The following is a 72,089-nucleotide window of genomic DNA, read 5'->3' on the forward strand; positions in this document are numbered from 1 at the left end:
TCATTCTGCTGTGCTTTCAGAGATGCTCTTCTGCATAACACCATTGTCGCGTGTGGTTATTTGAATTATTGTCACCTTCCTGTCAGCTTGAACCATTCTGGACATTCTCCTCTGACTTCTCTCATTAATAAAGCATGTTTGCCCACATAACACCCGCTCACTAGTTTGAACACCCAAACTGGTGCAGTCTTTAATTGATTCTATTATGGTTATTCTTCTATTATTGATTTATTGAATATCCCTGCAAGAAAATAATTTGATTTGCATATTGGGACATATATATACTTTGATAATCAACTTACTTTGAATATTCTCTGTAAGCTCTAGAGACTGCTGTGTGAAAATACCAGGAGATCGATCGGCAGTTTCGGAGCTACTCAAAACATCCCATCTGGCATCAACAATCGTTTCATGGTCAAAGTAATTTAGATCACATTTCTTACCCATCCTGATATTTAGTCTGAACAACAACTGAACTTCTTGACCATGGTCAGCTTGCTTTTATGCTTTGAGTTGCTGCCACATGATTAGCTGATTAGATATATGCATTAAGGAGCAGATGTACAGATATACTTATAAAGTAGCTGTGTATCTGTAAAAAAAAACCTTTTGTTATCCTTAGTTATATTATTGACTAGCTTAACTTCATCTTTAATCTTTTCTCTCATTATTGCTTTTTTAGTAGCTTTCTGTTGTTTTTTAATAGATTTTTAAACCTTTAGATTTTTTTTCTATGTTGTATAGTCATAGTCATAGTCATAGTCATAGTCATACTTTATTGATCCCAGGAGAAATTGGTTTTCGTTACAGTTGCACCAGAAATAATAAATAGTAATAGAACCATAATTGTTAAATAGTAATATGTTAATTATGCCAGTAACTTATGAAATAAGTCCAGGACCAGCCTATTGGCTTAGTGTGTCTGACCCTCCAAGAGAGGTGTTGTAAAGTTTGATGGCCACAGGTAGAAATGACTTCCTATGATGCTCTGTGCTACATCTCGGTGGAATGAGTCTCTGGCTGAATGTCCTCCTGTGCCCACCCAGTACATTATGTAGTGGATGGGAAACATTGGCCAAGATGGCATGCAACTTAGACAGCATCCTCTTTTCAGACACCACCGTCAGAGAGTCAAGTTCAATCCCCACAACATCACTGGCCTTAAGGATGAGTTTATGGATTCTGTTGGTGTCTGTTACCCTCAGCCTGTTGCCCCAGCACACAACAGCAAACATGATAGCACTGGCCACCACAGACTCGTAGAACATCCTCAGCATCATCCGGCAGATGGGAAAGGACCTCAGTCTCCTCAGGAAATAGAGATGGCTCTGAGTCTTCTTGTAGACCTTTTATGATGACTTTAAATTCCTTTGCAGGCACAGTTGCTTCATCCTCCCTTTAGAATACCTTTTCTCTTTTGGATGAACTGATCCTTCACCTTCTAAATTACTCTCCAAAGCTCCAGCCATTGCTGCTCTCCCCTCATCCCTGCTAGTGTCCCTTTTCAATGAAATTTGGCCAGCTGATCTCTCATTGCTCTATCATTCTCTTTATTCCATTGCAATACCAGTAAATCATATTTTAGCTTCTATTTCTCATACTGCAGGATGAATTCTATCAGATTATGATCACTGTTTCCTAGGGATTCCTTTACCGTAAGTTCCCAAATCAAATTAAAGGTTCAAGATTCAAGATTGTTTATTGCCATTCTTCAGTACATGAGAGAAAAGGGAAAGGAAATGATTGTTATTCTAGATCTATTGCAGCACAAAAAACACAATAAGCATAAAGAACACAATAAAAAAAACAAAAACACACTATATATATAAAATCAATCCCATAAAGCATAATGCACATATAAGTAATTGTTATACACACAGACTCATGTATGTACAGTTCATGACACTAAGTGGTGCCGTCATGGGTTAATTGGCAGAGGCTTTAATGGGAGTGGACTGAACAGTCCATGAGCAGGATGAGTGGGATCCTTCATGATATTGCTGGCCTTTCTGTATATATGCTCGTGCTGGCAGCTAGGTTGTTGTCAGTGATGTGCTGGACAGTTTTAACTATTCATTCTAGAGCCCTCCTATCTGCCACAGTGCTACAGTGCAGTTTCCATACCACACAGTGGTGCAACATGTTAGGATGCACTGCACACCTGAAATAGGTTCTGAGTATAATGTAGTTCTCTTCACCCTCTTCGGAAGGTAGAGGGTTTGGTGAACTTTCTTGACTATGGAAAATGTTTTTTGGGACCATGAAAGTCTGTATGTGATTTTCACTCTCAGGAGCTTGAAACTACTTGCAGTTTCCACTGTCGTGCTGCCGCTGTGGAGAGGGGTGCGAGCAGTGCAAGTTCTCCTGAAGTCAACAACCATCTCCTTTTTCTTGTTGACATTGAGGAAGAGGCCACCAGCCCTCGAGCTTTTCCACCTTCTCTCTATAGGCCACCTCATCTGGGTTGGTGATGAGCCCCACCACTGTTGTGTCATCTGCGAGCTTGATAATATGATTTCTCGGATGTTTGGCCGTGCGGTCGTGTTTGAGCAAAATGGATGGCTCAGCAAAGAGCCCTAGGGGGTACTTATGTTGAGGACAATGGGGAGGGAGGAGTGGTTTGCATCCTGATTGTCTGAGATCTGTTGGTTAGCAAGTCCAACACCCAGTTGCACAGTGGTGAATTTCAACCAAGAAGTTGGAGTTTATTCAATGAGTTCTGTAGGACAATAGTGCTGATTTCCAAATTGAAATCCAGGAAAACCATTCTGACTAAGATGTCCTTGTTTACCAGGAGTGTCAGAACCAGATGCATGACAGACACTATAGAATCCATTGGTTCTGTCTGTAAGCATATTGGTAAGTGTCCAATGGGACAGAAATGGAGTTTTTGATGTATGTCATCACTTGTCATTCAAAGTATTTCATGATGATTGGCACTAGGTGATAGTTGTTTAGTTCTGAAGCTGTAAGTTTCTTTGGTGCAGGGATAATGGTGGTTCATTTGAAGCATGTGGAGATAGCAGTCTGGATAAGTGAAGTGTTGAAGATGTCTGCAAAGATATCTGTGAATAGGCATGCACACCTCATGAGTACTTGGTCGAGGATCTGTCTGGCCCGACAGCCTTATGCGGGTGGATTCTCTGCAGGGTTCTTCTCACATCTGCTGCTGTAACAAACAATATCTGCTCACCTGGAATGGGGGGTAGCTTTTGTGGCTGGCACTGTGTTACATGGCTCAAAGCATGCTTAAAAGTTCTTCTGAGGATTGGGGAGGGAAGCATCACTGGCACAGTCAATACTGTTTTTCGTCTCATAGTCAGTAATATCAGGGATCGTTATCACATAGGTGCTCCTTATCTTTTTTCCTTTTCTCTCGTGTACTGAAGATAGGCAATAAACAATCTTGAATCTTGAACCTTTAATTTGATTCAGGAACTTACGGGAAAGGAGACAGTGATCACAATCTGATAGAATTCATCCTGCAGTTTGAGAAGTAGAAGCTAAAATATGATTTATTGGTATTGCAATGGAATAAAGAGAATGATAGAGAAATGAGAGAGCAGCTGGCCAAATGTCATTGAAAGGGGACACTAGCAGGGATGAGGGGAGAGCAGCAATGGCTGGAGCTTTGGAGAGTAATTTGGAAGATGAAGGATCAGTTCATCCAAAAGAGAAAAAGTATTCTAAAGGGAGGATGAAGCAACTGTGCCTGCAATGGAATTTAAAGTCATCATAAAAACAAGAGAGAGGGCATACAACATATAAAATAACTGAAGGTTTAAGAATCTATTAAAAACCAACAGAAGGCTACTAAAAAAGCAATAATGAGAGAAAAGATAAAAGAAGAAGTTAAACTAGTCAATAATATAACTAAGGATACCAAAAGATTTTTTTTCAGATATACAGCTACTTTATGGATATATCTGTACACCTGCTCCTTAATGCATATGTCTAATCAGCTACTCAAAACATCCCATCTGGCATCAACAATCATTTCATGGTCAAGAAGTTCAGTTGCTGTTCAGACTAAATATCAGGATAGGGAAGAAATGTGATCCAAATTACTTTGACCATGAAATGATTGTTGATGCCAGATGGGATGTTTTGAGTAGCTCAGAAACTGCCGATCAATCTCCTGGTATTTTCACACACTGCAGTCTGTAGAGCTTACAGAGAATGTTCAAAGTTCGAAGTAACTTGATTATCAAAGTACATATATGTCACCAAATGCAACTCTTAACTTATTTTCTTGCAGGGATACTCAATAATAGAAGAATAACCATAATAGAATCAATTAAAGACTGCACTATCTTGGATGTTCAAACTAGTGAGCAGGTGTTATGTGGGCAAACATGCTTTGTTATTGAGAGAAGTTGGAGGAGAATGTCCAGGATGGTTCAAGCTGACAGGAAGGTGACAATAATTCAAATAACTACACGCGACAATGCTGTTATGCAGAAGAGCATCTCTGAAAGCCAGCAGAATGAACTTTGAAGTAGATGGAGTACAGCAGCAGAAGACCATGGAAATACTGCTCATCTTTATGGCATGCTGTTAAATTTGTCTTGCTTCTGTAAAGAATCTTGGGATTTTTCTGTTACTGGCACTTTATATGATAATGTTGGTGTCGATGTACATTTATTTTTCATAGGCATTTAGTTATGCATAATAAAATTATTTTGTCAAAGCTGTTACAAAGGTCATACAGTAGCAGTTCCACAATAACATTACTGCTCTACTGTATTGAATAATAAAGAAAGGTTCACATATCTCCAACTGATAGTCAAATATTGCATGTAGAATTAATCCAAAATGGACTCCATTTAAATAAGCAGGCCATATTTCAATGTTTTTGAAAAGTCCATCAACTATATGCTAGTTCATATTTGAGAAAGAAGCTTTTATTGAATTGGTTTTTGCTCTGACAATTGTTTGTTAAAATTACCATGTCAAATATTAATTTGATCAAATAAAAAAATAGCTGGATCAGAAATAAAAAGTGGAGAATCTGAAATTTGTTTAGCATAGGAATCGAAGGAGATCTTGTATGAAACTCTTGAATACAAAGTAGGGCAGGCATTCGATATGAAAATCAGAACTTCAGCGCTACGTAAGTGGTCTGCTGTTACAGATATTTTGGAAATTAAAAGCACAATAATGACAAGTGGCAGTGTCACTAAGTTATTTGGTGAAAATGGAGAATTTTAAATATAATATAATGGCTGTTGGGTATTGTTAGATATTAGACATCCTTCAGTAATTATGGATAGTGGATACAAATGACAACCATTCTACAGAAAAAGAAATCCTATTCAATTGTAAACAGCATACTACATAAGAGCAGGAGAAGGCATCTGGCCTGCCAAGTCTGCTCCACTGTTCAACAAGATCATGGATAACCTGGCCATGAACCCAACTCCACTATTTGCCTTTTTCCTATTAACCTTAATTTCCTTACCATGGAAGAATGTGTCTAACTGTGTCTTAAATATAATTAATGAGGTAGCCTCATCTGCTTCCCTGGGCAGAGAATTCCACAAATCCATAAATCTTTGGGATAAGTAGTTCCTACTCATCCTCACCCTAAATCTATACCCTTGTATCTTGAGATTCTGGCTCCTAGGGCTTTGTCTCATTTACCAGTGGGGAAAACAACCTCCTTCTCTCTCATGTACACTTTTATAATTTTATATGTTTCTGCAAGATCTCTTTTCGTTCTTCAGATTTTAAGTGAATATATTCCCAGGCAATTTAATCTCTCCTCATAGGCAAAGCAGCACCACTCTCCCCTTCCCCCACAATCTCCAGAGTCAACCTAGTGAACCTCCTCTGTACCACGTCCAAAATCTTTTTCTCAGACAAGGAGACCAGAACTGCCCACAGTACTGCAGGTGCAAACTCACCAGAACCATGTACAGTTGCAGCTTTTAACCCCCTTGCTCTTAAATCCAATACTTCTAGCAATGAAGGCCAACATTCTATATGCCTTCTTGATAACCTTTTCCACCTGCAAACCACATATAAGCAATTCACTGATAAGCACTCCCAAATCCCTCTATGCTCCAAAATTCCTCTGCACTAGAACCTGCTGCATCATTTCACTAATTAAATAATCAGCTGATTTTAATTTTTCCTTCCAAAGTGGATGACCTTGCATTTATTAACATTGTACTCCATCTGTGATATCTTTGCCCACACACTTAACCTATCCAAGCCTCTCTACAGACTCTCCGCATCTTCTGAACAATTTACTTTTCCATTCAATTTACTCACTTGTTCCCATCTTCCAAATTGTTACTGTATATCATGAACAGTTACAAGTCTAGCACAGACCCCTGTGGCAGTCCACTACCACTAATTGCCAGCCATCCACTTATCCAGTTAACCGCCTTCTAATGATTAGCCAATCCTCTTATTTTAAAATCTTTTCAGCAGGACCAATTAAATACATTCTGGAAATCCAGGTATACAAAATCTATCTAGTGTCTAATGATATCCTCAAAGAACTCCAGTAAAGTTGTCAAACAAAACCTGCCATTCATAAATTCATGCTGCGTCTGCCTGATGGAACCACTTCTATTTAGATGTCTTACTATTTCTTTCTTAATGATTACTATCAAACTTTTTCCAAACTACAGGTAAAAGAAATGTATAGTTACCTGCCTTTTGTCTCCATCATTTTTTTTTTAAACAGCAACATGAGATTTGTTGTCATACAATCTGCTGGGACTTTATTAGGATCCAGAGAATTTTGATAAGTTATCATGAAAGCCTCTACTATAATTTCTGCCATTTTTTCAGTACCCTGGGATGTGCTTCATCAGCACCAGGGAGATTGTATAAATTTAGGCTCTGCGGTTTGCTCACCACTAATTCATCACTGAGAGTAATCTTAGCAAGGCATAACATAACTCACCATACCATAACATCTCTTTGCACATTGGATACAACTTCCACAGTGAAGACTGACACAAAATAGTCAATCTTCACTGTGGAAGTTCGTCAGATAGTCATTGAAAACCTTATATTTTCTCATTATCCAATATTATTTCCCCCTTTGCATTTTCCAAGGGACCTATTTTCACTTTAGCCACCCATTAATGTTTTAACAATTTTGTTGATAAATATGTCTTTATAGTTTGCTAGCTTCTTTTTATAAAGACCCATTTTTGTTTGTTTAATGGTTCTTTGTTTTTGTTTTTTTTAAGTTTTCCCAGTCATTGATTTCCTCATTGCTTTTGATGATTTTGTATGCTTGAGGTTTTAGGAGGTGCAGCTTCCTCCACATCGATGAGACCTGAAGCAGATTAGGGAGACTACTTTGTCAAGCATCTTCACTCAGTCTGCCATAAAAGGCAGAATCACCCGGTAGTTATCCATTTAAATTCAACTCCCTATTTACATTGTGACATTCCTGTCCATGGACTCCTCTACCGCCCTGAGGAGGCCAAACTCATGTTGGAGGAAGAACATCTCATATTCCATCTGGGTATTGCCCAACCTGATAGCTTGAACATCAATTTCTCCAACTTCCAGTAATTTTGCACCCCACGCCCTTTTTTTCTCATTCCCCATTCTGGTTACCCTCTCATCAGTTCTCTCTTCCTCACATGGACATCACCTCACATGGTTCCCCTCCTCCTTGCCTTCCTTCCATGGTCCACTGGCTTTTCCTATTTGATTCCTTCTTCTTCAGCCCTTTACCTCCTCCATGTATCCCGCCCCCTCTCCCAACTGCTTACTTCATCTCCCTGATCACTTGAACTTATCTATTACTTGTCAGTTTCCACTCCTTTCTCTCCAGCCCCCTTCTTATTCTGGCTCCTGCCCCCTTCCTTCCCAGTCTTGATTAAAGATATCGGCCTGAAACATCAGTGGTTTATTCCCTGCCATCGGTGTTGTCAGTCTTGCTGAGTTTTTTCAGTATGTTATGTGTGTTGCCTGAGGCTTTAGTTTGATTCCTTCTTTTATTTTCATAGTTATCCAAGACTGGCTCACCCCACTCTCACTGTTCTTGCTTTTAAATGCAATTCACCACTTTGAAAAATATTTTTAAGTCTCCCACTGTTTCTCAGCCGTCCTACTGTTTAGCCTGTGGTCCCAAACTACATTAGCCAGGTTCTCCCTCATCCCTTGTTGAGGGTAACCCAGTGGCTTTAGATCGAACTATTGCACCCTCCATTTGCATGACTAATTCAGTTGTAGTGCAATCATCTTTCCAAGAGGATCCACAACTGTAAGATCATTGCTTTTACTGTCTCATTCCACAGCATCAGATTTAAGACAGCAATTTCCCTCGTAGGGTCAGTTACATGCTGCTCAAGAAAACTATCACAGATACATCCTCCAGACTGCCTTGACCCAATTGATTCACCTAATTTATGTGCGATTAGAAGACCCCATAACAACTGCCACTCCATTGCCATATATATTCACAAGATATTTCTTGGTTTATTGCCTATGCTACTGTAATGCTATTATTTGGTGGCCTACAGGTAACTCCCCATGGTTTTCCCTTTACTATTCCCAACCTCTATCCTGGTGGATTCAACGTTCTGCTCCCTAGCTCTTTTATCACCTCTCACTATCACATTGATCTCATGCTTAATTAAGAGCGCTACCCAATCTTGTTCAGAATCAGAATCAGGTTTAATATCACTGGCATATGTCATGAAATGTGTTCCTTTGTGGAAGGAGTATAATGCCTACATAATAAAAACACTAAATTACAATAAGAACTTAATATCTGGTATATATTAAATAACTAAATAGTGCAGAAAGAGAGGGAAAAAGTAATGAGGTAGTGTACTACTATCCTTTCTGAAATCTGATGGCAGTGGTGTAAAAGCAATTCCCAAACTGTTGAGAGCGTATCTTCATGCTTCTGTACCTCCTCCTTGAAATGAGAAGAGAGTATGTTCTGGGTGATGAGGGTCCTTTTTGCTTCCCTTTTCAGCTTTTAAAGAAATCCTCAATGCTGGGGAGGCTAGAGCCCACGATGGAGCTGGTAAGTTTGCAACTTCCTGCAGATTTTTTCTGAACCTGTGCTGTAGCCCCTCCATACCAGATGGTGATGCAGCCACTTAGAATACACTCCACTGCACATCTGTAGGGACTTTGGTGACATACTGAATTTCCTCAAGTCCCTCAAATATTGCTACTGCAGTGCCTTCTTTGTAATTGTATCAATATGTTGGGCCCTGAATGTTGACACTTGGGACTTGAAGCTGCTCAACTTTTCCACTGCCAGTGATATTGAACCTGATACTGAGGGAGGCAGATCACCCCACACTTCGTGGGCACTGGTATGATTGTCACCCTTTTGAAGCAAGTGAAAACCTTTGACTGCAGCAGTAAGAAATTGACGATGTCCTGCAACACTCCCACCAATTGGTTGGCACGGGTTTTTAGTGCCCTATCAGGTACACCATTGGGGCCTGATTCCTTGTAAGGGTTTACCCCTTTGAAAGATGTTCTGATGTCATCCTCCGAGACTGAGATCACAGAGTCACCAGATGCTGCAGGGAATCCCACAGGTGTAGTTTCATTCTACCTTCCAAAGTATGCATAATCTGGGAGTGAAGTATCACAGCCATTCATGATATTAGGCTTCACCTTGTAGGATGTATTAGCCTGCAAACCCTGCCAGAGCTGACGTGCATCCAATTCCTTCTCTAACTTGCATTGGAATTGTTGCTTTGCTCCTTAAATATGCTTTCGTAAATCATACCTGGACTTCTCGTATAGTTCTTGAGATCTAGCCCTCAGGAGACTGTGAATCTCCTGGTTCATCCATGGCTTTTGGTTTGGGTATGTCCAATATGTTGTCAAAGACACACACTCATCTGGATAGGTTTTGATGAAGACAGTGACAACTTTGGCATATCCATTCAGATTTGAAGATGAATCCCTGAATATTGTCCAGTCCACTGATTCAAAGCAGTCCTGTATGCACTCCTCTGCTTCCCTTGACCATACCTTTGTAGTCCTCATCACTGGTGCTTGTACGCCGAGAGTAGAGATGCAGGTAGATGATTGGAATTTCCAAAGTGCAGGTGAGGAATGACATTCTTAATGGTGATACAACAATGGTCAAGTGTGTTGGCTCCTCTGGTTCTGCAGGTGACATGTTGGTGGTAGACTTCTTCAAGCACGATCTAATCTTCCTGCCTATCCCTCTGCATTATTTGGTGTGTTGTTCCTCCATCCTGAGAGTGGTCCTGTCTGATACCCTTGGATATTTAATTCTCTGTCATCTCCTCTCTGAAACTAAATTTCTATGATGGCCGCTAAATCATACCCCTTGGTATTGATTGATGACACAAGTTCACTTATCTCACTTCAAATACAGCAGACATTCAAAGTGCCTGTAACTCAATGCCCTTCTAGAATCTAGAATATAAAGGTAGGAAGTAAAGTGGGTGGGGTCTAATAGACATGTGAGGAAAATAGACATCACAGACAAAATTTGAGGTGTTGCTCCTCTAACCTGAGAGTGGTCTCATTGTGACAGTAGAGGAGGCCAAGGACTGACATGTCGGAATGGGAATGGGGAGTGGAATTAACAAGGGTTGACCACCAGTAAATCTTTCCTGCTGCAGACAGAGCAAGGGTGCTCAACAAAACAGCCCTCCAATCTATGTCAGGTCTCTGAAGAAAAGGAAGCCACAACAGAAGCAGCGAATCCAGTACATGATCCCAAGAGACTCGCAGGTGAAATGTTGCCTCCAACCTGATAGCAAGAACATTGATTTCCCCAGTTACTGTAATCTGCCCCCTCCCCCTTCTCTTTTCTTTCCCCAATCTGGCTCAAATCTTAACCCTTCTCTTCACTTGCCTTTCCTCCTTCCCTTTCTCCCATGCTCCATTCACTTCTCCTATAAGTTTCCTTCTTCTTCAGCTCTTTACCTTTTCCACCTATCACTTCCCAGCTTGTTTATTCATCCTCCTTCCCCCTCACCTGGCTTCCCATATCACCTTCTAGACTAAACTCCTTTCTGGGCACCTTCTTATTCTAGCTCTTTTCCTTTCTAGTTTTGATGGAGGCTTTCGGCCCGAAATGTCAACTCTTTCCATAGCTGCTGCCTGATCAGCTGAGTTCCTCCAGTATTTTGTGTGTCCATAATTCTCTACAGCTTCTTATGTCCCTGTTCATTCAAATCACCATACCAGATCATGGTGGAACCAATCAAGATAGCTTCAGCAGTATATCTGTAGAAGGTTGTTCGAGCATTTTGTGACAAACCAAACTTACTTAAACTCCTAGACAAGTAAAGATGCTGGTGGACTTTTCTAATGATTGCAGCCATGTGTTGGGCCCATAATAGATCACCCAATATGTTCTTGCCCAGGAATTTAAAGTGGATTAAATTCTTCTTACAATGAACTTGGAGTTCATTGTGAAATTTAAAGACATTAGCTTCATCATTTTAATCAAAAGCCTTCACTTCAAATCAGCACTACAAGAAAAGTAACATAAAACTCTAATGTCTAATTTTCATATTTTACTGGAGAAGTGATTTGTTAGAATATTGCCTAAAACAGAATGTTTCAGTTATGTGAAGAGACTGGATAGGCTACGCTCCAATTCTAGGTTGTGCAAATATATCATACATACTAACTTGTTGGACTATAGGAATCAAGCTGAAATTCCATAACTGCACTATGCAAAATATGAAGAAAATCGTCAAAAGCTCTGTGTTGACTGTGTTTTCAGGGAGTTCAATTTTATGGCGATGAACTTTTATCTGATAACCTGAGAAAACAGCTTGAATAAAGACATAGAAACTATGAAAGGAATAAACTCCTTGGAGTTTCACAGATCGGGACCTTGCAATCCTTGAAAATTTATTTGATTCACAGCCATAAGAATTAAAAAAAGCACAGAAAATGTAATTTTCATCAATTTTGCCTCCAACTTCCACCCTGCCCTTAAATTCACTCGGTCAATTTCTGACACTTCTCTTCCTTGTCTTGATCTCTTTGTCACTCTCTCTGGAGACAAACTGTATTCCAATATATTTTATAAACCCACCAACTCCTACAGCTATCTTGACTATACCTCTTCCCGCCCTATCTCCTGTAAAAGTGCCATTCCCTTTTCTCAGTTCCTTTTCCTCTACCATATCTCTTCCCAGGATGAAGCTTTCCTTTCCAGGACATCAGAAGTATCTTCTTACTTCCAAGTACAGAACTTTTCTTCCTCCAGCATTGATGATGCCCTCACCCGCATCTCCTCCATTTCCTGGACATCTACACTTACCCCATTTACCCAGTACCTTAACAGGGTTAGAGTTTCTCTTGTGCATACATACCACCCCATTAGCTTCCACATCCAACATATCATTCTGCAACTTCAACCATCTTCAATGGGATCCTACCACCAAACACACCTTACCTCCCCCAGACTCTCTGCTTTCCACAGGGATCTCTCCATGATTCCCTCGTCTATTTTCCCTCCCCACTAATCTGCCTTCTGGAACTTAACCCTGCAAGTGGAAGACTTGCTGCACCTGCCCAGTCATCTCCTTGATCACCTTCATTCAGCTCCCCAAATAGTCCTTCCAGGTGAAGCAACACTTTGTCCTCAGATCCGTTGCGGTCGTCTATCAACCTGGTGCTCTTGGTGCAGTGTCCTCTAAATTGGTGAGACCTGACCTAGATTAGGAGACAACTTTGTTGACCACCTTCCCTCCATCTATCACAAAAGGTGGGCTGTCCTAGTGGATGCCGAATTTAATTATTTTTCTCATTCAGATAGTTCCACCAATGGCCTCTTCTACTGTCACAATGAAGCTATTCTCAGGGTGGAGAAACAACTCCTTAGATTCCATCAGGGTAGCCTTCAACCTGTACATCAATTTCTCTCCACTAATTTCTACTCCCAACCTTCTCTTCTACCTCTTCTCCCCATTCTGGTTCCCTTCTGTTCTCGTCCCCGGCCTCTAATCCCCCTCTGGTGCCACTTCTTCCATTTCTTCCATGGGTAACTCTCCTCTCCTATCAGCTTCCTCCTTCTTCAACCCTTTACCTTTTCCAATTTCACCTCCCAGCTTCTCACCACCTCCTCATCCCTATCCCCAACCCAACCTCCATCCACCTACCTCCCACCTCACCTGGCTTCATCTGCCAGTTTATACTCACTCCCTTTCCCCCAATGTACTTATTCTGTCATCTTTCCTCTTCCTTTCCTCTCCCGATGAAGTGTTTCAGCCTGGATGTCAGCTGCTTATTCCCCCTCCATAGGCCTAACCTGCTGAGTTCCTCCAGCACTTATTGTGTGTTGTTCTGCATCTGCAGAATCACATGCTTAGAATCTGGTAATCTTTATGTCTTTTGCTCATGACTTTTCTGTACTCCACTCCTTTCTCTGACTTCTGCTATGGTCTCTGCATCTCTTCCCTCTGTTTCTCTGCAAGGATTCCCATCTCCATGTAATTAGTTTAAATCCTTCCATCGGTGCCAGCTAACAACTCCCTTAGGATATTGATCCCAATCCTCCTAGATAAGAACTTAAGAAACAAAAGCAAGAGTCGGCCACTTGGCCCATCAAACCTGTTCCACCATTCAATACATACATAGCTGATCTGGCCTTGGAATTCATTCCCCTCACATGCCTTTTCCCCATAAGCCTTAATTCCCCTGCTATGCAAAAATTTGTGTATTAAATATATTTAATATACTTACATAATTAGGTTTAGACCCTCTGGCTTGTACTAATCTCACTTCTGGCTGTACCAGTTCCAATGCCACAGGAATCTGAAACCCTCCCTCCTGCACCACTATTCTACTTCCTTCTACTTGAGGAAATAGAGGCATCACATATTCATTCTAACGATTCTGCTATTCCAGATCGGACTAGCACACACACCGGTAAGCTACCCTGAGACCATCTTTGAAAGAGCCAGCGCCTCTTCCCCAGGGCACCACTGCTCAGTACAAGAGGACCCGGCTTTAAGGTGAGGAGTGAGAAGTTCATGGGGGGTATTGGAGGAAGTGTTCTTTTACTCAGAGAGTGGTTGGTGCGTGGAATGCACTGCCTGAGTCAGTGGTGGAGGCAGATACACTAGTGATGTTTAAGAGACTACTAGACAGGTATATGGAGGAACTTAAGGTGGGGGGTTATATGGGAGGCAGGGTTTGAGGGTCGGCACAACATTGTGAGCCGGAGGGCCTGTACTGTGCTGTACTATTCTATGTTCTATGGAATAATCTCCTAGCTCCCTAAATTCACCTTGTATAACCTCATCCCATTTTTTTTTGTAATATCCTGGGTACTGTCATGAACTATTAAAACTGGTTGTTTAGCCTCCCTTTGTAGAATGCCCTGAAGCCAGTTTGAAACATCATTGACCCTTATGTCCAAGAGGTAACAGATCACCTGTGAGCCCCACTTGCAGCCACAGAAGCGCCTGTCCATTCCCATTAACACGGAATCCCTGACCACTATATATCTACCACGCTTCCTCCTGCCTTTCTGTGCAGCAGAGACATTTGCTGTGCCTTGATCATGGCTACTGCTGCCTTCTCTAGATGATTCATCTCCCCTGACCATATCCAAAGCAGCATATCCTTTTTGAAGGGAGATGACCACAGGAGATTCCTGCAACTAACTTCCTATTGCTTTTCTACCTGTTGGTCACCCATTCCCTGCCTTTCTTTCAGCCTTAAAAATATAGTGTGGACAGCACTACAAGTTATTTGTAGCACTCTCAGGATCACAGATATTGCAAAGTAAATCTACGGACAGCTTCAGTACAAGGAGCTGCAGCTGGACACGCTTCCTGCACATGTAACCATCAGCCACTCTGGTAACCTTCTTGAGCTGACCCCTTAGCACAAGAGGAGCAATAACACAGTTCACCTGGCATTACTAAAAAGATTTGAGGAGTAAAAGAAATCCTATCCTTAATGCTGTTCGCATCCCTCAATATTTGACTAAAACCACATTTAGACAACCAGCAGTACACTGACAAAACAGCATACCCAATCAAAATTGCTACATCAATTAACCAAAACTTAATTTTATTGGCTGCAGATAGTTAAGTTATTAGTCAATCAACTATTAACTATATACAAATGTGCCTCAATTAGAATTCTGTTATGTGAAATTCACTATGAATTTCTGCGTTCTAAGTTCAAAGTACATTTATTATCAAAGTATGTTTACATTACAGAACCTTGAGATTCATCTCCTTACCAGCAGCCACAAAACCAGAAACCCAAAGAACCCATAAAAAAAATCCAATAAACATCCAATATGCAGAGAGAGAAAACAAAATTGTGCTGACAATAAAAACAAGCAACAGCATTCAGAAGGAAAGTGAGTCCATAGACATAAAACCTGGAGCAGCCGGAGCAGGACCACAGCCTCAGCCTGGTGCAGCGAAGAGCAGAGCGAACATCATGCAGCAACGAGCAGGACCAGCCTGTTCAATCCATCCAGCCCAGTGTTTAAATTGGCTGTGCATTGGTTCATTCCTTGAACTAGGATCCTGCTGCATTGATACACTCCTGGGTATGGACCCTGCCGCCACATCTCGGTCGGTACCCAACGTTTCCAAATTGGCCTGGTGCTTAGATCAATCAAACCTCACTCTCAATTTCGGTGGACTCTCAATTTTGCCTTCGCTGGCCTCTTCATAAATTTGCAGTGATCATTTACCATAGTTTTTTTACTATTGTGACAACAGACCAAATTATCAGAAGATTGATGCCGATAAGAGGACAATGGGGGAACATTCAGAAATGTTAATGGGGACGAGAGAGATTAACGAAAAGGAGACACTGTTCCGAGTATTGTCAAGACCGGTTGCTTTGAACCTGAACTATTTGAAGTTTGATGGACAGGCGATACCCCAGCAGGGGGATAAAAGGGACAGGTTCGCTAAGGCAACAGACGCACCACGACACCACGAGGTAACGAGACCCTGGTAGCGGTGTGCCCCCACAAGTTGGTGGAAGTTTTGGAGGTCTGGTCACGGGACCAGCCATAGACGTACAGGGTGGAAAGGTACAGTCGGCGGGAACCCGGAGTGTTTGTCCGCCCTTGCCTGGGTGCCGGGTTCACCACAGAAGAACGATCGTATCTGGAACGGAGGAGTCACAGTCGGTGACTTCAGAAGACATTATAAAGGGCTCGCCCGAAAGCTAACTGCAAGGAATATCGAAGGTCTGTTTGGAATCCGATTCGCATATTCATTCGCTCTCTCTCCCTCCCCAATGGCACAACAGTGATTATTGCGAACTGAACTAAATTGAACTGAACTCTGTGTCACTTGAGACTGATCATTTTACCCCTAGACTGCGATAGAGCTTGATTGATCCTATTATCCTAGTTCTGTGTACATGTGTGTTTTATCATTGCTAACCTGCTGCATTTATATCCTTATGATTAGAGTACTGTGTTGCTTATTTCTTTAATAAAACTTTCTTAGTTCCAGTAATCCAGACTCCAACTAAGTGGTCCATTTCTGCTGGTTTGGCAACCCAGTTACGGGGTACGTAACATAAGTGGGGTTCTCTGCCGTGATTTTGAACGCTAAATTTGGGACGGGGTAAATTGATTGGGTTAAAATTCCTGAAAGAAAGAAAAGGCAAACTGCAGAAATGGAGATTGAGGAATTTCTAAAGGTGCCGACCTTGGAGTCATTAGAGGATGCCAGGAAAGCGGAATTGGCAGCTGTGGCCAAACTGTTGAATCTTGTTAAGGGGAAGTCGACAATGAGGAGAGAGGAGATGCACAGAGCTATCATAGAGCATTATGTGTCTAAAGGTGTGTTTCTCCAAGGGGCGCTGGAGGTGATGTCTATTGGAAAACCAGGTGACGCAGTACAGGTGCAGATTGAAAACTTGAGACTCGAGCACGAGTTCCGGGTAAGACAGCTAGAACACGAAGAGAGAGAGAGACAGTTAGAATGGCAAGAGAGAGAGAAGCAGTTCGAACAGCAGGAGAAAGAGAGAGAGAGGTAGTTGGAGCGAGAAGAGAGGGACAAACAGTTGGAGTGAGAAGAGAGGCAGTTGGAGAAACAGAGGGAAAGAGAATTTGAGCTGGAGAGGTTAAAGATGATGGCAGCGCAGGGGCCCATGCCGAACCAAGGTGGAGGGTTCAGGGCGACCCAGGAGGTTCGGCTGGTTCCTCCATTTGACGATACCAATGTTGATATTTTCTCCATTTTGAAAAAGTTGCTGCAAGTCAGGACTGGCCGAGAGATAAGTGGGCTGTTTTGCTTCAGATTGTACGTAAAGGAAAAGCCCAACAAGCTTACTCGGCTTTGTCCGCAGAAGATCCCCAGAGGTATGAGATGGTGAAAGAGGCCATCCTCAGGATTTATGAGTTGGTCCCGGAGGCATACCGGCAGAGGTTTTGGAATGCGAGGAAGCAGTGGGACCGCACGTATTTAGGGTTTGCACGTGAGATGCAGACATATTGTGAGCGTTGGTGCACCTCGAAAGGGGTCATTGGGGATTATGACAGACTGCTACAGCTAATCCTGATTGAGCAGTTTAAAGGTTGTGTCCCTGAAGGTATAAGACCCTACCGAGATGAGAAAGAGGCAGACACTTTAGCCGCAACTGCTAAGTTAGTGGATGAGTACGCGTTGACACATAAAACGAAGTTTGCCCTGAGTAAAGGCTACCAGAAGGGTAGTCAGGGCGGCGGGGAGAGTCCGCCAGAAAAGTCAGAAAGTAAGCCGGGGACTAGTGTGAAGGATAAGGTAGACCGGGAGCAGTCTGGTAGGAAGTCTCCTGGGGTCGTATGTTATAATTGTGGGAAAGTCGGACACTTTGCGTCCAGGTGCTTTGCCCCAAAGAAGGAGACGGGAAAAGGAAAAGCGGCGGTTCCGACTGGCTGTACTGAGCTGGTAAGCAAACCGCTAGGAGAGGAGAGGGCTAACAAAGTTCAGGAAGGGCGCGAGAGGTTTATCTCAGCCGGATGGGTGTCAGTGAAGGAGGGGTTAAACCCAGTTCCAGTACGGATCTGGAGAGACACGGGAGTGTGTCAGTCATTGATATTAAACAGTGTGTTAGACTTTAGTTCAGAGACTGAGACTGGGAAAGTCAGGGTCATAAAAGGCATTGGGAAAGGGACTGAGGCAGTACCTTTGCACCAGATATACCTAAAAAGCGACTTGGTGTCTGGACCAGTCACGATTGGGGTGAGGCCCGAACTACTGATGAAAGGCGTAGAAGTCTTACTCGGTAATGACCTCGCCGGGGGAAATGTGTCCTCAGCAGTAAAACTGACAAGCCATCTGCCAGCATTGAGGCCCCGCCCATGGACTCACAGGTTCATCCCGTTTTCGCAGTGACTCGGTGTATGTCTAGAAAGGCTACCGACGTAAATATAGAATTGGCTGAGATGTTTTTACCAGACTTGTATCAGGGGGAGGTAGAAAGTGAAAAGAAGGAGCGTAGTGAAACAGGAGGAAATGAGGGAGTTGAGGCAGACTTAGCATTAGCCAGGAAGGAATTTGCACGGGCACAGGGGTGAGACGATGAGCTGATGGTTTTGGCGGAGACAACTCTCTCTGAAGCAGAATTAAAAAGGGAGCCAGTAGGCTATTGTGTGGAGGAGGGAGTGCTAAGGAAGAAAGGGAGACCAAGTACCGTACCCGAAGATGAGGAATGGGGGATGGTGCCAAAAATTTATGGGGATGAGATTCTTAACCTGGCCCACAAGATATCCCTTGGTGGACATTTTGGGGGGAGGAAAACAGTCGGTGGAATCATGGAAGAGTTTTACTGGCCACACAGGAGGAAGGATGTTATTGACTATTGTAGACATGAGTTAACACAGTTAGAGGCTATTAACATGTTAAAAGCTCACCACAATCAGAAAACAGATCTAGCTGGTGATATCATGAAAATTAATGATGCTAGGGTGCCACCTGATAAGGGGAGGACCCATTTTGAAAAGATAAGTTTGGGGCCGACCAGATGGGAGATGTCTATTGTTTTGACCAGTTTTGCTGATAAGGTCTCTCTTTAATCCCCGAACAAAGTGACCCGTTAAGAGAGCTAATTAAACGGCACGCACACGTAGGTCCACATGTCCTGAGGCGATGCAAAGAGCTGGGACATGGAGTTGTTGTCACATCAGGTTAGCCTAGTGAGCAACACCCCTATAGGATGATTAATTCAGTGACAAAAGGTCTAAAGAACACAGAAGTGTATATTGGTGATGTAGTGGTCTGGAGTGACACGTGAGAAGAGCACATTGTGGCACTGTTTAAACGGCTGTCTAAAGCCAGCCTGACAGTGAACCTCGCAAAAAGTGAATTCGGCCACAGAAAAATCACTTATCTGGGATTTGTGGTAAGACAGGGGCAGCTGGCACCGATGCAAGTTAAGGTGCGGGCTGTCTCTGACGTCTCAACCCTGACAGACAAGAGAGCCCTGAGAAGGTTCTTGGAGATGGGGGGGGGGGTACTATAGGAAGTTTTGCAAGAACTTTGCGGATATTACCCACCCTCTTACTAAGCTCTTACCAAAGAATGCTAAGTTGGTATGGGACGACCCTTGTTATCTGTGTCCGGGACGAAAACCACTGAGAAGTTACACTGATCACAACTCATTAGTGTTTTCGGCCACTATGAAGTTTGCTAAGTTGGAGCCTGGTTTTAGAGGATTATTAAAATAACACATATAAAAGGAACGGAAAATGTGATTGCTGACTGTCTGTCAAGGTGTTGGCAACTCTGTATTAGCCAAATAGCTGATAAACATGTATATCTGTGTGTATCTAATAGTGTATTCATGACTATAATTTTTACCCCGGTAAAAATCCTTGAAGGATAGGGGTGTGACAACAGACCAAATTATCAAAAGATTGATGCCGATAAGAGGACAATGGGGGAACATTCAGAAATGTTAATGGGGACGAGAGAGATTAACGAAAAGGAGACACAGTTCCGAGTATTGTCAAGACCGGTTGCTTTGAACCTGAACTATTTGAAGTTTGATGGACAGGCGATACCCCAGCAGGGGGATAAAAGGGACAGGTTCGCTAAGGCAACAGACACACCACGACACCACGAGGTAACGAGACCCTGGAAGCGGTGTGCCCCCACAAGTTGGTGGAAGTTTTGGAGGTCTGGTCACGGGACCAGCCATAGACGCACAGGGTGGAAAGGTACAGTCGGCGGGAACCCGGTGTGTGTGTCCGCCCTTGCCTGGGTGCCGGGTTCACCACAGAAGAACGATCGTATCTGGAACGGAGGAGTCACAGTCGATGACTTCAGAAGACATTACAAAGGGCTCGCCCGAAAGCTAACTGCGAGGAATATCGAAGGTCTGTTTGGAATCTGATTCGCATATTCATTCGCTCTCTCTCCCTCCCCAATGGCACAACAGCGATTACTGCGAACTGAACTAAATTGAACTGAACTCTGTGTCACTTGAGACTGATCATTTTACCCCTAGACTGCGATAGAGCTTGATTGATCCTATTATCCTAGTTCTGTGTACATGTGTGCTTTATCATTGCTAACCTGTTGCATTTATATCCTTATGATTAGAGTACTGTGTTGCTTATTTCTTTAATAAAACTTTCTTAGTTCCAGTAATCCAGACTCCAACTAAGTGGTCCATTTCTGCTGGTTTGGCAACCCAGTTACGGGGTACGTAACACTAGGCACAGAGCATGGGCTACCAGCCACAGCAGGACATTTATTGATTTATAAACTGATATGAAAATGCAATGTTCTTGTTTCATAGCATCATCCAATTGGACTATGTTAGGTATCCTACATCAAGCAAGGTATCAGACACCTCCAGCCATGTTATTTTGCGCTATTTTGGGACATCAAGGAAGGTCCAGCCCAGATTTGTTTCAACACTCACCAGTTCAAACATGTTCATTAACATCTTTGCTCTATCAACAAATGGAATATTTATATGTGGAGATTCAGCCCTTAGATCATTGATTCTGGCATCTGGGGTTTCTTTCCTCAGAGGGTTTTAGACCACCCATGTAAATAACTTTGTTGCAGCAAACATGTTTGAATATCAAGATCTTTCTTTTCAGTTCAGATGTGCTCCCATTGTAAATATGTACTTCAAATGAACCATTAGTCAACATTCAAAATATTGAAGTACTTATAATTATTAAGATTTCCTTCTGTTATCTCCTTCCAAAACAGGTATACTGCTTTGGATATTGTTGAAGGAAATGGTTCATCAAGAGAAGGCAGCAGCAGCCAAAACAGATGCAGGAATTCACCTGCTTTTAAAGAACTGGACAAACTTTGAGTTTTTGCAGATTTTCCTGAAGTTCTGCAGAGTTTCTTCCAGGAGACAGCCTTCTACTGGATTTCTCCTGAACATTTACTAGTGCTGTGAAAAAGGTATTTTACATCTACAGCTCCATCTCCATGTAGCATCTGCAGATACTATAGGTTCTTTTAAGAGACTTTTTGATAGGTACATGGAGCTTAGAAAAATAGAGGGCAATGGGTAAGCCTAGTAATTTGCAAGGTACGGACATGTCCGGCACAAATTTGTGGGCCGAAGGGCCTGTATTGTGCTGTAGGTTTTCTATCTTTCTACAAATATCTTGTCACCGAGAGTGTTGACTTTCTGATTTTTTTCCACAGCTGAAAGAGGAAATTATCTTGATAATAACGTTGTGTGGGACTCGTTAGCTGTAGATGAAATTGTAACTTAGCATTTGCACAGCTCTAATCTTCATCCGATGTCAATGAAAGTAATTTCTAATGGCTCAAGATAGGTATTTTATAGTTGTTTTAAGGGTTCAGGATGTGAAGAGGATGTTTTCTTTTCAAATATTTTGCCAGATAATTCTTCTGATATTTTTCATTCGTTCTTCACACATCAAGTACGACTGTTAGAGAAGGGCAACCCGGTAGGGTAGTGGCTTACAGTTCAGACAATCCGGGTTCAATTCCCACTGGTGTTTGTAAAGCGTTTGTGTGCTCTTCCCATTACCGGATGGGTTTAGTCTGGTTGCTCTGGTTTCCTCTCACAGTCCAAAGACGTACCGGTTGGTTGATTAATTGGTCATCGTAAATTTTTCTGCGATTAAGCTAGGATTAAATTGGGAGATTGTTTGGTGGTGTGCCTTGCAGGGCTGGTAGGGACTACTCCTTGCTAAATGTCAATAAAAATAAAGTAGCAAATCAGTATTAACCAAAGTAATTTGACTTGCTAAACTATCATTGATAGTAACAGAAATGAGGTTTTAGCAGTAAATCATTCCTCAAAGGAGATTCAAAGAAGCCTAATTAGAACTTTGCAGACACATCACTGGGATTCACAAGGACTGAAAAAACAAATAAGGCTTAGCAGTGTTGCACATATTCCAAAAAAAATGTAAAAACATAGTCATCCAAGTGGTTGGTTAGTTCATTATTATTTTCATGGGTACCAGGATACAGTGAAATGCTTGTCTGTTGTATCAGATTTAAGTATATAGTTTATGCATACCTTGTGTTAGTAATTCTGCCCAGTGCTTGTGTTTGCCGCATTAACTGGACTACTTATCAATACCTTAAAATAACAAAATTACATGAGGTTGATTTTTATCTCCTTTTTATTCTTAAATCCTCTATTGTTTTGAATTTCTTCAAGGTTGGTTCAAAACTAATATGTCACATATTTAGCACATTAAATAGAAGACAAATTTTTGTCCAGTTATATTTTGTTATGTCTGAGTATAATTTTTCTTCCATGTTCCAATAAACTGCCAGAGAATGGCAATTAAGATAGATTTTGAAATAAAAATATGGCGCTGATTAAGAAATAAGAGGAGGAGAATGAGGTTGGAGACACTATTCCACCTCAGCTGATCATAGATTCCGGGCACAGGCTGCATTACACTTGTTGCCACAGCTCTCTCATCCAGGACTATTTAAGTGTTTTTTTTTAATTAGAGGATAGTCTGCAGTTACAGTAAAATGACAGTCCCTCCAGACAGATTGTCCAAATGGTCCATCTTGCGACCATTTTCAGCAGTAAAATAATAGAGGTGAGGCACCAAAACCTATTTGTTCTATATAGTACTGGGTATCAGATAACAAAAGTTAAAAGCCTAGGATCATTTTAACTTCATGTCCAAAGACATGAGATATTAATAAACAACTACAAAAAGTTTACTTCCTCTACAGGTACTACATTTGCTAGATCAAACCAATCACAATGGTAAGAGTTATTGTAGACTCATAGGTGGCCATTTTATTATAGAATTTGATGTGAATTAAATGCTATTTGGAACCAGAGATATATGTAGATGTAACAAGACTTAGTTCATTTGAAACAAGAGTGGGAAGGGCTCTAATGAGAAGCTCACTGACATTTAGAATATACTTTATATGAACCACAGAACAGATCTCAAGCCTTGAGCAAATACAGACTCAGACCTGCAGACACCAAGTTGTGACCTCCCTGGCAAACTCACGGAGACTTGCAGACTCTAGCTCTGGCCAACGGGCCTCGACTTCAGAATTTCCGATTTGGCCCTTGGGCTTCGATTCTTGGCTTCAATCCTGAGGCCCACCAATCACCAAACACTGAGCCTCAGGTTCCGGACTTGCTGATCACGGGGTTCCGTACATTAGGCCTTGAACTCCACTCTCACAGATTCACAAATCCAGGAGATCATTGAAGTTTATTCCTCCAGCCTGCAAGGAACTCCGATTCCAGAATCCGCCAGCAACATGCTGACTGGGAGGGACCCCACATCCACCTTCTGCTAGTCCGACATCTGATCATGGATGTTCCATATCTGCATCACTAGTCTTTAAACATGGAGCAGAGACTTAGACTCTGGCCTAACTTCTAATTCCACCACATCCTTGTTTCCAAACCCTAACCTGACCCCCAGTTCCCTTCTCTGTCCCCAAAGTCATCCTTACAAACCTAAAAACAATTAAAATACTTAAACAACTAAAAGATAATTTTTTAGAAAAAAGCAGAATCAACAGAAATCTTTTAATAGCAGGAGAACATTAATAGGTTATTTCCTACTGTGTTTTAGGTATTGCAAAATGAATACATTTGGCAGTGTTTGTTCTCAACACAGTTTGACATTTGACAAACTAGCCAAAGTTTGACATGGAAGTAATCAGTATAATCATTCATTGATGGCGCTAAGTAACCAGCTATGTTAAAAATGAATACATGGAGTTACCTTCTCAGCTATTAGTTGAGGGTAATTTCAGTCCAGCATTTAACAGATGTGAGTCATTAAGAAGAATATCTCTGCTGAGACCAAAACAGTGCAAGCTTGGATCAGCTCTGAGGCTTGTTCCTGACATGTAAATTCTCTGGAATGAATATACTCATCTGGATTTTCTCCTCATATTTCTCTTCATTTCAGTTTTACCAGAAACCAAGGCAAATATGCTTTTGTGAGATTCAGTGCCCTATTAAATAGATGACCTCAAAAGAGAAAATGGCAATTTGCCTTAATAACGCATGCTTAGTACATTAATTATTATTCCTTATTGTGAAGGTATGTGGTTCATCTTTACTGCATCAGGCATGAATGCATGGTAATTATGTTAAAGGTAGCATTTCTAGTACCTGACATTTTCAGAACACAGCTCAGCTCAGATCGTATTCAAAAACACCTTCGTTTTATAAAATTTCTCTTGTGCCTGAACTATCATTAATTCACAGATTGTCATCTGTTCATTGGTTTGGACAAGATCACTTCTGCCAATATGTATGTATTTACTCTTGGGGTTTCTTCCAGATCCCATCTTTTAGAACTCTTTCATCAGTGAAGTTTAAATAGCTTTCTCCATGAGTGGCTCTGACTCGGATATCCAAGTCCATGATATGGTGACAGTGACAATAATACTAGTGGGGGAAATAAGAAGTGACTGGCACATCATTATTTCTGAAATACAACTTATATAGTTTGGCATTAACAAATAATGATTATAAACTGCTGGATTGCACTAACAGTTTAATTTATATCTTGGCCTGGCCCTCCTGCCCTGTATTATATAGTTAATTAATTACATCCTCAATAACCAGAAGGCATAGAGATGGTTCACAAATGCAACTCTCTCAGGGATGTTCACGTTCTGAGAAAAAGTGTGTCTTTAAAGAAGGACACTTTGGGTAAGATATTAACAAAAGAAAGATGCTCATTAAACTACATCAAAATACTGTTTATCTTCAATGTGCAGCAGAAAAACACAACCTCAGAACTCAATTGAGTTTTAAGTTACTTAAAAATATACTTAAGCTCAAAGTAAATGTTATTATCAAAATACATATATGTCATCATATATGACCCTGAGATCATTTTCTTGTGGGCATACTCAGCAAATCTATAGAACAGTAATTATAACAGACTCAATGAAAGATCAACCAGAGTGCAGAAGACAACAAATTGAGCAAGTACAAATATAAATAAATAGCAATAAATAACGGGAACATGGGATAATGAGATAAAGAGTCCTTGAAAGTGAGATTATTGGTTGTGGGAACATTTCAATAATAGGGCAGTTGAGTGTAGTTATCCCCTTTCATCAGTGAAATTTAAATAGCTTTCTTCATGAATGGCTCCGATTCTGATATTCCAAGTCTGTGATAAGATGACAGTTATGACCAAATAGAGAAAAGCAAATAAGTAAAATAAAATAAAAGACTCACACACTTTTACATAGAATTCCTGCAATGTTCTCCTTGAAAGAAAAGTTAAAGTTTTAATTTAAAACTTCAAGGTTCAAGGTTATTTTCCAAATTTCCCCTTTTTTTTTGTCTGTCTTCCAACTGCAGAAACTGCATGATCTTTGCAAGCCCCATTGAAATTTCCCTAGATCTGAAGAGCAGTACATTGCAAATACCTTCAAAAATAGTAACAGGGACTTCCTTAACTGTGACAGTCAAGAAATAATTGATATTTTATACATAATTGAAAGAGCCACATAGGTTGTACTTGTACCAAAGCAGATTAAGATCTTTTATTAGTTTTGTAAACAATAAGCAAAATTTCAGTACGTAACTAAATTTAAAGCAAAATTCTGTTTGACTATGTTCTTAACCCCATCAACTCAATTTACATAAAGGAGGATAAAATGCTGAGCTGTTTAATTACATGAATCAACAATAAATGTGGAAAGGTATTTTTCTGTAACTTCCATCATTCATGTTTTATACCATAACTTCCATGTTCCTTTTTCTAATTTGCTGTAATTTTAGTGATACATCAGTTAAAACAAGGAACGGACAACATTTAAATCTGATTTAGATGAATGAGGGGGAGATCTTATTGAAACCTATCGAATATTAAAGGGCCTAAATGGAGTGGACGAGGAGAGGTTGTTTTATACAGTAGGAGAATCCAGGGGTAGAGGGCACAGCCTCCGAATAGAAGGATGTCTCATAAGAACACAGGTGAGGAGGAATTTCTTTGGCCAGATGGTGGTGAATCTATGGAATTCATTGCCACATATGGCTGTGAATGCCAAGTTTTTGGGTATATTTAAAGTGGAGATTGATAGGTTCTTAGTCGGTAAGGGTGTTAAAGGTTATGGGTAGAAGGCATGAGAATGGAGTTGAGAGTGCATAATAAATCTGTCATGATGGAATGATGAGTGCCAAATGGCCTAATTCTGCTCCTATATCTAATGGCCTTATGATATGATTCCCTTCTGGACAAAGTATGTGTAAATTAATATGCAGGATGATGGAATTTTCCAGGTAAATCTGGAATAAAACAAATAATTTCATAAAGCTTTTGAGCATTTGTGCAGTGTCTTCTCCTGCATGTGATATCTATCTCCAGCTTCTTTCTTATCTGGTAAGAGAAAATATCCAGAATTCCTAATTTAATTCGTAGGTCCTTTTAGAGTGGGACTGATGATTTGTCAATTTTGTATTCAGCCAGCTGCATGATTCGTTATTTAAGCAGCTCTTTCCTGCCATGTTTAATGTGAAAGAAGACAAGATTTGCTGTGACTGTCTCTTTCATCTCCCCATCAGCCTACTAATTGCTGGCAAGAAGGAAGCTGAAGGCAAAGGAATTCAGGCCTTGCCTAATATATTGTAAGCTGAGAATGCAGCATGAATTACAGAGAAAACAGCAGATAAAAGTTTTTAAAATATTCCTGTCCCTTATATGTTTTTGAGGTAGATTTGTTTGAAGAATGAGTTTGATGGCATGAATTCTGGTGACCTTGACCTTGATGCCAATGTTGTCCATTCCCGTGGATTTAGATGTGGGAGGTCAGAAGCCATCCAACAAATCCTTCAACTGTGCATGGTTCGGTGGCATAAAAGAAACATCCTGTAGGGCATCCTGGAGAAACTGTCTAGGGAAATCAATAAAAGGTTAAGTGAACAGTAGCATAGCAGTTAGTATAATGCCATTGCCGTGCCAGTGACCTGTGTTCAATTCTGACACCATCTGTAAGGAGATTATATATTTTCCTGAGTGTGTTTCTTTTGGGTCCTCTGGTGAATTCACTCATTCCAAGAAAAGTAGACGTAAAGGTTAATGGGTCAATTGATCGCATGGGTGTAATTGGGCAACATGGACTCGCTGAACCAGAAAGGCCTGTTACCATGCTGTATCTCTAAAAAAAAATAAATAAAATTAATAAGTGCCGACAGATGGACTGGCCTGGAAAATCATCAATTAAGTCTAAAGGGAATCTATTCATTCTTTAAAATAGGTAAATACTGAAATGTGAAAGTGGTGTGGATTCAGCAACCAACTTTGAGGAAAATTTATTATTAAGGCAAATATAATTCACCAAAGAAATTGAGAAATGATTGACCAACAATAATGAGAAATGATTATTTTTGAAGGATTGGAATATTTAAACAGAATCAGAAACAAATTAACAGTAAACAAAAGCTTGGGATTCCTTTATGGTGCAGTCATGAAAATCCATCAAAGGCCCACCAGGAAAGTAGAAATCATTAATTGAAATCCAAATCTGATGGAGTTGATCTTCCTGCAGTTTCTCACTAAATATCCAGTTTCAGCTCCTCTTATTTCATTGAGAGAAAATTATTTGCACTCTAGTGCTGAATGTCAGTGAGTCCTGGAGCTCCCTGTACTCCTTCTGCCACCATCTGTTCATAGAGTTTTGGATTTTCTATAAGACATTCCCTTTAGTGCCTCTAAAGTGTCTTCTTTCTTTCCTCAAGAAACTGTGGAACTTCAAATCCAAGGGTATCTAACGTAAGATAAGTAGCTCCTTGATATCCTAGTCATTCTCATCAAACCAGTCCTAGTTAGGCCTCCACGGAAATGCGTCATTGTTATATGTTTGGTCCAATCCAATACACAACCCATGATCAGAACTACTGGATCTACAATAGAACCAATTTCAGTGAAGACTACTTGATTAAGCCAACACTTCTCTCAATCTTTTTTTGCCTCGATATTATATTGTGCCTCACCTCTGATAAACTATCCACAAGAGTGGAGCGAATATTCAGAAGCAAAGGGAATTACACTTCAGAACCAAGTTCATCTAAACTTCAGTAGCTGAGCTGTGATCTGTCTGTTGGTTGAGTTCTAAGTCATTTCTGATTTGTAAGAATTGGTCTTATACTCATCATCCACAATATGAAACCCCTGTACTAAACCATTCAGATTTAGATTCAGATTTATTTATCACATCTAAACTGAAGCATAGAGTTAAATATGTCTTTGGCATGAACATCCAACACATCTAGGAACGTCTGGGGGCAGCCCAAATTCCAATGCCACCATAGAATGCCCACAATTTTCAGCAGAACAACACAAGCAGCAATAATAATAATAACAACAAAACATAATCCAATAGCAAATCAAGTGCCTTTTCCACCCTCTCTCTCTCTCACACACACACACACACATACACACACACATCAACCAAGTCTGAACCATAACATCGCAGCTTGGTGTCATCTTGATTGAAAGTTTAGAGATGCAGACAGGGCTCCTCTAGGCCTCATCTTCTTGGCCACAGACTTTTAAACTCACAGATATCAAGCTTCCAACCTCCAGCCCCTGGCTCTGACTCACAGTCACATAGACATCGTGCCTCTGACCTCCGGACAGGCCTACCCAGGCACTTCAACCCTCAGATCTTTACCTCCAGACTCACCAACTTCAGTCTTGAACTTTCGGCCTTCATCCTCCAGGCTGTCTGACCGACAATGGGTTTGACCTTTGGGATTCATAAGATCTCCAATCCTGGTAATCTGGGGGTTGCCACTGACTCTCATGATTCCCACCCCTACAGACATTCAATCAACTGACCTGTACTCCGAACACATTCCGGCCCCAACTCTTCATTTACTACCCCTGATCTCTAACTCTTCTTCCTTCCCATCCCTATCCCTAAGCTGACCCCTAATTCCCTGTACTGTTCCCAAAACTATCAGTACAAACCTTAGAAACAAGTAAGTCTAAGCACGACATCGATGTACATCACAGCTTGATGTCATCTTTACCAAAAGTTCATACCGCACCATACTGCCCTTAGATAATAAAGTCTCATTGCAAGATTGTGGTAAAATATAACTCATTTTCTATTTCTCAGCAGTCATATTGCAGTAAAGACAAACATTGATGGTGAAATTCACTACCTAATTCAATGTGCTTTTACAGCCTTTTTGTTGATTTGAGGAAAATAGTATTTCAAAATCAAGACTTCAGTAATGGCAAAAAGTGATGGTCTACTGAGAAGCAGTGTTTCCTATCTTTCCATATGCTTCTAAGTCCAGAACTATCTTCAATAGACACCTCAAGGCACTGGAAAAGCACCAATTACGTGATCTCTGCAAAATTTCTCCAAATTCATCAGAAGTCTAAATGAACAAAACTCAGTGTCCTCTTCCAACAGTGAGGCACTAGTTACACTCAGAAAGCCAGATCATTTGTATGGCACTATTCTGAACTTTGTCATGGAAGTTAATTTGCTAGACACAGGAAAAATTCAGAGAGTGGTCAAGACCTCTTTGAAGAAATGCAATATCCAGAGCATCCAGAACCATGTAAGACTTGTTGGACCATGATTCCTCAAAAAATAGAAGAAGACTAATTGGAATGGTATTGAGAATCTGCATTAGAAGGATATTGAAGTTATCCATAAGTGGAGCAAATAATATATCCTCTCACGATCTGCCGATCTGCTCCCCAGTCAGCCACATCATCCGATGTTGATCTCATCAGCCGTGTCAGAATCCACAAAACCAAAATGGAAGTGAGTCATCCTCATTCCTGAGAGATTGCTTAAGAATAAAACTCTTCTATTGGAATTATAAGCAGTTCAATAATATAACATGATGAAAGATTCAATAATATATATCAGTCAGTACGTTTGGAAAAACTGCTTTGATAATGTATATGCAAGGTTCTGAATTCAGTGATTCTCAGCAAGAAATTGAAGACAGTTATTTTGAAAAATTGTGTGCTTTAAACTCCTGAAAGAATGTGTTAAATCATAGCATTATGCTGTGTTTTGTACTTCTGTTTCTTGCAGTACACTTTGCCTAATAAACTTGAATGTGTGAATTTGTTTCAGACTTGGATCAGATGTTAGCTTTGCCTCCCACCTCAGTGAATACATTACAAAAATAAAATGCTTTGGATATGCCTGATGCCATGAGAGGTGCAATGCAAATGCAATCTATTATTTTTTGCTTTCCTAAACAATCTGTATTTGAGACAAACCACACACATGAGGAAAATTTCACACAACGCCTGAAGTTCTATGAAATCTGGAAGCAGAGCGGAGTAATGATGACGCTAAACAACGATTGCTTTGCTTGCATCTTCGGAAACAGCACTACTTCTATCTTTAATATTTTTTTTCCTTTCAGGGTTCTTTTGAAGACCCTGACCTGGAGTTACATGCTGGCTTTGGTTCTTTGTGGGAATGGGACCTGCTTTCGGGGTTTCATAACTGGCTATTGTTTGGCACGCCAAGGGTTTGGTCTAAGAGTCCAGCTTCGATTTGGAAGCCTAGAATCTCGGGGGTCTGGAGACGGGCAGATCGAGGGTCGATATCAGGGCAGGAGGCCCATGTGTCGTCGGGGGAGTTGAAATATCTTTGGCTGTGTGCCCGGAGACCAGACACCTTTGAGATCTTCAGGCACAGAGCTCAAAAAAAGTGACATAATGGACTCTTAACATCGTAAACCAGTGAGTTGTTTGTTATGTCTCCCCGCTCGCTGAGAAAATAGAGACACCTACTTCTCCCTTATTAGGGAGGAGAGAGCCTGTGGTATGTTGAATGCCGGGTGAACAATGTAGTCTTTGGGGTAACTGCAAGTCTGTGTCTTTGCTATGGCTACGCTCATGCTTGAGTGCTTGATGGTGGATGCCGATGCTTTTATTTTGCCAGTGTGGTTTGGGGGAATTGTTGCTTGCTGCTGCTTACGCACGGGAGGGAGGGGAGCTGGGAGGGACTTTGGGGTTCTAACATTTAACTGTTGTTCATTCTTTGGGGCTCTCCTCTGTTTTCCATAAAATCATAAGATATAGGAGCAGAAGTAGTTCATTCAGGCCATCGAGTCTGTTCTGCCATTCAATCATGGGATGATCCAATTCTTCCAGTCTTCTCCACTCCCCTGCCTTCACCCCATATCCTTTGATGCCCTGGCTAATCAAGAACCTATCTATCTCTGCCAATAACTTGGCCTCCACAGCCAGTCATGGCAACAAATTCCATAGATTTACCACCCTTTGACTAAAGTAATTTCTTTGCATCTCTGTTCTAAATGGATGTCCTTCAAATCTGAAGTCATGCCCTCTTGTCCTAGAATCTCCTACCATGGGAAATAACTTTGCCATATCTAATCTGTTCAAGCCTTTTAACATTCGGAATATTTCTAGGAGAACCCCCTCATTCTCCTGAACTCCAGGGAATACAGCCTAAGAGCTGCCAGACGTTCCACATATGGTAACCCTTTCATTCCTGGAATTATTGTCATGAATTTTCTCTGAACCCTCTCCAATGTCAGTATATTCTTTCTAATACAAGAAGCCCAAAACTGCACACAATACTCCAAGTGTGGTCTCATGAATGCCTTATAGAGCCTCAAAGTCACATCCGTGCTCTTATATACTATACCTATAGAAATGAATGCCAACATTGCATTAGCCTGGAGGTTAACTTTGCACAAGGACTCTCAAGTCCCTTTGCATCTCTGTATTTTGAATTCTCTCCCCACCTAAATAATAGTCTGCCCATTTATTTCTTCAACCAAAGTGCATGACTATACACTTTCCAACATTGTATTTCATTTGCCACTTCTTTGCCCATTCCTCTAAACTATCTAAGTCTCTCTGCAGGTTCCCTGTTCCCTCAACACTACCCACTCCTCCACATATCTTTGTATCATTGGCAAATTTAGCCACAAAACCATTAATACCATAGTCCAAATCATTGCCTACATCGTAAAAAGCAGCGGTCCCAACACCGATCCCCCTGTGCTACTCCATTGATAACTGGCAGCCAGCCAGAAGAGGATCCTTTTATTCCCACTCCAATGCTTCACCCACACTAGTAACTTCCTTGTAATTCCCTGGGCTCTTATCTTGCTAAGCAGCCTCACATGCAGCACCTTGTCAAAGGCATTCTGAAATTCCAAGTTGACCACATCTACTACACCTCCTTTGTCTAACCTGCTTGTAATTTCTGCAAAGAATTGCAGTAGATTTGTCAGGCAGGATTTTCCTTTCAGGAAACTATGCTGGCTTTGGCCTATCTTGCCATGTGCTCCAGGTACTCTGCAATCTCATCCCTAACTATTGATTCCAACAACTTCCCAGCCACTGATGTCAAGCTAACAGGTCAATAGTTTCCTTTTTGCTGCCTCCCACCCTTCTAAAATAGCAGAGTAATATTTGCAATTTTCCAGTCATCTGTTACAATGCCAGAATCTATCGATTCTAGAAAGAACATCGTTAATGCCTCTGCAATCTCTCCAGCTACTTCCTTCAGAACCCGAGGGTGCATTCCATCAGGTGGAGGAGATTTATCCACCCTCAGACTATTAAGTTTCCTGAGCACTTTCTCAGTCATAATTTTCACTGCACAAACTTCACTTCCCTGACACTCTTGAATTTTTGGTATACTGCAGATGTCTTCCACTGTGAAGACTGATGAAAAATACACATTCAGTTCCTCTGCTACCTCTGCATTTCTCATTACAATATCTCCGGCATCATTTTCTATTGGTCCTATATTTACCCTCAACTCTCTTTTACCCTTTATATACTTGAAAAAGCATTTAGTATCTTCTTTGATGTTAATCGCCAACTTCCTTTCATAATTCATCTTTTCCTTCCTAATGGCATTCTTACTTTTCTTCTGCAGGTTTTTAAAAGCTTCCCGATCCTCTATCCTGCCACTAGCTTTGGCTTCCTTGTATGCCCTTCCTTTTGCTTTTACTTTGGTTCTAATTTCACTTGTCAGCCATGATAGTGTCCTTCTTCCCTTTAAAAATGCCTTCTTATTTGGAATATATCTGTCTTGTGCTTCTTTCATTTTTCACAGAAAATCTAGCCATTGCTGCTCTTGTGTCCTTCCTGCAAATGTCCCTTTCCAGTCAACTTCAGCTAGTTTCTCTCTCATGCCAATGTAATTTCCCTTATTCCACTGAAATACCGACACATTGGATTTTATTTTTTCGTTCTCAAATTTCAATGTGAACTGTGATCACTGTTCCATAAGGGTTCGTTAACCTTAAGCTCTCTTATCACCTCCTGATCTTTGCACAGCACCCAATCCAGCACAGCTGATTCCCCCAGTGGGCTCAACAGCAAGCTGTTCTAAAAAGTCATTCCTTAGATATTCTACAAATTCTCTCTCTTGAGATCATGTTTAAAATCCCCAGTGATTTTCATGACATTGCCTTTCTGACATGCCTTTTCTATCTCCTGCTGTAATTTGTAATCCACATCCCGGCTGCTGTTTTGAGGCTGGTATGAACTGCCATTAGGGTACTTTTACTCTTGCCATTTCTTAACCCAACCCATAGAGACTCTACACCTTCTAATCCTATGTTATCTCTTTCTAATGATTTAGTATTATTTCTTATACACAATGCCACACTATGCCCTCTGCCTACTAACTTATCTTTCCAATACACTGTATATTCTTGGATGTTCAGCTCCCAATGGCAGCAATCCTTTAGCCATGTTTCAGACATAACCACAACATCATATTTGCCAATCTGTAACTGAGTTTCAAGATCATCCATTTTATTTCTTATGCTGTTTGCATTGAAGTATAACATTTTCAGTCCAGTATTTGTTGCCTTCTGTTTTAACTGCACCATGCCTCTATTGCCCTGTAACTCATCCCACTGGCTGTGATTAAGCTCCATCTCCTGCCTGTTCTTTGTATCATCTCTGTTGCATGCTATCTTTGACTTATTTCTGTTTTCCCCTTCCTCAACCCTATCACTCCGGTTCCCATTCCCCCGCCAAATTAGTTTAAACCCTCCCTAACAGCTCTATGAAATGAGCCTGCTAGGATACCAGACCCCTTAGGGTTTAGGTGTAACCCGTCCTTTTTGTACAGGTCGTAACTCCCCCAGAGGATGCCCCAATGATCTAGGAATCTGAAGCCTTGCTCCCTACACCAGTCTCTCAGCCACACATTAATACGCCTGATCATGCTATTCTTGCACTTGTTAGCAGGTGGCACAGGCAGCAATCCTGAGATTACTACCCCAGCGGTCCTGCTTTTCAGCTTCCTACCTTACTCCCTGAATCCTCTCTTTAGGACTTCCTCCCTTTTTCTACCTGTCTCTTTGTTACCAACGTGTACCAAACAGACTGTTCACTCTCTCCCTTCAGAATACTCTGCACCCTATCCAACACATCACGTACCCTGGCACCTGGGAGGCAACACACCATGTGGGTATTTCTACCAGGCTGACAGAACCTCCTGTCTGTTCCCCTCACTATGGAATCTCCTATGACTACTGCATTCCTCATCTTCCTCTTTCCCTTCTGCACCACGGAACCAGGCTCAGTGCCAGAGACCCGATCACTGTGGTTGTCCTCTGCAAGGTTATCCCTCTCAGCTGCATCCAAAACGAGATAACAGTTACTGAAGGGAATGGCCACAGGGGTGCTCTCTATTATCTGAGCTCTTCCCTTCGCTTCCCTGACCGTCACCCACTTATCTAACTCCTGCAGCCTTGGGGTGACCAACTCAGTATGTTTCTTGTATACATTTATCTGACATTAAATTGGACCTTTGAACCTTTGACCTTTGAAGTCAGTTCGCAATAGCCATCTTGAGGTCACAGCTGCAGACAATTTCAAGTGCCCTTCCCTTTCCCACACTGACTTGTCCATTCTTGGACTTCTCTACTGCCACCTGAAGCTTGATGTAAACTTGAGTAGCAACACCTTATATTCCGCCTAGATAGTCTACAACCCAATGGCTTGAATTCTGAGTTTTCCATTTTTGGGTAACCCCTTTATTCCCTCCCCTCCTCTCTTTCTGATATTCAGGTCCTCCTATCTTTGTCAATACAAGACATTCTGCAGATGCTAGAAAACCAGAGTAACACACATGAATGCTGGAGGAACTCAACAGGTCAAGCAACATTTATGGAAAGGAATAAACAGTCAACCCCAGCCCACACTTCACTCATGTTTGTCCCCTACTTCATTCTGACTCTATCCACACACTTGACACATAGGTTCACCGCTCTTCCCCCAGCCCCACATTTGGTTCCAACTGTTGTTCATCTCTCTTTTGTTCCAATGGTTCCCATTATCACCTTCTTTATTTATCTAAATCCTGCTTATCTTACCCTACCACACACAATGCTGGAGAAACTCAGCATCTATGGAAAAGAGTACAGTTTTGGGCCAGGACCCTTCCTAAAACATCGACTGTATTATTTTCCATTGATGTTGCCTGCCCTGCTGAGTTCCTCCATCATGGTGTGTGTGTTGCTTGGATATCCAGCATCTACAGATCTTCTCTTTTTCTATCTTACCCTACAGTGGCGGCCCACCTTCACACTCCCTTCTCCCACCTTCCTCCATCTGTTTCTTTTTGTAATTTTCTTTTTCCTACCTCTCTTTGTATGCCTCCAACTATCATTCACCTGCCACAGTCTTCAACCTCCTCTACCTGGCAATAGATGCCTGTCACCTTACCTCAGTCCACCACTTGCCTCAGAATGTATTTTTAACCAATGGAGATGCAGCATAAAATAGGTCTTTCTGGCCCTTCAAGCCTGGCCATTTAGCAATCCCTCAATTTAATCCTAATCTAGTCACTAGGCAATTTACAATGACAATTAATTTACCAACAGGGAAGTTTTTAGCCTGTGAGAAGAAACTGAGCACTTGGAGGAAACTCAGGCAGTCATGGGGGGATCGTACAAACTCCTTACAGGCAGTGACAGGAATTCCTCACCTCTCCCCTTCTCCTCTCTGTACTGATCATCTTTCCTCTCTGCTCCCAGTCCAGATACTTTCCACCTATCAACAATGCTCAACCGATTGAGTTCTGCCAGCAGATGCTGTGCTACTCAAGATTCCAGCGTCTGAAGTTTCTTGTGTCTCCTCTGAGACTGACATATTGATCTATAGAAATGCCAATTAGGCTGTATATTTTGTTCCAAGAAAAGATTTTTACCTGATGACCTCTTGATGATTAAGTCCTCCAAGAGGACCACAACCTTGTTGTTAGGTTTGGAGGCTTATCTGCCTTAATGGCCTGGAGATCTATGCTGACGGGAGTTGCGCATTATTCTTTGGCTCTTGGTAGGGTCACCCATGCCAAACAGGTCAAAGAGTAGAGGCCAGACCAAGAGTAGTCTACCAATCCTCCAGATATGGGGACTCAGTTCAAGGCTAACAACCCTGACTGGTAAAATAAAATTGCTATGGAAACAGTAATGAAGAATCCTTCTACATTTGAGTTTCCAGTATTCCTGAGTCTCCACTCAGGACTTGCATGTCTGCCAGTAAATCGAGAGGAAGCTACGGACATGATGAAGGAAACCATGAATGCCGCCAGAGATAGAGGACCCTCAATGTCAGGGGCATAATAGGCAAAAGAAGAAGAAGATATCTTGATGTACAAACAGGTCAATTATTACTCCAATAGCCTTATTTTCAACAGTGATTAGAAGTTTGAAACAATATAGGAAACTGTTTATCATCTATTATGATACGGGGTCATTAATTCCTGGATTGCTTCATGAAAATATCAATATTGTCTTTGCCTGAATGGCGCCAAAATGTCTCAGACTATCAAGGTTACAGGAAGAGCTCTGGGTCTTTGAAAGCTAATCCTTGAAAAATTTAAGAATGAATACCTAATAAAACTGACAATTCAAAGAGGAAAATATCTTGCAGATGCAATCAGAATCAGAATCAATTTTATTATCATCGGTGTGTGTCATAAAATTTGTTAACTTAGTAACAGTAGTTCAATGCAATACATAATCTAGCAGAAAACAAAATAATAATAATAAAAAATAAATTATGGCATATGTATATTGAATAGATTAAAAATCGTGCTAAAACAGAAATAGTACATATTAAAAAAGTGAGGTAAGTGTTTGTGGGTTCAATATCCATTTAGGAATCAGATTGCAGTGGGGAATGTTACGTACTCCGTAACTGGGTTGCCAAACCAGCAGAAATGGATCACTCAGTTGGAGTCTGGATTACTAGAACTAAGAAAGTTTTATTAAAGAAACAAGCAACACAGTAATCGAAAGGATAATAAATGCAACAGTTCAGCGATGATAAACACACATGTGCACAGAATTAAGATAACAGCATCAATCAAACTCTATCGTTGTCTAGGGGTAAATGACCAAATTTCAAAGTGACTCAAAGTTCAGTCCAGTTTAGTAGTTCAGTTCGCAGTAATCGTTGCCATGGCGATGGACAACGTGGGGGGAGAGAGAGAGAGAGGGAACAGGAACAACTGATCATTCAGACATGGCTTCACTCACAGACCGGCGAGATGGCTCACAAGCAACTTTTCGGGCAGGTCCTTGGTGATGTCACCTGAGGTCACCGACTGTGACCCCTCCTCCAGATGCGGTCGATCCTCTGCAGTGAACCCGGCACCCAGGCGAGGGTGGACACACACCGGGTTCCCGCTGATCATACCTTTCCACCCTGTCCGTTTAAGGTCCGGTACTTCCCACCATCTCGTGAGAGGCGCACCGCTTCCAGGGTCTCGTTACCTCGGGTGTCGTGTGTGTTGCCTTAGCGAACCTGTCCCTTTTTATCCCCCTGCTGGAGTATCGCCTGTCCATCACTTCAAACAGTTCAGGGATCAAAGGGGGAGCCACTCCAGACAGCTCTCTCTCTCCCGTCCCTTCATTACATCTCCAGATGCTGCTTCATTGTTCCTTATCTCTCCTTCCCTTGGGGACAGGTGGCAGACCAACTGCTGATGCCACTGATGCTAATCCAGGCCAGCAAACATCTTAATTTTATGTGTATTCTCGTCACACTTCCCCCCTTTAAGGATTTTTACCGGGAGGTAAAAATTACAAATGTGAATACATTATTTGATACACGCACAAATATACATCTTTATCAGCTATTTGGCTAACACAGCGAGTTTGAAGTTGTCAACACCTTGACAGATAGTCATCACATTTTCTGTTCCTTTTATATGTGTTATTAATAATCCCTTAGACCAGGCTCCAACTCAGCAACTCAGCACTTCATAGTGACCAAAAACACTGATGAATTTCGATCAATGTAACCTCTCATTTGGTTTTGTCCCGGACCACAATAACAAGGGTCGTTCCATTCCGACTCAGTTTTCTCTCGCAAGGGTTTAGTGGGGGGGGGGTAGTGACAGCAGAGTTACTGCAAAACTTCCTACAGTACCCCACCATCTCCAAGAGCCTTCTGAGGGCCCTCTTGTCTGTCGGGGTTGGGAGGTCAGCGATAGCCTGCACTGTAGCTTGCATCGCTGCAAGCTACCCCTGTGTTACCACAATTCCCAGGTAAGTGACCCTCGTGTGGCCGAATTCATTTTCTTCAAGGTTCACTATCAAGCTGGCTTCAGACAGCCGTATTAAATTGCCAATACACACCTCTGTGTTCGTCAGCCCTTTAGACAAGGAATTACTCATTATATATGAGTGTTGTTTACTAGGCTAACCTATTGTAACTGACATCACCCAACGTCCCAGTTCTTTGCATCGCCTCGGGACAATCAACCACACGGGTGCGAGTCATTTAATTACTCCTAAAGATTCGCTTTGTTCGGGGATTAAGGGAGAGACCTTACCAGTAGACCTGGCCAAAACAATAGCCTTCTCCCATATAACACCGACTAGGTTTGTTAGCATATCAAAAGCCGGTGACCGTCTCAGTTCGCGTCGGTCATGATCAATAACATTCTTCCCCCTGGGCAGCTGGTAAATCTCTTTCATGATTCCACCAACTGTTTCCTCCAGCACCGCAAAATGTCCACCGGGGGGTACCTCGTGGGCCATGTTAAAAACCTCATCCCCATAACCCTTTTGCACCACCCCCCACTCCTCATCTGCGGGTACTGTACTTGATTTCCCTTTTTTCCTTAGCACTTCCTCCTCCACACAATAGCCTACTAGTTCCCTCGTCAAAGCTGTGTCAGAGAGAGCTGTCTCTGCCGAAACCATCAGCCCCTCGTCTCACTCCTGCGTCTGCACAAATTCTTTCCTGGCTACTGCTATGTCTGTCCCAGCTCCCTCACTGCCTCTTGTCTCACTACACTCTTTCTTTTCAGTTTCTACCCTCTTCTCGTACAAGGTTGGCAGAAACATTTCAGCTAAATTCACTACCGCGGTCCCGTGATGAACCTGTGAGACCATGGGCGGGGCCTCAATGCTGGCAGGCTGACCTGTCAATCTCACGACTGGGAACACGATTCCCCCGGCGATGTCAGTACCGATCAAGACTTCCACGCCTTTCCTCGGTAATTCGGACCTCACCCCGATCGTGACTAGTCCAGATACCAGGTTGCTTTGTAAGTGTATCTGGTGCAAAGGGACTGACTCTGTCCCTTCCCCAACACCTTTGACCTCTACCTCCCCAGTCTGGGTCTGAGCTAAACTCTAATACACTCTTCAGTACCAGTGACTGACACGCTCCCGTGTCTCTCCAGATCCGCACTGGAACTGGTTTTAACCCCTCCTTCACTGACACCAATCCAGCCGAGATAAACCTCTCGCGCCCTTCCTGAACTTTTTCAGACCTGTCCTTCCCTAGCGGTTCGCTTAACAGCTCGATACAGCCATTCAAAATCAGTGTTTTTCCTTTTCCCGTCTCCTTCTTTGGGGCAAAGCACCTGGACGCAAAGTGTCCGGCTTTCCCACAATTATAACAGACGACCCCAGGAGACTTACTACCAGACTGCTCCCGGTCTACCTTATCCTTTTCACTAGTCCCCGGCTTACTTTCTGACTTTTCCGGCGGACTCTCCCCGCCGTCCTGACTATCCATCTGGTAGCCTTTACTCGGGGCAAACTTCATTTTATGCGTCAACGCATACTCATCCGCTAACTTAGCAGTTGCGGCTAACGTGGCTGCCTCTTTCTCATCGAGGTAGGGTCTCATACCCTCAGGGACACAACCTTTAAACTGCTCAATCAGGATCAGCTGTAGCAGTCTGTCATAATCCCCCTCTACCCCCTTTGAGGCGCACCAACGCTCACAATATGTCTGCATCTCACGGGCAAACTCCAAATACGTGCAGTCCCACTGCTTCCTCGCATTCCAGAACCTCTGCCGGTATGCCTCCGGGACCAACTCATAGATCCTGAGGATGGCCTCTTTCACCACCTCATACCTCTGGGCATCTTCCGCGGACAAAGCGGAGTAAGCTTCTTGGGCTTTCCCTTTAGGTACACTCTGAAGTAAGACAATCCACTTATCCCTCGGCCATTCCTGACTTATAGCCACCTTTTCGAAATGGAGAAAGTACCGATCCACGTCGGTATCGTCAAATGGGGGAACCTGCCTAACTTCCTGGGTCGCACGGACCCTCCACCTTGGTTCGGCACGAGCCCCTGCTCGGCCCTTATCTTTAACTTCTCCAGCTCAAATTTCCTTTCCCTCTGTTTCCCTCTCTCTTCTCGCTCCCATTGCCTCTCTTTCTCCTCTCTCTCCAACTGTCTCTCTCTCTCTTCTCTCTCCAACTGTCTCTCTCTCTCTTTCTCTTCTCTCTCTAACTGTCTCTCTCTCTCTTGTCTTTCTACCTCTCTCTCCTTCTCTTCTCGCTCCAACTGTCGTATCCGGAACTCGTGCTCGAGTCTCAGTTTTTCAAGCTGTACCTGTACCCCGTCTCCGGCAGGTTTTTCAACAGACACCATCCCCAGCTTGCCTTGAGGAAACACACCCTTAGATACATAGTACTCTACGATAGCTCTGTGTATCTCCTCTCTCCTCATTGTCGACTTCACCTTAGCAAGATTCAACCGTTTGGCCACAGCTACCAATTCCGATTTCCCGGCATCCTCTAATGCCTCCAAGGTCGGCGCCTTTATAAATTCCTCAGCCTCCATTTCTGCTGTTTGGCTTTTCTTTCTTTCGGGAATTTTAACCCAATCAATTTACTCCGTCCCAAATTTAGCGTTCAAAATCGCGGACGAGAACCCCACTTATGTTACGTACCCCGTAACTGGGTTGCCAAACCAGCAGAAATGGATCACTCAGTTGGAGTCTGGATTACTAGAACTAAGAAAGTTTTATTAAAGAAACAAGCAACACAGTAATCGAAAGGATAATAAATGCAACAGTTCAGCAATGATAAACACACATGTGCACAGAATTAAGATAACAGCATCAATCAAGCTCTATCGTTGTCTAGGGGTAAATGACCAAATTTCAAAGTGACACAAAAGTTCAGTCCAATTTGTTCAGTTCGCAGTAATCGTTGCCGTGGCGATGGACAACGTCGGGGGAGGGAGAGAGAGAACGGGAACGACTGATCATTCAGAACGGCTTCCACTCACAAACCGGCGATATTGCTCACAAGCAGCTTTTCGGGCGGGTCCTTGGTGATGTCACCTGAGGTCACCGACAGTGACCCCTCCACCAGATGCGGTCGATCCTCTGCAGTGAACCCGGCACCCAGGCGAGGGTGGACACACACCGGGTTCCCGCTGATCGTACCTTTCCACCCTATGCGTTTAAGGTCTGGTACTTCCCACCAACTCATGAGAGGCGCACCGCTTCCAGGGTCTCGTTACCTCGGGTGTCGTGTGTGTTGCCTTAGCGAACCTGTCCCTTTTTATCCCCCTGCTGGGGTATCGTCTGTCCATCACTTCAAACAGTTCAGGGTTCAAAGGGGGAGCCACTCCAGACAGCTCTCTCTCTCCCGTCCCTTCATTACACATCTCCAGATGCTGCTTCATTGTTCCTTATCTCTCCTTCCCCTGGGGACAGGTGGCAGACCAACTGCTGATGCCACTGATGCTAATCCAGGCCAGCAAACATCTTAATTTTATGTGTATTCTCGTCACAGGAAGAAGCTGTTGCTGAACCGCTGAGTGTGTGCCTTCAGGCTTCTGTACATCCTACCCGATGGTAACAGTGAGAAAAGAGCATGCCCTGGGTGCTGGAGGTCGTTAATAACGGATGCTGACTTTCTCCAACACCACTTCTTGAAGATGTCCTGGGTACTTTATAGGCTAGTACCCAAGATGGAGCTGACTAAATTTACAACAGTCTGTAGCTTCTTTTGGTCCTATGCAGTAGCCACCCATCCTCATACCAGACGGTGATGCAGCCTGTCAGAATTCTCCCCAGGGTACATCCATAGAAGTTTTTGAGTGTACTTGTTGACATACCAAATCTCTTCAAACTCCTAATGAAACATAGTCACTGACTTGCCTTCTTTATAACTGCATCGATATGATGGGACCAGGTTAGGTCCTCGGAGATCTTGACACCCAGGAACTTGAAACTGCTCACTCTCTCCACTTTTGAACCCTCTATGAGGATTGGTATGTGTTCCTTCATCTTATCCTTCCGTAAATCCACAATCAGCTCTTTCGTCTTACTGAATTTGAGTGCAGGTTGTTGCTGCAATAGCACTCTACTAGTTGACATCTCTTGCTCTTCTACGTCCTCTCTTCACCATCTGAGATTCTACCAACAACGGTTGTACTATCAGCAAATCTATAAATGGTATTTAAACTATGTCTAGCCACACAGTCATGAATATAGAGAGAGTAGAACATTGACCCAGTACTCAATGGCTCAAAGTTTGCAGTAGTACTAACCTACAAAGAAATATTACACATATCTCCCATAGCCCCTCAGTGGGAATATGATGATATTGTGATGAACTACTGTGTGTTGGCAGAATCTTGGGTGACTGGCAACATCAAGATAGGCCTTTCATGAGTGTGGATAGCTCCAGTTAGGCAGAGTAAGCTACTTGCAAGCATTCCGACTTACACTATTTAAATCATTCATTAAAAGTGTTAAAAGGTTTTCTGAAAAATCACTAAGCCATTTGCAAACTCAGAAAGTTTTTGAAAAATCTGCAAATTGCCAGGACTTACCATCATTCCCAATAATTCTATTGAAATAAAAAACAAGCTGGTTTTGCACATGATTTAACTTGGCACAGGTAGTTGGCAAATAATATTTATAGCTGCTATTGGCTGTATGAGAGATGTCGGCTTTTCATAAGTCTTTAAAATTATTTCCCTTAAGGAGTGGTGGAAGCAGAGTCTTTGAATATTTTAAATGTAGGGTTAGATGGTTTCTTGATAAACAAGGATGTAAAAGGTTATTTTGTGTAGACAAAACTGAGTAGACAAAGTTAAAATTCAGATCAGTGAGAAACTTATTAACTGCCAAGAATTCCCCACAAAATCTGGGGCAATATTCCAGAATTCTGACAATTCTCCTCAGGTATTTATTACCTACATCTAGATGTAGTCTGTTGGAAAACACGTTGATGTGGCCACCCACACCAGCCTGCAGCTCTTTCAAAAGGCAGAGTAAAAGAACAACAAAGGTTCCTCATCCATTACCTGGCTAATACGAGGGGAAGGTGACTTTTTTGAAAAGATGAATGGAAAAAGATGGATTTTGGCATATATGTATCTGAGCCTAATTTGTAACACATGTATATGTGCACTGTGGACTTGCATATCTGCATGTACATACACTCATTTAAGACTCTCCTTTGGGAGATCTAGGTGTGGCTGGGAGGAAAGCTGAAGGAAATAAAGCAGCTGTCATCATAGAATATAGAACATAGAAATCTACAGCATATTACAGGCCCTTTGGCCCACAATGTTCTGCCAACCATGTAACCTACTCTAGAAAATGCCTAGAACTTCCCTAACCCTCTATTTTACTAAGCTTCATATACCTATCTAGGAGTTTCTTAAAATACCCTATTGTATCCACCTCTACCACTGTCTCTGGCAGTGCATTCCATGCACCCACTACTCTCTGTGTGAAAAAAAAACTTACCTCTGACATCCCCCTAGTACCTTCTTCCAAGCACCTTAAAACTATGCCCCCTCGTGTTAGCCATTTTAGCCCTGGGAAAAAACCTCTAGCTACCCACACGATCAATGCCTCTCGTCATCTCATACACCTCTATCAGGTCACCTCTCATCCTCCATTGCTCCAAGAAGAAAAGACCAAGTTCACTATTCTCGTAAGGCATACTTTCATCTGGATAGAATGGTGGTTCCACTGTAAAACAGGCAATCCCTTCTTAGCTCTTCAAATCTCAGTATGGGCAGAGAGAAAGACCATAAAACAGTAAGTACTCCACTTCCCAAAAGAAGCACTCATGAGCAGCCGTTCGGTACTTCAAGCCTGTTCTGACATTTAATAAGATCTTAGTTGATTTGATCGTAATCTCAGCTCCACAATCCTGTCTGCCACAGCAAACTTTTACCTCTTTGTTTATCAAGAAGTTATCTTTCTCTGCCTTAAAGATATTCAGACTGCTTCCACTGTATTATGAGAAAGAGATTACAAGATGCTCACAACTCCCCCAGTAAAAAAAATACAAGCTCATTTCCCATTAACTTGTTTTTTTTTATTTTTAAATAGTGGCCTGTGGTTCTAGATCCTCCCATGAAAGGTAAAAGCCTCTCCACATGCATTCTGTGATCTCAGGATCTTAATCAAACCCTTATCAATCTCCTTAAGTCTTGCAGTTACAATACCAGCATGCCCAATCAGTCCTCATAAAACAATGATTCAATCTCATCCAAACTATTCATTCTGCTGATGGCCTGTGCTGTCAGGTGCCTGTTGTCTAGAATGTCTAATTCACGGTGAACCAAAACAACACCTATCCCAAGATTTTATGGGGAATTTAATGTCTGAGCTGAATTTCTCAAAAGATGTAAACTGAACACGCTGAAGTGTTTTTCTTTATAGAAACACAAACTTTTCTTCTGGACACATACTACATGACAAAGTTATCAAGCACCAAGTTATCACCTAATTATTAAAATGACTCCATGTGTGTAACTCTCTCATCAACAGGCATTTCAGATGTGAAAATTAAGGGAAAAACTGCATTTGTTAGCAAGGTTTAATCTTTCCTCCATCAAAGTATCTTTGTTATGCTACTGATTGGGCATAAAACATTCTAATATCAGTGAAAAAGGATGAGATAGTACAAACAAAGGGGAACTTTGCATCAATCAGCTTTTCTTGGGTGTGATTTATAGATTGTAAATAAAGTTCAGAGAGCAAAGGGCACCTTGCAGGTCATAGAGAGAACATCATTGTGGTAAATTCTTCTAAAATAATCCAGAGTTAAAGGTTAAGTAAGGCTAACTCACAAGGGAACTAGAAATAAGAAACAGAGAAAGAGAGATAGCAAGAATTGCAATGAAGCGTTATATAGTGGTAACTGCAGTGGTCATATTAAAACACATTTTATAACTTTTATATCATATTGCATTTCACATGACTTACATTAATATTACTTGATTACTTAATATTGATACTACTTTATTCATAATGTTCAGTTAGGTTTTAATAAACTCTCTAGGTCTTAACTGGCTTTCCCCATCCAGATAATTTGGAACAATTCAGAATCTAGCTGGAGGAGAAGCTACCTACTGTACAGACCACTCATTCAATTCGTGTCAGAGCTGCCCAACCGATTCAATCTGCTTTGGGCACAGACTATTTATAACAATCATTTATCTGCTTCTTTTCTGGAGATTCAGAATTTTAAAGTCATACAATGCAGTATTTTCACTTACTCTCTTACTTTTCTGATGTATATATCGATGCACACAAAGTATTCGAGTATTTTAACTGAAATGGGTGTATTTGTATCATTTTATCATTCTGATACATTCTTAGTTCAATTGTACTTCTGTTTCCTCACACCTACTACGTTAATATTCTGTACTTGTGACAGTGGTAAATTCAGTGCTGAATGAGATGTTCATCAAAAGTGTCAACTGTTACATGTTTCCAGTATTGATGCCACTGTTGCTTGCTAATCTATTGGCTACTTCAATTCAAACTTCTCAGCAGGAATAAGAAGGAATTGGTTTGGCCAACTGTTTGACAACACAGATAATTTTATTTTCCATTGAAGTCAAACTATTATGAAAATTGAGTTTTAAATTGTGGTGTGTGTGAACTTGATTTCACCTGATGCAGACCAATACCACTGAGATAAAATCAACCTTTTTCACTCCGACTTTGATCTTAAAATTCTTCACAAATTATTTTTTCTCACTTTTGGGCTAAAATTTGCACTTGGCATGGGACAATGTGGTTGGTATTCGATTAAACCTGACAATTTTAAATGGGTATAAAATTGACAGAAAATGCATTAAAGTTTGTTTTCTGCCTTGGGGAAGTACAATTAAATCCCAGTCTTATAACACTTAAGTTTTACTTTCAGGACTGTGGGTCATTTGCAATCTGATGCATACTACCTTAATGTTAATTTGGAAATGTTAATCAATGTAGTCAGATATGAATTTACTGAAGGATCCTCCAATGAGGCTTTATAGTTGGAGCTGTCAAATAAGAAGGGAATGATCACATTGTTGTAGTTGTACTATAGACCATCAAATAGTCAACAGGAATAAGAAGAGCAAATATGCAAGAAGATTGTGAACAGCTGTAATAATATTAATAGGGTTGTCATAATTGGAAATTTAAATTTTCCTAACACCGATTGGAATGGCCATACTGTTAAGAGCTTAGATAAGGTGGAATTTGTTAACTGCATTGAGAAAAGTTTCTTTGGGCAATATATAGAGATCCTACTAGGGAGAAGGCAAAGCTTAACCTATTCTTGAGCAAATGACTGAGATGACAGTGAGGGAACACTTTGGAATCATACAGTAAAAGTGACCATACTTTTATGGGTTTTAGGATAGTTTGGAGAGGAAAAAAACTGATCCACATGTTCAAGTTTGAAATTGGACCAAGGAAAATTTTGGTGGTAGGAATCAGGAGTTTAAAAAGGTTGACTGAGCAGGGGTAAGCACACAGCCTTGTAGTACATTGTGCTGATGGTGACTGTGGAGGAGATGTTGTTACCAATGTGAAATGACAAGAGAGGAAATTGAGGATTCGATTGAACAAGGATGCATTGAGGCCAAGGTCTTGAAGCTTATTGATAAGTTCTGAGGGGATGATAGTATTGAATGTCTGAACTGCAGTCCATAAAGTGCAACCTGATGTATGCATGTTTGCAATCCAGATGTTCCAAGGTTGAGAGAAGAGCCAATGAGCTAGAATCTGTTGTGGACCTGTTGTTCTGGGAGGCAAATTGAAGTGGATCCAAGTCACTTCTCAGGCAGGAGTTGGTAGTGTTTCATCACCAACCTCTCAAAACACTTCATCACCATGAATGTCAGTACTACTGGACAATAGTCATTGAAGCATGATACACATTCTCCTTAGGCACTGGTAGAAGTGATGTCAGCTTGAAGCAGGTGGTTACCTCAGACTGCTGAAGTGAGGGGTTAAAAATCTCAGTGAAAACTCCAACCATTTCATAAGCACAGGTCTTTAGTACTTTGCCCGGTACCCCAATAGGGGTGGATGCTTTTAATTGGCTCACCCTCCTCAAGGCAGCTTGCATGTTGGCCTCAAAGACTGTAATCACAGGATCATTGGGGGATGTGGGAGTTTGTGATGGTTCCTCCATGTTTTGACTGCCAAAATGAACACAGGAGGCATTGAGCTCATCAGGAAGTGAAGCCCTGTAGTAATCTATGTTGCTTTTACTCTATAAGAGATGATGATATTCAAGCCCTATCACAATTGTCGATTATCCTTTTTTGATTCAAGTTTAGTCCAGAATTGCCACCATCCATGTGAGATTTCTGGAGATTGTATCTGGACCTCTTGTAATTTTCTTCATCACCAGACATTAATGGCTCTGATCTGGCCATCAGCAGATTGGGGAGCTCATGGTTCATCCAGAGCTTCTGGTTGGGGAAGACTCTGAATGATTTTGTGGGGACACACTCATCTGCAGCTGTTTTAATCAAGTCATGATAATCATGGTATATTCGTTTAGATCCACGGATGAGTTCTTGAACACAGTCCAGTCCGCAGACTTGAAGCAATTCTGTAACCATTCCTATGTCTCCTGTGATCATCTCTTTGCTGACCTAATCACTGGAGCTTTGCTCTTTAGCCTCTAACTGTAGTCAGGTAGGAGAAGGTCAGACAAGTGATCAGATTTACCTCAATAAGGTCTAGGCATGGAATATTCTTTATCTCAGTATAACCGGGCTCTAGTGCTTTGGTAACACTGGTGCTTCAGGTTACACACTTTAACCTGGTATATGTGCTATTAGAGTATCTTAGTGAAAATCAATTCCCTTCAGAACAACTGCTAAATGGTTGAAATCTGCATTGGCCACAGATATATTGATGACATCAGAAAAATAGTCACTAATTAGAGTCACTGCCTGTGCTGCCTTTTTCCACAACCCTGGTGATACAACATCTAGATTAGAAGTGAGTAGAGTGAGCATGCATTCCATGAGCCGATACTGCACAATTATTTATGCACCATTTATTCAGAACTGCCAAGCCCCTCACCTCCACACCCCTTCCTCCTCCATCCCCTAACCCTATCCCTAACTCTAATATTCTCAGCCCTCTCTCCTCCAGCCTCTCTCTCCTCCTCCTCTCTCCTCCAGTTACTCACCTCCATTCCCCAAGCCTATCCTAACCTCTACACCCTTCCCTGCTCTAGCCCCTCTTTCCTCCACTCCCCTCACTCCACCAGCCCCTCACCTTCATCCCTAAGCCTACCCTGAACCCTAACTTCCACAACTCACCCTCCCCCAGTCTCTCTTTTCTCCACTCCCCTTTCTCCTCCACATCCTCACCTCTAACCCCTAACCCTACGCTAACACAGAACCTGGAGTACACAGCCCTAAACAACCCCACAACCCTAGCCTATATCCACTAACCCTAAACACATCCTTAAACCTAAAACAAATTCCTAACACCAGAATGTACCCCTAAACCTAAGCACATTCCCTACACACTACCTCCCAAAACCAATCATAAGCAATAACCCACTAAGCTAAGCTGCCATCCCCCAAAAAATTTAGCATATTCATAACTCAAAACCTTAATAAGATAAAAGATAATACAAGAAATATTCCAATAAAGGATAGTGTTGAAGCAGGTTAATGAAGGTGTGGGTAGAGTCAAGCGACATTAAACCTCCAGTAACGAGATCAACAAACATAGGAGGGACAATCTTCCCATGTAGTAGATACGGCCCAGTCCATCACAGGTAAAATCATCCTCTCCATGAGCACCTGACAGGAAAGCAGCATCCATCGTCAGGGACCCCCACTTCCCAGGTCATGCTCTCTTCTCACTACTGTTATCAGGAAGAGGTACAAGAGCATCAGGACTCACACTACCAGGTTCCTAACCCTCAACCACCAGGATTTTGAACCAGTGGGAAAACTTCATTCAATTCACTTGCCCCATCACTGAACTGTTCCCAAAACGTACAGACTCACTTTCAAGGTTTCTTCATTCCATGTTCTTGATATTTATTGCTTATTTATTTATTGTCTTTTGTATTTGTACAGCTTGTTGTATTTGCACATTTGCTGTTTGTCCGCCTTGTTAAGTGCAGTCTTCATTGATTCTGTAATGGCGCTTGGATTTATAAAGTATGCCACAAGAAAACAGTGCTGCCAGGATAATCAAGGACACGACCCCCCCCCCCCCCCCGCCGCAACCAACACTCTTTTCGTCCCTTTTCCCTCCGGGAGAAGGCCCAGGAGCTTGAAGACTCGTACAGCCAGATTTGGGAACAGCTTCTTTCCAACTGTGATAAGACTGCTGAAAGGATCCTGACCCGGATCTGGGCCGTACCCTCCAAATATCCAGACCTGCATCTCTGTTTTTTTGCACTACCTTACCCATTTTCTATTTTATATTTATGATGTATAATTTAAATTTTTAATATTTACTATCAATTTGTACTGCAGGGAGCAGGAAGCGCAGAATCAAATATCGCTGTGATGATTGTACATTCTAGTATCAATTGTTTGGCAACAATAAAGTAAGTATAAAGTATAATATTTGATAGTATTGTAAATATGTTGTTTGATCAAGCATTCTTTATTATTATTCAAATTATTAATTTCGGGTTACATGTATAGTACGTGCATGCCACAATGTCACATTGTGCGCCTTGCTAAAATAAAAAATAAACTTAAGGCTCACACACTTCAGACTCATGTCTTTTCACAACAAGTAGTTTAAACTTTTGAGGGTACAAGACATAACAGTGGTGGTGGGAAAGATTTAAACAAACCTGAGATGACTTCAGGCTCTGCCTGAAGCACAGCGAAACATTTGAGTTTTAAAAAAGTGCAGCACTTTTTTTTTCTTAATAGCAGCATATTTTCTTTATAAAAGGAATGACAGTTAAGTTAAAAAGAGGCAGAAAATGGAAGAAATTATAGTTTAATAAACCGTGAGTACAGGGTGATATTAATCATTAAAAAAGAGTGGAAATGGCTGGCTACATCAGAAAGTTTGAAGCATTTGATTTAACAAAAGGTAACTGGAAATATATGTACTGAGTGGGTTGAGTAGTATTTTACAGCAAACAGAATAGTTAATAAGAAATAATGCCAGTTCTGATGATATTGTGAAAGTACTGCAGGAACATTTCGAATCAAAACCATTGTTGATTGCAAAACACTTTAGGAATCATAAACAGAATCAAAAAGAAGGGGAGTCCTTTTCAGCATACATGGCTGAATTGAAGAAGTTACCTGAGCTTTATCTGTTCATTGATGGGCTTAATGATGCACTGAGAGAACATTCAGTTTGTGGAATCTTACAAGAAAGCATTCAAAAATGGCTCCTACCTGAAGCACAATTTGCATTTAAAAAAGCAGTTGAAATCACTTTATCTATTGAAATAACAGACAGAGATACAATTGAGTTGCAGTCAGGAATGAAAGTGAGCGTGAACAAAATTGCAACATCTAAACAAAAACTGGCCTGGCTGAACAGATTGTGTTCCCCTTGTTGCAGGGGCTCACGTTACCCAGACCAATGCAGATCTAAAGGCAAAACTTGCAGAATATGCAACAGAGTAGGACACATTCAAAGGTCATGCCAAGCTAACAAAAATAAATGGACTGCACAGGGTAGCGAAAAAGTTAAATTTCAAGTTGCAGTTTTATAAAGAGCACTAATCTGCATGCTGTGGATGAAAAATTTGATAAGGATGGGAATGAAACAGGATGAGGTAGTCTTGAGATTTAAAATGTGAAAACTAGCAATAGACAAGCAATGTGGCTTACACCCTATGTTTAAAGGGCATTTACAGAATAAGTTTGAATGGCATTTTGAAGATACTGAATTAAAGCCTGCAGATATACAACTAGGAACTCATACTGGAGAAAAGATAACTCCTGTGGGAATAACATAATAACATTTGTAACAATGAAATACAACAACCAACAAGCCACATTGGGCTTGTATGTGGTTAGAACAAGAGGGCCAGAATAGTGGGGATGTGATTGGCTGAGGTAACTACAACTTCTTTGGAGATCCATAGCCCTTGTAATAGAACCAACTGAAAATTAATTAAGACAGGTACGGAATGATTCCACAGCAGTGTTCAAGGATGGCATTGTAAAACTCAAACATAACAAGGGTAAAAAATGTAAACTGAAAATGCCACACCCATGTTTTAGAAAGCATGTTCAATTCTTTATACCATCCATAAGTTAACCAGTAAGTTAGATTTCATAGAGACTGAAGGAATTATTTCCAAGGTTGTGTAATGCCACTGGTCCCAGTAGCCAAGAAGAATTTGTCTATCATGATCTGTGGTATTCTCAAGGTCACCATCAACCCTGTGCTGAAAGTAGATTAATGCCCTTTGCCCAGAAGAGGGTATCCTTCCACACCTTTCAGTAAAGAAACATTTCAGCAAAGCGTACACAGCTGAGGTCTACCTACAGATGGAGATGGAAGAAGAGTCCAAAGTGTTTCGCACCATAAACACTCAAAGACTTTCTGGCAATAATAGGCTAATTTTTGGAGTAGCATCTGCACCTGCACTCTGGCAGTAAGCTATGGACCAGGTTCTGCAAGGCTCCCCAGGCACTTATTGTTACTGGTAAAGATGGCTAGGAATGTCTCCAAAATCTCAAGGCAGTGTTAAAAACTTTAGAAGATTATGGGCTCAGAGCACAATGCAACAAGTGTAAATTGCTTAAACCAAGCAACACTTACAGGGGTAACACGATTGACTCACAAGCAATGCACGAATGTGCTGAGAAAATTCAAACAGTGGTGGATGCCGAAGGTCAAAGGATGTGTCATAGTTGTGGTCCCTTTTAGGATTTGTCAATTACTCCAACAGGTTTCCTTTCAAATCTGGCTTTTGTGCTCCACTCGTTGAACTCATTACTACCGATCAGAAAGAAATGGCAATTGACAAAGCAGTGTGAGGTTTTCCAAAAAGTAAAGCATAAGGTGACATCGGACACTGTACTCACATATTATAAGATCATAAGACCATAAAGTGGAGGAGCAGAATTAGGCCATTTAGCCCATCCTGTCTGGTCTGTCATTTCATCATGGTTGATCCAACTTTCCTATCAGCCCCAATCTCCTGCCTTCTACCCATATCCCTGCATTCCCTAACCAATCAAGAGTCTATCATAGACTGCTTTAAGTATATATAAAGACTTGGCCTCCACAGCCACCTGTGGCAAAGAATTCCACAGATTCACTACTCTCTGGTTAAAGAAATTCCTCCTCATCTCCACTCTAAAAGGACGCCCTTCCATTCTGAGGCTGCCTTCTGGTCTTAGACTCTCCCCCCCATAGAAAATATCTTCTCCAAATCCACCCTATCAAGACCCTTCACCATTCGATATGTTTCAATTAGTTCACCCCTCATTCCTCTGAATCCTAGTGAATATAAGCTCAGAGCCATCATACGCTCTTCCTATGACAAGCCTACAATTATGATCCACGTCATCCAGTGAAGCTTGCCATGTGCTGTATGGGATGCCAGTACATCCAGAATAAAGGTATCCAGAGCTGTCAGAACCTCTTCCTGCAGTCCCAGAATCAACCCCTACAGCCACCATGGAAGAGTGCCCAGAATCTGAGATTGTTTTCACAGCCACAGGTCCAACTTGCCAAGCAGAGTGACCTCCTTTGTCAGGAAAGACATTCCATTAAGAGTAAATAATCCTCCACAGCGGTAAAGTCTTTAGGCCTGAATGGGATATTTTCAAATATACAAATAGTCTATATATAAGTTTTATTATATGGCATACTGTATACCTATATAGGTATATAAGTTAGGTATATAAGCGCATTCTATATTGATTTGGCATTTATTGCTGAGCAGGGAAGAGGGGCAGTGAATTTAATATTTCCTTAATATTTAAGTAATATGAGGGGTGATTGATAAGTTTGTGGCCTAATGCAGAAAGAGTCAATTTTAGAAAACCTAGCACATTTATTTTTCCTACATTTACACACTTAGTCCAGCGGTCGTGGAGCATATGGATCCCTTCTTTGTAGAAGTCGGCGTCTTGGACCTGCAGAAGTGGTCCACAGCAGCAGTGATTGATAAGTTTCTGGCCTAAAGTAGAAGGAGATGAGGAGAAACTTCAAACTTTCTGCATTTTCACTCAAAGAGTTGAACTGCACATGCATGTAACGAGAGCTGTATAACTTATTTCCTTCTACCTTAGGTCACAAACTTATCAATCACCCCTGCTGTGGACCACTTGGAGGTCAAAGACTCTCTTGTTATAGGCACGTGCAGTTCCACTCTTTGAGTGATAGGCCACAAACATATCAGTCACCCCTGCTGTGGACCACTTCTACAAAGAAGGGATCCGTATGCTCCACGACTGCTGGAATAAGTGTGTACACGTAGGAGGGGACTACGTTGAAAAATAAATGTGCTAGGTTTTCTAAAATTGACTCTTTCTACCTTAGGCCACAAACTTATCAATCACCCCTCGTATTGTAAATATATTTTTGATTTAGCTTTCTTTGTTGTTTAAATAATTCATTACGGATTAAATGTAAAAGTATGTGCATAGCATATGTCGTCACATCAACACAATATGTGCACAAGCATTTTGATGATAAATTGACTTTGAACTTTCAAAAGGATATTCAATCTTAGAGGAATCCTTCCAGAGGCCAGCAAAATTTTTGTGAACTGCATTCAACCAAATGGTTAATATCTGTCTGTCTAGCTACCATATCCGATGCGAACTTTGGTGACCATGGTTTTCCATATAGATCTATCCTTCCTTTTTTAGATGACTTCAGTTTCCTCGATGTGTAGCCACCTAGCTAAGCTTTTGATGTGCATAAGCCGAGGCCTTCTTCTAGGTTTGCTCCCCTCAATCTTTCCAGAGACTATGAGTTTTCTAGTTCATCTTTCCGCATGATGTGTCCTAGGAATCTGAGTTGTCTTTCTCTTATTGTTGGTATGAGTGATTGAACTGCTTGGGCTCTTCTGAGAACTTCTTCATTTGATGTGTGTGTGGTGCATGATATTTTTAACATTCTCCTGTAGAACCATAATTCAGCTGCTTCAAGTCTCTTTTCCATTGCTGGAGAAATGGTCCAGCATTCACTTCCATAAGTCAGGATAAAATAAATGTAGCACTGCAGTATTCTGTTTTTAGTGTACGGGCTCTTCTTGCTGTCTGTTAATATGGTCTTCATTTTTTGGAAAGCTTCTTTCGCCATTGCTATTCTGTATTTGATATCTGTGTTTCACCTGCCATTACTTGTTATTAGGCTGCCAAGATATCTGAATTTGTTGACTTGTTTGATGTTTGTGTTTCCGATCTTGATCACATATTGCGGGATGTTTGCCTTTCTGGAGATGACCATGCTTTCTGTCTTCTTGGTGTTGATTGAGAGGCCTCTGTGATTACTTTCTGCTGCCACTATAGTGAGTAGTTCTTGAAGTTTTGTTTCTGAGTCAGCTATTAGTATGATGTCATCAGCATTTCTGATGTTATTTATATTATGGCCTCCAATTGTGAATCCTTTGATGTCTTTGATACTTCTCAAGATATTTTCACTATACAGGTTGAATAAGTCTGATGAAAAGACACAACCTTGCCTGATTCCTCTCATGATATTCACATACTCACTCACTTCTCCTTCTATTCTGATGGATGCTGTCTGGTCCCGGTATAAGTTTCTTAAGAAACATATATCTTTCCCAACTATGTCAAGATCTTGAAGCATTTCCAGAAGACCTTGCTGTCTGACAGTGTCAAAAGCTTTTGTATAGTCAATGAAACATAGGTAGATGTCTTTTTGTACCTGGATGGCTCATTTACAGATCATCCGTAGCATGAAAATTGCATTTCTGGTTCCAGTATTTTCCACAAAACCGCATTGTTCTTTACTGATATCTGAATATACAAAAACAGATCATCAAACCAAGAGACAGCAAAGAATACTAACAACTTGATAAGACAATAAAAAGAAAATGCAGAGAAGATAAAGACAGATGGCTAAATGAGAAATGCTCATAGATACAAATGCTACAAACCCATAACCCTGGAACAAAGTTGATGCACAATAAGATTAAAGAACTAACGGGGAAATTACCTTGCTCAGCAAGTGGATGCCTCAAGGCAAAAGACGGCAGCTTAATTATGAACAAAGAGGAAATCCTAAGCAGGTGGACAGAATATATAAAAGAATTTTTTGAAGTACAAAGAGGAGAAAAAACTAACATAAAGAAGAATCTTGAAGGACCTAGCCAGAGCAATTGGTCCAGACAACATCGCTGTTGAAATGATACTGGCCTTTAGAAGATTTTGGAATAGAGAAAATAACAGAAATAGCAAATGAAATCTATGATCATGGGGAGATACCTGATGATTTAAGTAAGTCAGTATTCATCACACTTCCAAAGAAAGAGGGAGCAACAGAATGTGAGTTACCTCGTACAATAAGCCTGATGAGCAACATGGCAAAAATAGTTCTCAGGGTAATCATGATGAGAGCAAGACACTGTATAAAACCAGAAATCAGTAAAGAAATGGTTAATACACTCAGCAAAAGAAAGCCTGGCTGACACTGCAAATGCCAAGGTCACATTTTGTGATAAACCCATCTCCTGGCAGTGTACAAGTCAGCTTGCTTCAACTCTCGAGTGTTTGAACGGTATGCCCAATTCATTGAATGACAAAATTTACATGTCCAGCAAAAGAAGTAAAATTATGATCAACCTTCATCACCATGTTAACAAGTTTCGCGTCACATGCCGGTGATAATAAACCTGTTTCTGATTCTGATTCCCAACGCAGCTAGGAAACATGTAGCTATGAAAAATCATCCAATAGATTTCAGCTCACCAAGCAGTTTTATCATACACCTTTGTGGCTCTGAAGTGAAATATATTGCATCTGTCTGCAGCATTTTAAAGGAGCTCAGAGCAGTTTTAAACAATGTTGCTAAAGAAAGGAATTACAAGTTTGCACATCTTCCATGTCAATGATTGCATGTCTCCTGTTTGCATTGTTGGTGTTGCAGAATGTAAACAGGACCTTTGAAGCCTGTCAGGATAAGGAATATTTTATTATTCCTCCAGATGCAAATGAAGTAATTTTAGAAGCCAGTGATCAATGCTTACTGCAGATCTCTCATAAATACAATACTCTGGTCTGCAGGAGTTCTTTTGTTGGACTACCTCCAGACATGCTCTGATTGCACTTAATGTTCACACAAATTCATGAGTGATAACTATTTTCCTATTGAAGGAAAGAATAGGGCTCTATATTGGTATAGGTAGTTATCCTGCTTAGCTCATAATACTGCATTAGTCACAAGCAAACTCTATTCTGTGAAGAAAATACACAATGCGATTATGTCTATAAACACCATGTAAGCTGCAGATTTGAGATTCAAAGTTAATTAAGAAACAACGCCTCAGATATAACATGGTGGCAATGGTTTCCTGCATTAAACCGCATGCCATATCAGTGAGTTGAATCCAGAATTTGAATTTTAATAACAAATTGTGGTGATTGTTTTTTGCTAAGTGAATAGACAATAGCTATATGACTGCACAGCTAAAACCCCAAGCTGAAGCTCCTTGAACAGCCAACATTTTTGTATACAAAAAAAATGTGCAGATTCTGCATAATAATCAACATTTCAAGATATCCAGGTAACAAACATAAACCTCGTGCTTAAATTTTAACTGAAGGAAACACCTCCAAAAGCATACTGAAAGGTATTTAGTTATTGTTAAGATACTCTGTGGGCAATAAACATCATTCCCTTAAAATATGGTCATCGTATATTCTACTCTATGAATATCATGAATGAGTTTTGAAATTCATATACTGTGTATGTAATGTTTTATGTTTAATATTTCACAATATTTGAGTATTTATATTGTTTAGTAAAGCATTCTTGTTTGTTTAAATAATTAATTGCAGGTTATATGTAAAAATGCATTTGTTGCATGCATCTTCGCGCTACCATGTGATTCGTGCACACCTCGCTTAAAGTAAACTCGAATTCCCGTACTCTTCTAGCTCCCATGCCTTCGTTTGAATTAATTTAATGTTTTGAAGTTACAAACCATAACATTGGTGGTGAGGTAGTTTAAAATAAACCCAAAATGGCTAGCAATCTGTTAAACGCAGCGAGACTTTCAAAACAGAATAAAACGCCGCAGGACCCTCGGCAAATGAAAAGAGACACCTCAGCGCATGTAGAGACGGTTGAGTGAAAACAAAAACAGCTAACACATATTCTTCCAAAGGGAAGACACAATTGAGTTTTTTTCAGGCAGAGAACAGAAGAATTCAGGGTTCATGAACTGTGAGCTATGGGTGATACTAATCATTAAAAACAAAATCAGAAATGACTGGATACATCAGAAAGATTGGCACAATGAGTAAATGGTTCATGTATACTGAACTATTGGAACAGTATTTTGAAGCAAATGAAACAGCCAATGAGAAGTGAGTACCAATTTAGGTAAGTGCCTTAGGTTTAAAGGCATCTAGTTTGCTTCTAAATCTGACTGCTCCTATCAAACCTGCAGAAGGGAGCTTTTGTGATATTGTCAGAGTAATGCAGGAACATTTAGAACCAAAGCCATTGTTGATTTCAGAATGCTTTGGGTTTCATAAGTGGAATCAAAAACAATGGGAGTTCATTTCAGCATACATGGCTGAATTGAGAAAATGTCTGAGTTTATCAGTTCAGTAATGGGCTTAATGATACACTAAGGGATTGCTTAGTTCGTGAAATCAGAAAAGAAATAATTCAAAAACGTCTTCTAACTGAAGCACAGCTGACATTCAAATGAGCAGTGGAAATCACTTTTTCAATGGAAACTGCCATAGAGATGCAATTGAATTGGAGTCAGGGATGAAAGTGAGCATGAATAAAATTGCAGCATCTAAACAGAAACCAGCCTGGCCGAACAAGTTGTGTTATCAATGGGGCGGGGCTCATGTACACCAAACAAATGCAGATTTAAAGCAAAACTTGCAGAAAGCACACCAAAGTAGGTCACATACAAAGAACATGTCAGGCAGACAAAAACAAATAGACTGTTCAGAGAAGAGAAAATGCTAAAATGTCAAGTTTCAGCTTCAAAAAGAGTACTAATCTGCATGCCTTTGTTGAAAAATCTGATAGCAATGAGAGTGACACAGGATTGTGTAGTCTTGAGATTACTAGCCTTGAAAATTATCAATAGACAAGCTACATGGCTTACAGCAGAACTGAATGGCAAATTAATTACAATGGAGTTGGACACCGGTTCAGTTGTTTGACATTCTAGAAAATGAATTCGAATGGTATTTCAAAAATGCCAAAATGAAGCCTGCAGATATCCAACCAAATACTGGAGAAAAGATAAATCCTGCAGAAATGACGTACCACAATCAATTAGTCACATTGAGCTTGTATGTGGTAAAGACAGAAGGACCCACATTGACGGGTCATGATTGGCTGACACAACTACAACTTGCTTGAAGATCCATTTACCATTGCATGCCAATCCCGTACAATGAAGCCAACTGAAAACAAATTAAGAAAGATACTGACGGATGTCACAACTGTCTCTATGCCAAACATCATGAACCATTGTCCAACAGATGTCAAACAGGTGTGGATGCCAATCCCTGTTCCTCTGGTTGGAAAGTATATTGAACCAAGGAAGGACCATGCTGCTCAGAGGAAGTGTGAAAGTGACAAAAGCAGTGGTCTGACTACAACAGTTTTTGTAGGAAACGTTTCTCAGAAAGCTTCAGATATGTTCATCAGGCAGTTACTTGCAAAATGTGGCTATGCTTTGCGCTGGAAGAGAGTCCAGGGAACTTCTGTAAAGTTGCTTCCATTCAGCTTTTGTGAATATAAAGAACTAGACTCTACTCTACTCTGTGTGCATCAAGGTTATTGCATCAACTTCAAGTGGGAGACAAAAAGCTGCTTGGAAAAGTAGATGCAAAGACCAAGCCCAGACGGATGAATGGAAAGCCAAAAAAAAAGGAGTCAATGGAAATACAAAATCAGAGGATTTGTCAGAGGACAGTGTGATTGACGAACAGTCACAGCAGGAGGAGGAGCAAGAGACACAGGAGAGTGCTGAGCGCTGGGAAGCAGTTCTGGTGAGTGAGCTTCCAAAAGGAGGATGGAGGGCAACTGAAGGGTTTAACAGAGTATTGATTAGTTGATTAGAAGGACTGAGTACTTGAGATAATTGGCAGGGACAAATATAAGGAGGGGTAACTGAGGAGGAGCGGCTAGTGTATGAGTGGCTCAGGGTAGGAGTGGTGCTTTGAGGCTCGAGAGGCTTCGGCGAGCAGAGGCTGAGGGTGAGCCTGCTCCCAGTGAGGAAAGGCTGAGTAAGTTCCTTTAATTACTCTAATTAACTTAGGAGTAGGTAATGGAGGCAGCAGTTAGGGCAGTAGAGTGCTCCGTATGCAGTATGTGGGAAGTCAGGGCGAACACAATCGTCCCTGATATCTACACCTGCGAAAGGTGCATCCAGCTGCTGCTCCTGACAAACCGAGTTAGGGAACTGGAGCTGGAGCTGGATGAAGTTTGGATCATTCGTGATGCAGAAATAGACAGGAGTTTCAGGGAAATAGTCACCCCTAAGAGTCAGGAGGCAGGAAGACGAATAGACAGAATGAGCAGAGCACACCTGTGACCGTTCCCATCAATAATAAGTACACCATTTTGGATACTGTTGGTGGGGACGTCCTACCAGGGACAAGTTGCAGTGGTCATGTCTCTGGCACCGAGACTGGACCCTCAGCTCAGAAAGGAAGGAGGGAAAAGAGGAGAGCAGTAGTGATAGGGGATTCGACAGTTAGGGGGACAGATAAGAGGTTCTGTGGGAGAGATCGAGAATCCCGGATGGTCTGGTGCCTCCCTGGTGCCAGGGTCCGCAATATCCCGGCTTGAGTTCTCGGTATTCTCAGGAGGAAGGTGAGCAGCCAGATGTCGTGATCCATGTAGGGACAAATGACATGGATAGGAAGGAGGAAGATACTGCAAAGAGAGTATAGGGAGTTAGGTGCAAAGTTGAAGGATAGGAGCTCCAGGGCTGCAATCTCAGGACTGCTACTCGTGCCGCATGCTAGTGAGGCTAGAAATAGGAAGATAATGCAGCAAAATATGTGGCGAAGGAGATGGTGCAGGAGGGAGGGCTTCATATTTCTAGACAATTGGGCTTTGTTCCAGGTAAGGTGGGACCTGTTCCGACGGGACGGTTTGCACCTGAACCGGAGGGGGACTAACATCCTTGCGGGTAGGTTTGCTAGTTCTGCTCAGGGGGGTTTAAACTAGATTCGCAGGGGGAGGGGAACCAGAGTGTTAAAGCGGATATGAGGTGGAGGAGGATAAAGTTCATGCAAGGACTGCATGTATAGACAGTAATCAAAGGTTTGTACGTGATAGAAATGTTCTCAGGTGTATCTATTTCAATGCAAGGAGTATTTCAGGTAAGGCAGATGAGTTTAGGGTGTAAATTGACACGTGGGATTACGACATTATTGCTATTAGTGAGACTTGGTTGCAGGAGGGGCAGGACTGGTAGCTTAATGTTCCGGGGTTCTGTTGTTTCAGACGTGACAGAGGGGGAGGGATGAAAGGGGGAGGAGTGGTATTACTAGTCAGGGAGAATATCACAGCTGTGCGTAGACAGGACAACCCGGAGGACTTGTCTACAGAGCCCATATGGGTGGAGTTGAGGAACGGGAAAGGTGTGACCACATGAATAGGGTTGTATTATAGACTGCCCAATAGCCAGAGAGAATTGGAGGAGCAAATCTGTAGAGAGATAGCAGACCGCTGTAAGAAACAGAAAGTTGTAATAGTAGGGGATTTTAACTTTCCACATATTGACTGGGATTCCCTCACTGTGAAAGGGCTAGGTGGCTTGGAGTTTGTCAAATGTGTTCAGGAAAGTTTTCTAAATCAATATATAGAGGTACTAACGAGAGAAGATGCAGTACTTGATCTCCTATTAGGGAACCAGACAGGTCAGGTGACAGAAGTATGTGTAGGTGAACATTTTGTGTCCAGTGACCATAATGTCATTAGTTTCAAGTTAATTATGGATAAGGATAGGTCTGGTCCTCGAGTTAAGGTTCTAAATTGGAGAAGAGCCAATTTTGAGAAAATGAGAAAGATTCTAGGAAGAGTGGATTGGGATAAGTTGTTTTTTGGCAAGAATGTCTTCAGTATGTGGAAGGCATTCAAAGGCGAAATTCTGAGAGTGCAGAGTTTGCATGTTCCTGCCAGGATTAAAGGCAAAGTTAACAGACTTAGGGAACCTTGGTTTTCAAGGGATATTGGCGATCTGGTTAAGAAAATGAGAGAAGTGTGTGGCAGGTATAGGCAACAAGGAACAAGTGAGGTACTTGAAGAGTATAGAAAATGTATAAAAATACTAAAGAAGGAAACCAGGAAGGCAAAAAGAAGACTTGAGGTTGCTTTGTCACATAATGTGAAGGTAAACCCGAAGGGTTTCTACAAGTATACTAGGAGTAAAAGGATAGTAAGGGACAAAATTGGTCCCCTAGAAGATCAAAGTGATCATCTATGTGTGGAGCCTCAAGAGATAGGGGAGATCTTAAACAATTTTTTTGCATCAGTATTTCCTCAGGAAACTGGCATAGCGAATATGGAAGGAAGGGAGACAGGCAGCAGTGTCATGGTACATACAGAGAATAAAGAGGAGGAGGTGCTTGCTGCCTTACAGTGAATAAAGGTAGAAAAATCCCCTGGGCCTGACATGATATTTCCTCGGACCTTGAGAGAGCCTAGTGTAGAAATTGCAGGGGCCCTGGCAGAAATATTTAAAATGTCCTTAGCCACGAGTATGGTGCTGGGGGATTGGAGGGTAGCTCATGTTGTTCCGTTGTTTAAAAAATGATCCAAAAGTGAACCAGGTAATTACAGGTCAGTGAGCCTGACATCAGTAGTAGGTAAATTATTGGAAGGTGTTCTGAGAGATTGGATATACAAGTATTTGGACAGCCAAGGGCTGATTAAGGATAGTCAGCATAGATTTGTGCATGGTAGATCGTGTTTAACAAATCTTGTCAATATTTTTGAGGAGGTTACCAAGAAAGTAGATGAAGGAAAGGCTGTGGATGTTGTCCACAAGGACTTTAGTGAGGCGTTTGACAAGGTCCCACATGGGAGGTTAGTTCAGAAGGTTCAGACACTAGGTATCCATGAAGAGGTTGTAAATTGGATTTGAAATTAGCTATGTAGGAGAAGACGGAGAGTGGTAGTGGATGATTGCTTATCAGACTGGAGGCCTGTGACTTGTGGTGTGCCTCAAGGATTTGTGCTGGGGCCATTGTTGTTTGTTGTCTATATCAATGATCTAAATAATAATGTGGTAAATTGGATCAGCAAGTTTGCTGATGACACTAAGATTAGAGGTGTTGTGAACAGCGAGGAAGGCTTTCAAAGCTTGCAGAGGGATCTGGACCAACTGGAAAAATGGGCCAGAAAATGGCAGAAGGAATCTAATGCAGACAAGTGTGAGGTGTTGCATTTTGGAAGGACAAATCAAGGTAGGACATACCCAGTAAATGGTAGGGCACTGAGGAATGCGGAGGAACAAAGAAATCTGGGGAGTTCAGATACATAATTCCCTGAAAGTGGTGCCACAGGTAGACAGGGTTGTAAAGAAGGCTTTTGGCATTCTGGCATTCATAAATCAAAGTATTGAGTATAGGAGTTGGGATATTATGGGGAGATTATATAAGACATTGGTGAGGCCAAATTTGGAGTATTGTGTACAGTTCTGGTCACCAGAGGTATAGGAAGGATATCAATAAGATTGAAAGAGTGCAGAGAAGATTTACTAGGATGTTGCCGGGTCTTCAGGAGTTGAATTACAGGGAAAGATTGAACAAGTTAGGACTTTATTCCTTGGAGCGTAGAAAAATGAGGGGAGATTTGAAAGAGGTTTACAAAATTATGAGGGGTATAGACAGAGTAAATATGAATAGCCTCTTTCCACTTAGATGAGGAGAGATAATTATGAGAGGACATGGCTTTAGGGTGAAAGGGGAAAGGTTTGGGGGAACACTAGGGGGAACTTCTTCACTCAGACAGTGGTGGGAGTGTGGAATGAGCTGCCATCTGATGTGGTAAATGTGGGCTCACTCTTAAGTTTTAAGAATAAATTGGACAGGTACATGGATGGGAGAGGTCTGGAGGGTTATGGACTGGATGCACGTCAATAGGACTAGCGGAATAATGTTTCAGCACAGACTAGAAGGGCCGAATGGCCTGTTTTCTATGCTGTGTGTTCTATGGTTCTATGGTTGTGGATGAGGAAACCAAGAGGAGAGACCAGATTGTAAATGGAGCAATAGAAGGATGAATAAGAAAATGCTCCAGTGGACCTTCCCAAGATCGAGATGCACGAACTAGAAGAATATAAAGGAGGGAAGAGATGGAGAGAAAAAATATGAATGAGAAAGAGAATGTTGTGAAAGAGAGAAGGAACTTAAGAAAGAAAAAGACAGGGATTGAAGTAGATCCAGAGAAAGAAAACAAGAAGAAAGGTGTCCAGAACTATCAGAACCACTTACTGCAGTCTCAGAGTCAAGTCTTACAACCACTACGGAGGATGCCCCAGAACCTGAGAGTGATTTGTGTCACAAGTGTCACCTGCCAAGCAGAGAGATCTCCATTGTCAGGAAAGATATTATCCCACAAGAGTAAGGAATCTTCCACAGTAATAGAATCTTTAGGCCTAACTGAGACAATTTAAAAAATAACTATGATGTGGCTATCTGTATAGAATAGTTGCATTATAAAGTAAACTGTATATATTGTTGAGATGCATTCTCTATTTATCTAGAGTTTACTGCTAAGCAGAGAGAAGTGTTGTGCATTTCATATTTCAATAATATTTGAGTAATCTTTTATATGTATGGTTTAGTTAAGCATTTTTGTTCATTTAAGTAATTCATTGCGGTTTATATGTAAAATGCGTTAGTTGCGTGCGTCATTGCACTATTACATGATATGGGCACGCCTCGCTTAAAGTAAACTCAAGCTTCACCCGTATTCTTTAGATACCTGCGTCTTCATTTGAATTAATTTAATATTTTGAAGTTACAAAACATAACACAAACCACTGGCTAATTCTATTGATTTGTGGGATGTGATGGTAATGGTTTGCAGAAAAGTAAAAGATCAGATAGAAAAGCTGCTACAAACAAAAAATGGTTTAAGAAGCACTTTGTGATAAGAATGTTGCCAATGTTCAGTAAAGAAGTTCCAATCCCATCCAGAATGCAAACCATCATCTCTTTGCCATAGATAATCTCCTGCGTGGATTTAGGAGTTGGGCTCTTCCATTCTTCTTGTCACTTTCCGTATTGGCTAAGCCCACATGATATTGAGGGTGCACACTGCCCTTTGAAATAAGATTCCTTCATGGACTCTATCTAATCACTCAGCAGATGATACCTCTCTGAGTGAAACATACAGTCTTCTCTCTTCTAGCCTCTCATAATTGTCAGAATGAAGTTATTGCTGCCTGATTCCTATGGAAAGTTTTGATTAAGGGCTGACAGTTCTCTTGAATTCTCTGCAACATAGCGTTTCCAGCTGTGCTAAACAGAGAATCATACTGGTCTTGTTTTAGCCCACATCTGTGTTAAAGTAGGCTAGATCTCTTTCTAATGTATTGCTGGTAGGCTTCAATAATTTTTTCTATGAATTGTGTGAGCTCTAGTATAGCTGAAAAGGTTGAAAATCCAATTTTTAGCAAAGGAATCTGCAAAGTGACATAGGCATGTTAAATGAGTGGCCATCAAAATGCAGTTGCAGTTTGATGTCAGTAAATATGAATTATTCATTTTGATAGACAACTGAGGAAAAGAGAAGATCCTATAGATGACTGTTTACTTTTTGAATTTCTGCCCTAGAGTGTTGCGGCTGCTCAGTGGTTGCATGTAATTAAGGAAAGACTGATAGATTTTAGGACACTGACAACAACAATGGCATTCACTTATTTGATAAGTTTGGAATTAAAAATGTTCATTAAGGTAAAAGGAAAAATTACATCTTGTACTAAGCAAGAAGATTTTTTTCAAATGTTCAAGATCACGACCAGGAGATGAATTTTAAGAGGATTCTTGGAGCACAGCAAAGAGCAGAGGCAGAGCTGTTCAAGGTCGAAATACAGGAATGTGGAATCCAGATAAAATAAAGAACGTCGGCAACAGAGGAGTGAATACATCGGAGCGAGCTCTACAGATCACATCAGATATCTTGGAGGGTGGGCTGTTGGAGTATTGCCAGTCTGCAGGAAAAATATTTTGAGTCATAGAAATATGAAGAGATTTATATCGAGGGTGAGAAATTTACAACAATTTTACATGTAGAATGAGGAACAGAGGCAGGGATAGTGAGCAAGGAGTAAGTTCAGTTCACTACCATATGCACAAATACATGTTAGTACAGGTGTAGTGAAATACTCAAATGACAGCAGCTGTGCAGGCAGATATCATGATATAAACAGTGTTCATAAGAAAAAACATAACTTAAGCATAAATGTTACTCTATTTTTCAAAAAGGAAAACAATTTAAACTAAAGCTTAAACAATTTAAACTGGAAGGGTCTCGGCCCAAAAAGTCAACTCTTTTCCATAGATGCTGCCTGGTCAGCTGAGTTCCTCCAGTATTTTGTCTGTGTTGCTTGGATTTCCAGCATCTGTAGGTTTTCTCTTGTTTGTGATTAAACTAAAGTTGTCCACTTTTTGCAAAGCCATTGTACAAGAAATGGTTTAAAACAAGCTGGTCAAAGCAATAGCAGTATGAATTCTACAAGGGGCACATTGAGATATCAGATTTGGAAGTAACAAAGGCATTAAACAGATTTGCAGCAATTGAAGGACATTTGTAGACATTGTTCAGTACTGGTAATCCTTCAATAACATCCAAAATTCTTCTTAAGCCTGTTACCCCAACTGGGATATAGGCTGCCGACAGCAGCTCACCAGAATCCTCTGTCAAGTTTTCTCAGTGGTAGCCTATCTTCTTAGTGAATCCTTTCTCTTCCCAGGGATAAGGTCTCTTGAGCTTCCATTGGTGTTTCTGTAGCTCTGGGTTTTTACAGGATGGGGCTGCTAGCCCAATGCCCAATCCTATTTGTTTTGCAGCTGGGCTTGAGACTGTCCAGAGTGGAGTTAATATCCAAAATTGCAAATTACTTATTTACATGTGTGACGAGAATACACATAAATTAAGATGTTTGCTGCCTTGGATAGCACCAGTGGCATCAGCAGTTGGTCTGCTACCTGTCCTCAGGGGAGGGAGAGATAAGGCACACAATGAAGCAGCATTTGGAGGTGTTAATGAAGGAGCCATCAGTCTGGGTATTGTCAAGATCGGCTCCCCCTTTGAACCCTGAAATGTTTGAAGTGATGGACAGGCGATACCCCAGCAGGGGGATAAAAAGGGACAGGTTCGCTAAGGCAGGACACACGACACCCGAGGTAACGAGACCCTGGAAGCGGTGCGCCTCTCACAAGTCAGTGGGAAGTACCGGGCCATAAACGCACAGGGTGGAAAGGGACGATCAGCGGGAACCCGGTGTGTGTCCACCCTCGCTTGGGTGCCGGGTTCACTGCAGAGGATCGACCGCATCTGGAGGAGGGGTCACAGTCGGTGACCCCAGGTGACATCACAAAGGACTCACCCGAAAGCTGCTTGTGAGCAATATCGCAGGTCTGTTAGTGGAAGCCGTTTTGAATGATCAGTCATTCTCGTTCTCTCTCTCCTTCCTCCCCACACTGTCCATCGCCATGGCAACGATTACTGCGAACTGAACGAAATTGAACTGGACTTTGTGTCACTTTGAAATTGGTCATTTACCCCTAGACAACGATAGAGCTTGATTGATCCTGTTATCTTAATTCTGTGCACATGTGCGTTTATCATTGCTGAACTGTTGCATTTATTATCCTTTCGATTACTGTGATGCTTGTTTCCTTAATAAAACTTTCAGTTCTAGTAATCCAGACTCCAACTGAGTGATCCATTTCTGCTGGTTTGGCAACCCAGTTACGGGGTACGTAACATAAGATTTTCATCAAAACTGATTTAGCCATCTGTCACTGTTGTCCTCTATCTTAACTGCAATATGTAAACTATTGTTCCCTGTATGAAAGAAAATTGAGCTTTCCCCTACAGTAAACAACAGGAATTCTGCAGATGCTGGAAATTCAAGCAACACACATAAAAGTTGCTGGTGAACGCAGCAGGCCAGGCAGCATCTCTAGGAAAAGGTGCAGTCGAAGTTTCAGGCCAAGACCCTTCGTCAGGACTAACTGAAGGAAGAGTCAGTTAGTCCTGACAAAGGGTCTCGGCCTGAAACGTCGACTGCACCTCTTCCTAGAGATGCTGCCTGGCCTGCTGCGTTCACCAGCAACTTTTATGTGTGCTTCTCCTACAGTACTCTTTTTAAAGTTTTTAATCTCTTCAATCTGTTTTTCTTGTTGTTTTGTTGTTTTTTTCTCCATGATAAATTACTTCGGAAACAACACCAAACTGAAACTCAAAAATATTGCATATGCTAAAATTCTAAAATAAAAACAGACAATGTTGGAAAAACACAGCACAACAAAGTTCCTGATAGGATTAAGGACAGCGGGTAAAGATTTTAAGGGAATCTCAGGAGCACCTTTTCACACGTAGGGTGGTATATATAGGGAAGTGGTTGTGGCAAGTACAAAAGCAATGTTTAGAAGACTTTAAAGCAGATACATAGATAGGAAACATTTAAAGTAATATGGACCAAATGCTTAGATAGGCACCTTGGTTGGTATGAAACAGTTAGACTGAACCACATTGTCCACGCTGTACAGTATTGCAATGTGACTCAAAAATTGGAAGAAAACACCAGATGAATGTAGGTCAAGGCATCAATGAGATGGACGTTGGCCAAGACACCATTGACATATTGGGACTTCAGAAAATTAACAGAATTGGTCATGTTTTGATGATTAATAAAGAAATTAAGCTAACAGTCTACAAGTCAATACATCATGGTCTTAGGAAACACATCAATGAATACATACCGAACATCAATAAAGTTGAAATGACTGCATTAACTAAACAACTAAGAGAAAATTTAGGAAAAAAATTTTTTGTAAGTAGCAATATAGAAAGAGTCTTTTAACAGATTTTGAAATGAGATGTGGATAAGCAAAAGGTACTTTGCCTCTTTCCAGTCAGCCAATCTTCTATCCATGCTAGTATCTTTCCTGTAATGCCATGGTTCTTGTCTTCTTAGGCAGCCTCATGTGAAGCACCTTGTAAAGGCCTGGATATCTAAGTAAACAATAGCCACTGATCATCCCTTGATGATCTTGCTTGTTATTTCCACAAAGAATTCCACAGATTTGTCAGGAAGCCATGATAATTTCAGCCTATTTTTATCATATGTCTGCAAGTACTTGGAACCTCATCCTTAATAATAGAATCCGACATCTTAACAGCCATTGAATTCAGGCTAATTGGCCTATAGTTCCCTATCTTTTGCCTCCCTCACTTCTTAAAGAGTGGAGTGACATTTGCAATTTTCCAGTCCTCTGGAACTATTCCAGGATCTAGTGGTTCTTGAAGAATCATTATTAATGCCTCCACAATCTCTTCAATTACCACTTTCAGAACCCTATGGGGTGTAGTTCATCTGGTCCACATGATTGTCTACCTCAGAACTTCCAGATTTCAAAGTACTTTCTCCATCTAGATCTAAAAGAATACTGCCTGACTTTGTTTCATAGCCTATTAAAGTTTATCAGCCCAGTCAGAACTGACAATTGCTCTGCTACTTGATTTTGGCTCTCAACATCACTGATAGCTTCATGAAGGTCATAGCTCAATTTTTTTGTGAAGGTCAGGGTCTGCTAATTCGAACTTTAGCAGGCAACGTATCTCCTGCTTTCTGGTTTAGGGCACCCAGTTTTGAACTTAGATAAGTAAATGCCAGAAGCACATGCGAGATTTATGCAGTCAGTATGGCATCTAATATTCATTACAACCCTGCATTGCTCTGAGCATTAGCTTTCAATGTTGGATTGCTTCAGTTACTACAGTTGTTATTGAATGTTATTAATTCCTGGTCAACATAGCTTGTAGTCTTAATATCATTTATTCTTTGCCCTGCAAAGAAGACATAATCATCTCACACTTTACAATGGCCTGATTATCATGAAAGTCTACATCAAAAATAAACATCATCTTCTTCATCTTGGAACAAGAAGCAGCAGATAACTATAATAGGATGGAAGGAATCATTCAATGAACCTTCATTTGTCAAAAATGATGGTACTTCCTTAGTTATTCAACACTATTGATGGAATAAATGTTAATGAATCCCAACCCAGAATTCTAAACATTATAATTATATCCTGCATTGACAGGAAGCTACTTTCATGATGAAGGAAGCTCTGAACACTGCCAAAGATGGAGGACCGTCATTGCTGCCCTAAATGTTAATAGCATAATGGGTAGACAATAAATCAAAATTCTGTACCCAGCCCTCTCCATTAGGGAAATGTTCTTTACCAATGTGCACAAAAACTTACCAGCTAAATGATAGTCTATTGCCTTTACTCACAGCTTAAAGGAAAGCAGGTGCAGCTGTATACCAGGCAATGACACTGCACGAAATACTTTGTATAAATGAGGAAATAATCGATAAACTGGGTAAGTGCTTCCAATGCTGAGATCTTTTGAAGGGGTATTGCTGCAACAGGTATCCAGATTCCATCAGATCTGTAGTAATTTGTTGAATACGCCATGCTCAAACCATTTAATGAAGAGGGCATTTAATGAACTAACCTCTAGCAAGCCTAAATTCATGAAAAGAACAGAAGAAAAAAATCAAGAGGAAGAGGTTCAGGAAGATTGACTCAGAGAATGCAGTTAGTGATCAGAGGTTATGCATTAATAAGCACTTTGTACATATTAAGCCTTCCATCCTTGATAAAATACCTGCTTGCTGTCATCATCCCATCATCTCCAGATTTAAGGATTGTTACAAAGAAACCAACACCTAACTTCAAAATCAATTTTAAAATAAATATTCTCATACAATATACTCATTGACAAAAGGAATCATGAATCACATCTGTGGGCACTTGTGTGACCTACAGGTTTTCTTGTCCCAGGCTTCTTACAAATGGCTTTCTCAGTCACAGAAACATGGGAAATGGAAGTTGGTAATCTTCCACATGAATGTACCTGGTGGCCTTAGGGGACAATCAGTCTTGAACAGCAGAGCTTGATGCCCTGCTGAAATCTGCATTACGCTTTATTGTATTGGCCTGGTTAATTTGTCCAGCTGTCTGTACATGCAAATATACTGGTAGACTGTGTTGTGGGAGAGTAAATACGCATCTGACTGACAGCAACCAAAGACTCTTCCATAGAAGAAGGACCACATATCTTTGTTTTTGCCTTCACTATGCTTCATTACGATCTATGTCAGTTCCACAGTACATGGAAATGACTGTCAATGAAAGATCCAAGGACAAATAGAGGAACTACCTCACTCGAAAAGCAGATGTAGTTCACCACTGTGGTGTTAACACAGGTGATTATTTGATCTATTTTGGGAAGAAATGTTAATGTTGCACATTAAGCTTTGAGATCAGTTGAAGTTGATCTCCTCCATCATTTATAATATCATGCACAAACTCATTGGCAGATACAAACTTTGTAGTAGCATTTCCTTATGCATGCTAACAGCTTTATCTTAATCATAAATGGCATGTAATCTCATTGCAGACATAATAGTAATGGTTATATTCTATCTGTTTTTCTGAGTAGCATGATGGAAGCAGAATGAAATATATGGTGGTAGAAGTGCAGCACTTTTTACAGAGTATGAGCACTGAGATAGAAATTAAACAGAAGAAGGGGGATTAGATATAAAGGAAAACTGGACTATTGATAATGATAATCAACACTGGGGTTTTTGTTTCTGGTGGCAGCCTACTGCTTGGAATTGTGTGCATTCTTAGTGAAAAAAAGAACAAAATATGTTCATGGGAGCATTTTGGAAATTTCTCATTAATGTGGAATACCTAAT

The sequence above is a fragment of the Mobula hypostoma genome, chromosome 5 (assembly GCF_963921235.1).
Source record: "Mobula hypostoma chromosome 5, sMobHyp1.1, whole genome shotgun sequence".
In the NCBI taxonomy this organism is placed as follows: Eukaryota; Metazoa; Chordata; class Chondrichthyes; order Myliobatiformes; family Myliobatidae; genus Mobula; species Mobula hypostoma.